The following is a 72,089-nucleotide window of genomic DNA, read 5'->3' on the forward strand; positions in this document are numbered from 1 at the left end:
TTCACTTAATGCTGCGAACGCCCCACATGTAGATGCTGCTGCACATGTTGAACAAATGATTACCATACATGAACAAACGAAACAGAACATTGCTGCTACTAATGCAAAAAATCAGGTTGATGGTAGTAAAGGAAGAAAACTTGTTACTTTTGAGCAAGGTGATATGGTTTGGTTGCACTTGAGAAAGGATCGGTTTCCACTTTGCGCTGTTCTAAATTAATGCCTCATGCTGCTAGTCCTTTTAAGGTGCTAACAAAGATTAATGATAATGCTTATATCCTTGACCTGCATGCGAAATTTGGTGTTTCCACTAGTTTTAATGTTGTAGATTTGAAACCATATATGGCCGAGGATGAGGAGTTGCCGTCGAGGACGACTTCACTTCAAGAAGGGGAGGATGATGAGGACATTAGTATGAGTACGACTACACCAGCATCACCTCCACATCAAGCGCCACTTCCTTGATTAGCTGGGCCAATCACTCGGGCCCGTGCCAGAGATCTTAACTTCGTCATGCTACTGAAGAATGAGGGCCCAGAAGAATAGAACCAGCCCAACTGCGGCCCATAGTGGACGACCTAGGGTTGGCCGCCCCTAGGGGCTGCGCCCCCTCTCTATTTATCCAGGCGCTGCGCCTCCTTTGTTCTTCGAGTTTTGTTTTACGTTAGATTTAGCTACTCTCGAACATGCGCAAATCAACGCTGTTTTCGTGTATTCAGAACTCCACCCTCGAGTAATAGATTAGATTGCTCGCATCTTTTTCTTGTTCATTCTTCGATTGTGCATAGGAAACGATCTTCGTGATCAGGCCGATCTCGCATCAGCAAGGTCGGTAACCACTGGGAGTTGGTTCAGCGATTGCATTGGCGCCTCGGGCTTGCTCGTTGTAGTCGGATCGCAAGGGTCATCTTCCACCAAATTGGAATTATCTCCACTCACCGAAAGGTCGGGCACCTAAACTATATCAGCCACATCATTGGAAAAGGAGAAGTGGCCGCGGAAGTAGCTCGGCCGAAATGGAGGAAATCAGCCCAAGAACCAATTTGCCCATTTTTTCCTATTTGAATTTCTATTCCAAATCTAATCACAAATTCCAAATTTGTTCCAAATTCAATTTGATTTGGTGTTCAAATTTCCCGGTTGAATGCACACAAGCAAAACCCTAAAATGCATGCAACCATTGTATTTTACATATATATTTTATCTCTTTAAGCATAGTGGCATAAAAAAATATAATTCCATAGGGATGATTGTAATCCAAACAAACATAATCTATGTATAGATATTATATAGATATATTTATTTTATTTTATTACTATTATAATTTTATTAGAATTCCAATCTCAGTATTCAAACATATGTATTTATATGAACAATTTAATATTATCATTTATGTGTTCCAAGAAAGTATTTTTATGGATATGAAGATCTTTATCAAAGACATTTTAATTCACATCTTTTGGAGATCCTCTTTCAAATTCCAAAATAGGTATTTTAGGTGTTCCAAATTCTACTTTTCAACTTGTTTGGAAAATTTGAGTACAAATGCAAGCATACAAGAATTCCAGCATGATATGCATTTTTCTATATTTATTTATTTGTTATATGATTATTTTACTTCTCTTAAGTGAGTATGCACAAAAAGGAAATTAAATAATTCCAAAAACACTTTCATGAAAAATACATGTATTTATTTATTTTATTATTTTTACCTTATACAAATTTTAGGGCTTTATAGATCTAGACACTCTGATTAAAAAGAAATTACTTGGGTACACCAAATTAAAGGAAACAACATATTAAAGCATAAAGAACCTAAGCCAAGATACTATTAATTGAAAGGCAAGAAAATGGCTATGATCACAATCAATGGAACTTCAAGATTTTCAATGAATTACATAATTCTGTATTCCATACATTTGCCTTTTACTTGAATACTATGAGATCCAGTCTTTTAGATAGTGTGGAGTGAGAGCACCTGTTGTCATCAATTGAGGGCTCCTTTTGCTCATGCACCTCCTTCCTTAAAATTACCTCGACATAGCTTAAAGGGGGTGCATTAGAGACACAACATGTATTTCTTGTTTTGGTACACACAGAGTACCAAGACAAAGAAATCATGTGAACATGGACTAAACAGAACTTTCATGCTTGCACATAGGTTAATATCAATTGATGCATAATCATAGAAAAACAACACAACTTGATTTACACAAAAAGTTATAGGTTTAGCCATTTTCACTAAGAGAGCTAATCATGGCAGATATATATATCAAATGAGAAGCTACCAATTTGACAGATTCAAGAGATATAAACTATAAAGCACACAACCATGATCAAGCAAGCATGATTATTATATTAAAAACATGGATTGTAAGAACACAAATGAATGATATTATACAATAAGCAATCTTAACGGCATAGTTACATCCAAGGATTGATCAAGCAAGACTAGCCAACTTAAGAGCAATACCAATTGAACACTTAAGATACAAGGTTACCGTCCTTTGGAGAGCATGTTGTAGATTCTCATCAAAGTCATTTTCTTGATTCACCAATAATTATTAAGGACCTCTACAACTTATTTAACTCGAGATGAACATGGGATTAGTATTTCACAATAATTCAATCTTGGGTCAATAAATAGACAATAAAAATTGACAACTTAAGCATAGAGTTTGAATTAACCATCTTAAGCTCTCCCAAGGTCTCCAGTCCATCTCGAGGCACCTACATGGTCTAGGTTGCATAGCTTGGTACCCATCTCGGGAAGGGTCCATAATGATCATCTAAAGGAACCATGGGTACCCAAATAGCATTTGTCCTAGTTCTACGTAATCTCAACATGGGTCTAGCACAAGTGTATGATTTGGGTCACCTAAGCAAATAAGAATGAGATGAATTTATTTGCTAAGGAGCCTTACCCTTCTTACATACCTTCCGTAGATGACCTTGCTCATCACACTTGTAGAAGTGTCGCTCAACTTGATATGACGCTTGTTGTTTACTCTTATTTTTGGCGAGGGTCATCGTGGGGAATGGACGTCTTTGATTCTTCATTAGCGGGCATGAAGTGATCACATGGTCCTTATCGTTGCATCCAAAGCATCTCCTCATCCTTTCATCCTTGTCTTTGTGTGGACAAGCAATGAAGTGGCCTAATTCCTTACACTTCAAGCATTTCATTTTTCCTCTTCCCTTTTTTCTCTTGGAGGACATAGAGAAATGATGAGTGCAAACAACATGACTAATTAAATCTTTACCTTTTTCCTTATCCATGTTGATTGCTTCATTTATTTCTTTAGGAACTTCCTTCTTGTGGAGTTTGACACTTGCTGCGGTTTCTCCCTTCTCAAGCTTCTTCACTACGTGTCCGTGGATATCTTGAGGAGGTTGAGCAATGCGTCTTCTCCTTAGTTGCTTTGCTTTCTTGTTCCTTTCTTTATTTATGAGGAACTTTTCTTTTGATCCCGTAGCTTGATGCTCAGTCAAAGATTGGCTTTCTTTTGAGCAATAGGGGTTAGCACATGATGATATATTGTCTAAATGTGCACATGTTCAAGAATGATGTTCACATGAATTTAAATTTGTAATTATAACCTCATGAGCAACATCAAGCATGATATATCTACCCAAAAGATTATCATGAGAATAAGACAACATATCATATTTTTCACTAAGAGCAAGTTTCTCAAGATTTAGTGATTCTACTTGCCTCTTAAGCATGGCATATTCAACTTTAAGTTGAGCAACAGAAGATAAAACGTCATCATTATTTCTTTGCTCAATTAAAACTAAATCATATCGTTGGACCAAATCATCATGAGAGCAACTTAGCTCCTCATGTTCTTTGGTCATCTTCTCTACGCTGTTGTTAGTTTTGATGAGAGTTTCCTCCAGCTTGAGAAGCGTCTCGCCTTGTTCCTTGTTCTGACTCAACAGCTTAATCAAGAGCACCTTGTCTTCTTTTGTTGAGATTGGTGTAGAATTGGTAGATTTCCTCTTCTCCCACATCATCGGTCTCATTTACCCTGTCATCATCATTAACAGAAGCAATACGGAAAAATGTACCTTGTGGTGATGTAGATTCATCCTTGCTATCATCATGTCCCTCCTCATCGTCGCTTTCATCTCCATTATCATCGTTAGCAACAAGACATTAAAAACTAGTGGGAGACGAACCTGTCGGTGAGGTGGATTCATTGCGTGGTGTCCATCGTTCTTGTTCTTCTCCCTTGGACAAGTTAGTACCACAAGCAATAGAGGGAACATAAGTAGTTCATATGGACCTAAAAAATTTCAACTTAATTCTAGTCCATAGATCATGAGCATCAACAAATAAATCACTATCACTACTCATGATGGCAAAATAAGCACCTTTAGAAAGAGAGTCATCTAAGATGTTGCAAGAATGGCGATTGAGAGATAAGCATATTAGTTCAACCTTAGAAGGATTTTTACTAATATCGTAGGGAAAAATACTTCTACTAAAAATCTATCACAAATAAGGATCAATATACATGGAACCATTATAAATAGAGACAAACAAAGATTTATAATTAGAACCATCGCCTAAATGAAGTTCTAGAGTTACCTCTTGTGACGACATCGTCATCTCCAGACGGCTAAGCCCATACTTTAAGACTGGAAGCATCTCCGAGCCATAGGGACATCTAGAATACTCCTGATTACCTGCAACAACATGGGTTTGAAAAACCTGAGTATGGAGTGTACTTTTGCAAGTCTTACCCGACTAAGGAATAAGACTCTCAAGGATATGCTGGATTTGGGAATCAAGAAAAGGCTTTTTGATAGAGTTGGAGTGCCCGATCTTTCGGTGAGTGGAGATAATTCCGATTTGGTGGAAGTAGACCCTCACGATCCGAATACGACGAGCGAACCCGAAGCGCCAATGCAATCGCTGAACCAACACCCAATGGTTACCGACCTTGCTGATGCGAGATCAGCCTGATCACGAAGATCGTTTCCTGTGCGCAATCGAAGAACGAACAAGAAAAAGATGCGAGCAATCTTAATATCACTCGAGGTGGAGTTCTGAATCACAGAGGACAGCATGTATTTGTGCGTGTTTTGGTGTAGCTAAAGCTAGATGTAAAACAAAACTCAAGTTCTAAATGAAACAGGACTCTGACTAAATAGAGGAGAGGCGTGAACAGTAGGGCCGGCGCTACAGTACCGCGGTTACTGTTCACGACTTCCCTAGGTGCCCCATCTGGGCCTTCCTGTTGGGCCATCTTCTAATCTTCTGGGCCTTCGTTCTTTAACATCATGATGTAGTTCAATTCTCTTGCACGGGCCCGAGTCACTGGCCCAGGTGAAAGGGGTGGCGCCTGGACTGGGGAAGATGGTGCCTAGGCTGGAGAAGGTGCTGCTGGTGTAGATGTACTCCTGTTGGTGTTGATGTCCTCATCATCCTCCCCTTCTTGAACTAAAGTCGTCCTCGACGGCAACTCCTCATCTTCTCCCGTATACGGTTTCTAATCTGCAACATTAAAACTAGTGGAAACACCAAACTCCGCAGGCAGGTCAAGGATATAAGCATTAGCATTATTCTTGGTTAGTATCTTAAAAGGACCAGCAGCACGAAGCATCAATTTAGAACAGCGCAAAGTAGGAAAACAATCCTTTCTCAAATGCAACAAAACCATATCACAAGGTTCAAAAGTAACTAGTTTCCGGCCTTTACTACCAGTAATCTAATATTTAGCGTTATCAGCAGCAATATTTTGTTGAGTTTGTTCATGGAGGTTAATCATTTGTTCAACATGTGCAACAACATCTATGTGTGGGGCGTCCGCAACATCAAGCGAAAACAAAGCAATAGGCGCCCTAGGAATGTAACCATAAACAATTTGAAAAGGGCACATCTTTGTAGAAGAATGTGTTGCATGATTATAAGCAAACTCAACATGAGGCAAGCAATCCTCTCAACGTTTCAAATTTTTGTCTAAAACAGCCCTGAGCATGGTAGACAAAGTTCGATTAACTACCTCGGTTTGACCATCAGCCTGAGGGTGACAAGTGGTGCTAAACAGCAATTTAGTTCCCAATTTATTCCACAGAGATCTCCAAAAATGACTGAGAAACTTAGCATCACGATCCGAGACTATTGTATTGGGAATACCGTGCAAACGAATAATCTCTCTAAAAAACAATTCAGCAACATTGCTAGCATCATCAGTCTTATGACAAGGTATGAAATGAGCCATTTTGGAGAATCAATCAACAACCACAAAAATGCTATCCCTCCCCTTCTTAGTTCTAGGCAATCCCAAAATAAAATCCATCGAAATATCAATCCAAGGGGAAGTAGGAACAGGCAAAGCCATATACAAACCATGGTTATTCAACCGTGACTTAGCTTTCTGACAAGTAGTGTAGCGTGCAACAAGACGCTCAACATCAGCGAGCATCCGAGGCCAAAAGAAGTGGGCAGCCAACACCTCATGTGTCTTGTAGACGCCAAAGTGCCCCATGAGACCGCCTCCATGCGCTTCCTGTAACAACAAAAGATGAACCGAGCTAGCTGGAACACAGCTTGTTAGCGCGAAACAGGAACCCATCCTGTATGTGAAATTTGCCCCATGGTTTCCCATTAATACAATGGCCGAAAGCATCTTTAAAATCAACATCGTCAACATATTGATCTTTCACAGTGTGCAAACCAAAGATTTTAAAATCTAACTGTGACAGCATGGTATAGCGACGAGACAAAGCATCAGTAATAACATTGTCCTTCCCATTCTTGTGTTTAATAATGTAAGGAAAGGACTCATGATCAGAATGAATTATGAACTCACGATGCCAAAGATATTGCTGCCATGTATGCAAAGTGTGCACTAAAGCGTAAAGCTCCTTATCATAAGTAGAATATTTCAGACTAGCACCGCTTAATTTTTTCACTAAAATAAGCAACTAGTTTTCCTTCTTGTAACAAAACAGCACCTAGCCCAATACCGGTAGCATCGCATTCAAGCTCAAACACTTTATTAAAATTAGGCAATTGCAATAGGGGAGCTTGGGTTAACTTATCTTTCAAAGTGCTGAACGCTACCTCCTGCGAATCACTCCAAGAAAACGGCACATCTTTCTTTGTAAGCTCATGTAGAGGCGCAGCAATGGAGCTAAAATCACGAACAAATCTGTGGTCGAAACCGGCAAGTCCAAGAAAGCTCCGAATTTGTGTGACCGTCGTCGGTGTAGGCCACTCCCGAATGGCAGCAATCTTGCTCTATCCACCTCAATGCCCTGTGGAGTAATAACATAACCAAGAAACGAGACACGTCGTGTGCAAGAGATGCATTTTTCCATGTTAGCAAATAACTGGGCAACACGCAATGCATCAAAAACAGCACTTAAATGTTCCAAATGCTCTTTCTTAGATTTGCTGTAAATAAGGATATCATCAAAATAAACAACCACAAACAATCCTATGAAGGGCCTCAGAACTTCATTCATCACTCACATAAAAGTGCTGGGAGCATTAGTCAATCCAACTGGCATAACCAACCATTCATATAAACCAAATTTCGTTTTAAAAGTCGTTTTCCATTCATCACCTAGTTTCATTCTAATCTGGTGGTAACCACTACCCAAATCAATCTTATTGAAAATAATGGCACCACTAAGCTCATCTAGCATATCATCAAGGCGTGGTATAGGATATCGATAACGAATAGTGATGTTATTAATAGCACGACAGTCTACACACATACGCCATGACCCATCTTTCTTGGGAACAAGTAACACAGGAACAGAGCAAGGGCTAAGAGACTCACGAATGTATCCCTTGTCAAGCAACGCCTGTACCTAGCGCTGAATCTCCTTCGTCTCATCCAGATTTGTATGGTACGGTGCGCGATTCGGAAGCTGTGCGCCGGGGATGAGGTCGATCTGGTGCTCAATGCCACGAAGCGGTGGGAGACCCGGTGGTAAGTCTTTGGGAAAGACATCAGTGTACTCCTGCAAAAGGTTAGCAACCATAGGGGGAATAGCCAAAGATGGTACATCATCAAGTGAAATGAGGACACTGGAGCATACAAGTGCATAGCATGGCAAATGAGCACCATGTAGATTATCAAAATCAGCACGTGTAGCAAGTAAAACAGGAGCCTTCAACTTGATTTCAGAAGGAATAGAGGGCGATGGATCAAGTTGTTTAGCAGTTATAGCAGCTTAGGCAAGATCATCTTTAACAATTTGTTCAGGTGTCATTGGATGTATAATTATTTTCTGACCCTTAAAAATGAAAGAATAATGATTCGAACGACCATGATGCAAGCTATCAGTATCATATTGCCAAGGTCGACCAAGTAACAAAGAGCATGCTTCCATGAGAATAACATCACAATCAACAAAATCAGAATAAGCACCCATGGAGAAAGGAACATGCATGGAACGTGTGATTTTTATTTTACCACCATCATTAAGCCATTGAATGTGATATGGGTTTGGATGCTTATGAGTGGGTAACGACAACTTTTCGACCAGCATAGTACTCGCCAAATTGTTGCAACTACCGCTGTCGATAATGATGTGAATTGACCGCTCCTGCACAACACCCTTTGTATGAAACAGAGTGTGTCGCTGATTCTTCTCGGGCAAAGCGACCTGTGTACTAAGAACACGCTGCACAACAAGACTTTCATACCTATCAGCGTCGCCCGGGTTGACATGTACCTCCGCTTGAGCTGCATGGTTAGTGGCAAGTAGTGCATGTTCAATTTCTTCAGAATCACTAGCGGAAGAGTACTCACCATCGTCACGAATGAGAAAAGTGCGCTTGTTTGGGTAGTCCCGAATCACATGACCAAATCCTCTACAGCGATGACACTGAATATCCCGTGTACGACCTGTGGGTGGGGCAGTGCTGGCTGGTTTGGTCGTCTTCTCGCGTGGAGTAGTGGTGGACGTGGATGGCGCAGGGGGAACTGGTGCTGAGGTGGATGTCGAGCTTCGTCCTGCAAAAGGGTTAGAATATGGCTTCGAGCGGCGTCCCTGCACTTCACGTTAAGCTTTGCAAGCATATTCAAATAAAGTAGTCATATAATAATATTCCTTATAATCAAGTATATCCTGGATTTCGCGGTTTAAACCACCACGAAAATGTGCCATAGCAGCGTCGTTGTCCTCCAATATCCCACAACGAATCATACCTTTTTGTAACTCCTGGAAATAGTCCTCAACAGATTGAGAACCTTGCTGAAAACGCTGCATTTTATTAAGCAAATCACGAGCATAATACGAAGGCACAAATCGATGTCGCATCTCAGCTTTCAACTGATCCCAAGTGGTTGGAATGGCAGTGGGATGTCTTATTTTATACTCACGCCACAAAATTAAAGCAAAATCAGTAAATTCACTAATAGAAGCTTTAACCTGACAATGTGCAGCAATATCATGGCATGAAAATTTTTGTTCAACCTCTAACTCCCAATCAAGATATGCAGCAGGATCATATTTGCCATTAAAAGGTGGAATTTTAAATTTAATCTTAGAAAATAAGTGATTAGGGGGATGACGAACAACACGGCGTGCACGACCACGACGATCTCCATCGTCCTGCTTAGTGTCACCGTCGTAGTCCTGCTCCATCATTGTGGTCAACGCATCAAGGCGTGCCAGGATGGTGTCGAGTGTGGTGCGAGTCGCCGTGATGAGGACATCAACACCAACACGAGTACATCTACACCAGTAGCACCTTTTCCAGCCCAGGCACCATCTTCCCTAGTCCAGGCGCCACCCCTTCCACCTGGGCCATTGACTCGGGCCCGTGTAAGAGAATTGAACTACATCATGTTGTTAAAGAACGAAGGCCCAGAAGATTAGAAGATGGCCCAACAGGAAGGCCCGGATGGGGCGCCTAGGGAAGTCGTGAACAGTAACCGTGGTACTGTAGCGTCGACCCTACTATTCACGCCTCTCCTCTATTTAGTTAGAGTCCTGTTTCATTTAGAACTTGAGTTTTGTTTTACATCTAGCTTTAGCTACCCTAGAACACGCACAAATACGTGTTGTCCTCTGTGATTCAGAACTCCACCTCGAGTGATATTAAGATTGCTCGCATCTTTTTCTTGTTCGTTCTTCAATTGCGCACAGGAAACGATCTTCGTGATCAGGCCGATCTCGCATCAGCAAGGTCGGTAACCATTGGGTGTTGGTTCAGCGATTGCATTGGCGCTTCGAGTTCGCTCGTCGTAGTCGGATTGTGAGGGTCTACTTCCACCAAATCGGAATTATCTCCACTCACCGAAAGATCGGGGACTCCAGCTCTATCAAGTGATATCAGATTTCCAGGTTGATCGGTGAGTTTATCGAGTGTTTTTTTTCTCCTATAGTCCACAAAACCACATAAAAATTTAGGTTAGACCTTATCCCAGCACCCTTTTGAGCCTCGCACTTTCTTTCAATAATCTGCATTGTTGAATTTGTGTGCTTTCACGTCATTTGTTGCAGGTTGCATTGTGTTATTCCAGCATTCAAACCCTAGCGCGCCGCCACCATATTCCGTTTGATCACGCCACAAACCGAGTCAACGCCACTTCCTTATTTTTCTCCTTCGGCTACGTAAAAAAAAAAACAAACCGAGTCAACGCTGCTTCCTTGTTTTTCTCCTTCGGTTACGTCAAAAAAAAAACAGAAACAAAAAAAAGAAAACGAAGGAGAAAGGATACAAAGCGGTTGTCTCATCTCGGTCGTTTTAAACATACCTTCCTTAAACCGGGGATAACTTTTCGCTCGGTTGTTCAAAAAATCTGAATTTTTTACAGGAGATTGTTGACATAGGCCGGCCAAACTCGCCTACGGCCTGTTTGGTTTCGATAAAGTTGTTAAAAAAATTCGGGAAAATAAAGAAAAAAATTCGTCAAAGTTCTCGCACGCTTTTCAGAGAACTTCCTGATTTTCTGTAGACCACATCTGAACTCTGTTTTAGGTGAAACTTCGTGTAGCTCCTATTTTGTTGCTCCTTGTGCTAATAAAAATATCAAAAAACCCATACAAAAAAGAAAAACAAAATCACCTGTGATTCCTACTAGTGCCTTTTTGGCCTCGCTAGTACAATATTTACGGTACTGCCATTCTACTAGTTCCATCCGTCCTTTGCACTTGTGGCCAGCAATATAGTTTCGTGTTTTGCACTATAATTCAACTTTGCATTATTATTTGATCGTGCTAATCCTTGACTTGACTGCAGCCTACCCAAAACTCCACATATTTCTACGACGAGAAGGTTTCTGTTTCACCAGGCAATCGCTCATCCAATCATTCACCGGTTCCACCTGTTGGTTGCATTTCACCATTGTGGCTTGGTAAGAACGGATAAGAACTTGATAACAGCATTCCATTGAGCGAGTTGTCACCACCATTTCCCTGTTGTCGTCGGTTTTTCTCCTTTTGGTGTTTTGGTGTTTGTGCTAACTATGGCAGGAGCACACGACATGGTGGATGCCCAGTTGCTGGAAGTAAGGGGACAAGTTGATGGACTTGCTGTTGACATTAGGACGATGCATGAACAGCTTGATTCAACGGTCACTTCGATGACCGAGCGTTTCAACCAGCTTGACCTTGCTCAAACGGCGACTCGCACCACACTCGACACCATCCTGGCACGCCTTGATGCGTTGACCACAAAGATGGAGCAGGACTACGGCGGTGACACTGAGCAGGATGATGGAGATCGCCGTGGTCGTGCACGCCGTGTAGTTCGTCATCCCCCTAATGACTTATTTTCTAAGATTAAATTTAAAATTCCACCTTTTAATGGGAAATATGATCCTGCTGCATATCTTGATTGGGAGTTAGAGGTTGAACAAAAATTTTCATGCCATGATATTGCTGCACATTCTCAGGTTAAAGCTGCTATTAGTGAATTTACTAATTTTGCTTTAATTTGGTGGCGTGAGTATAAAATAAAACATCCCACTACCATTCCAACCACTTGGGATCAGTTGAAAGCTGCGATGCGACATCGATTTGTGCCTTCATATTATGCTTGTGATTTGCTTAGTAAAATGCAGCGTTTTCAGCAAGGTTCTCAATCTGTTGAGGACTATTTCCAGGAGTTACAAAAAGGTATGATTTGTTGTGGGATATTGGAGGACAACGACGCTGCTATGGCACATTTTCATGGTGGTTTAAACCGCGAAATCCAGGATATACTTGATTATAAGGAATATTATGATATGACTACTTTATTTGAATATGCTTGCAAAGCTGAACGTGAAGTGCAGGGACGCCGCTCGAAGCCATATTCTAACCCTTTTGCAGGACGAAGCTTGACATCCACCTCAACACCAGTTCCCCCTGCGCCATCCACGTCCACCACTACTCCACGCGAGAAGACGACCAAACCAGCCAGCACTGCCCCACCCACAGGTCGTACACGGGATATTCAGTGCCATCGCTGTAGAGGATTTGGCCATGTGAGTACTCTTTCGCTAGTGATTCTGAAGAAATTGAACATGCACTACTTGCCACTGACCATGCAGCTCAAGCGGAGGTACATATCAACCCGGGCGACGCTGATAGGTATGAAAGTCATGTTGTGCAGTGTGTTCTTAGTACACAGGTCGCTTTGCGTGAGAAGAATCAGCGACACACTCTGTTTCATACAAAGGGTGTTGTGCAGGAGCGGTCAATTCGCATCATTATCGACAGCGGCAGTTGCAACAATTTGGCGAGTACCATGCTAGTCGAAAAGTTGTCGTTACCCACTCGTAAGCATCCAAACCCATATCACATTCAATGGCTTAATGATGGTGGTAAAATAAAAAACACACGTTCCGTGCGTGTTCCTTTCTCCATGGGTGCTTATTCTGATTTTGTTGATTGTGATGTTATTCCCATGGAAGCATGCTCTTTGTTACTTGGTCGACCTTGGCAATATGATACTGATAGCTTGCATCATGGTCGTTCGAATCATTATTCTTTCATTTTTAAGGGTCAGAAAATAATTATACATCCAATGACACATGAACAAATTGTTAAAGATGATCTTGCCCGAGCTGCTATAACTGCTAAACAACTTGATCCATCGCCCTATGTTCCTTCTGAAATCAAATTGAAGGCTCCTGTTTTACTTGCTACACGTGCTAATTTGATGATCTACACGGTGCTCATTTGCCATGCTATGCACTTGTATGCTCTAGTGTCCTCATTTCACTTGATGATGCACCATCTTTGGCTATTCCCCCTATGGTTGTTAACCTTTTGCAGGAGTACGCTGATGTCTTTCCCAAAGACTTACCACCGGGTCTCCCACCGCTTCGTGGCATTGAGCACCAGATCGACCTCATCCCCGGCGCACAGCTTCCGAACCGCGCACCGTACCATACAAATCCAGATGAGACGAAGGAGATTCAGCGCCAGGTACAGGCGTTGCTTGACAAGGGATACATTCGTGAGTCTCTTAGCCCTTGCTCTGTTCCTGTGTTACTTGTTCCCAAGAAAGATGGGTCATGGCGTATGTGTGTAGACTGTTGTGCTATTAATAACATCACTATTCGTTATCGATATCCTATACCACGCCTTGATGATATGCTAGATGAGCTTAGTGGTGCCATTATTTTCACTAAGATTGATTTGCGTAGTGGTTACCACCAGATTAGAATGAAACTGGGTGATGAATGGAAAACGACTTTTAAAACGAAATTTGGTTTATATGAATGGTTGGTTATGTCGTTTGGATTGACTAATGCTCCCAGCACTTTTATGCGAGTGATGAATGAAGTTTTGAGGGCCTTGATAGGATTGTTTGTGGTTGTTTATTTTGATGATATCCTTATTTACAGCAAATCTAAGAAAGAGCATTTGGAACATTTAAGTGTTGTTTTTGATGCATTGCGTGCTGCCCAGTTATTTGCTAACATGAAAAAAATGCATCTTTTGCACATGACGTGTCTCGTTTCTTAGTTATGTTGTTACTCCGTAAGGCATTGAGGTGGATAGCAGCAAGATTGCTGCCATTCGGGAGTGACCTACACCGATGACGGTCACACAAATTCGGAGCTTTCTTGGACTTGCCGGTTTCTACCGCAGATTTGTTCGTGATTTTAGCTCCATTGCAGCGCCTCTACATGAGCTTACAAAGAAAGATGTGCCATTTGCTTGGAGTGATTCGCACGAGGTAGCGTTCAGCACTTTGAAAGATAAGTTAACCCAAGCTCCCCTATTGCAATTGCCTGATTTTAATAAAGTGTTTGAGCTTGAATGCGATGCTAGCGGTATTGGGCTAGGTGCTATTTTGTTACAAGAAGGAAAACCAGTTGCTTATTTTAGTGAAAAATTAAGCGGTGCTAGTCTGAAATATTCTACTTATGATAAGGAGCTTTACGCTTTAGTGCGCACTTTGCATATATGGCAGCACTATCTTTGGCATCGTGAGTTCATAATTCATTCTGATCATGAGGCTTTAAAATATATTCTTACCCAAACAATTCTGAACTGTCGTCATGCTAAATGGTTAGAATTCATTGAGTCTTTTCCTTACATTATTAAACACAAGAACGGGAAGGACAATGTTATTGCTGATGCTTTGTCTCGTCGCTATACCATGCTGTCACAGTTAGATTTTAAAATATTTGGTTTGCACACTGTGAAAGATCAATATGTTGACGATGCTGATTTTAAAGATGCTTTCGGCCATTGTATTAATGGGAAACCATGGGGCAAATTTGACATATAGGATGGGTTCCTGTTTCGCTCTAACAAGCTGTGTGTTCCAGCTAGCTCGGTTCGTCTTTTGTTGTTACAGGAAGCGCATGGAGGCGGTCTCATGTGGCACTTTGGCGTCTACAAGACACATGAGGTGTTGGCTGCCCACTTCTTTTGGCCTCGGATGCGCGCTGATGTTGAGCGCCTTGTTGCACGCTGCACTACTTGTCAGAAAGCTAAGTCACGGTTGAACAACCATGGTTTGTATATCTCTTTGCATGTTCCTACTTCCCCTTGGATTGATATTTCGATGGATTTTGTTTTGGGATTGCCTAGAACTAAGAAGGGGAGGGATAACATTTTTGTGGTTGTTGATCGATTCTCCAAAATGGCTCATTTCATACCTTGTCATAAGACTGATGATGCTAGCAATGTTGCTGAATTGTTTTTTAGAGAGATTATTCGTTTGCATGGTATTCCCAATACAATAGTCTCGGATCGTGATGCTATGTTTCTCAGTCATTTTTGGAGATCTCTATGGAATAAATTGGGAACTAAATTGTTGTTTAGCACCACTTGTCACCCTCAGACTGATGGTCAAACTGAGGTAGTTAATCGAACTTTGTCTACCATGCTTAGGGCTGTTTTAGACAAAAAAATGAAACATTGGGAGGATTGCTTGCCTCATGTTGAGTTTGCTTATAATCATGCAACACATTCATTTACAAAGTTGTGCCCTTTTCAAATTGTTTATGGTTACATTCCTAGGGCGCCTATTGCTTTGTTTTCGCTTGATGCTGCGGACGCCCCACACATAAATGTTGTTGCACATGTTGAACAAATGATTAACCTCCATGAACAAACTCAACAAAACATTGCTGCTGCTAATGCTAAATATCAGATTACTGGTAGTAAAGGCCGGAAACTAGTTACTTTTGAACCTGGTGATATGGTTTGGTTGCATTTGAGAAAGGATCGTTTTCCTACTTTGCGCCGTTCTAAATTGATGCCTCGTGCTGCTAGTCCATTTAAGATACTAACCAAGATTAATGCTAATGCTTATATCCTTGACCTGCCTCCGGAGTTTGGTGTTTCCACTAGTTTTAATGTTGCAGATTTGAAACCGTATGCGGGAGAAGATGAGGAGTTGCCGTCGAGGACGACTTCAGTTCAAGAAGGGGAGGATGATGAGGACATTAACACCAACACGAGTACATCTACACTAGCAGCACCTTTTCCAGCCCAGGCACCATCTTCCCCAGTCCAGGCGCCACCCATTCCACCTGGGCCAGTGACTCGGGCCCGTGCAAGAGAATTGAACTACATCATGCTGTTAAAGAACGAAGGCCCAGAAGATTAGAAGATGGCCCAACAGGAAGGCCCAGATGGGGCGCCTAGGGAAGTCGTGAATAGTAACCGCGGTACTGTAGCGCCGGCCCTACTATTCACGCCTCTCCTCTATTTAGTCAGAGTCCTGTTTCATTTAGAACTTGAGTTTTATTTTACATCTAGCTTTAGCTACCCCAGAACACGCACAAATACGTGCTGTCCTCTGTGATTCAGAACTCCACCTCGAGTGATATTAAGATTGCTCGCATCTTTTTCTTGTTCGTTCTTCGATTGCGCATAGGAAACGATCTTCGTGATCAGGCCGATCTCGCATCATCAAGGTCAGTAACCATTGGGAGTTGGTTCAGCGATTGCATTGGCGCTTCGGGTTCGCTCGTCGTAGTCGGATCGTGAGGGTCTACTTCCACCAAATCGGAATTATCTCCACTCACCGAAAGATCGGGCACTCCAGCTCTATCACGCCGTTTGAGCAAGGTCAAGCTGCTTGAAACGCTCGGTCGTCGAAGTGACCGTTGAATCAACCCGTTCATGCATCGTCCTAATGTCAGTTGCAAGTCCATCAACTTGTCCCCTTACTTCCAGCAACTGGGCATCCACCGTGTCGTGAGCTCCTGCCATAGTTAGCGCAAACACCAAAACACCGATGACAACAGGGAAATGGTGGTGACAACTCGCTCAATGTAATGCTGTTATCAAGTTCTTATCCATTTTTACCAAGCCACGGTGGTGAACTGCAACCAACAGGTGGACCCGGTGAAAGATTGGATGAGCGATTGCCTGAAGCAACAGAAACCTTCTCGTCTTAGAAATATGAGGAGTTTTGGGTAGGCTGCACTCAAGTCAAGGATTAGCACGATCAAACAATAATGCCAAGTTGAATTATAGTGCAAAACATGAAACTATACTGCTGGCCACAAGTGCAAAGGACGGATGGAACTAGCAGAATGGCAGTAACGTAAATATTGTACTAGCGAGGCCAAAAAGGCACTAGTAGGAATCAGAGGTGAATTTGTTTTTCTTTTTTGTATGATTTTTTTGATATTTTTCTCAGCACAAGGAGTAGCAAAATAGGAGCTACACGAAGTTTCATCTAAAACAGAGTTTAGATGTGGTCTACAGAAAATCAGGAAGTTCTCTGAAAAGCGTGCGAGAACTTTGACGTATTTCTTTCTTTATTTTCCTGAATTTTTTTGACAATTTTATCGAAACCAAACAGGCCGTAGGCTAGTTTGGCCGGCCTCTGTCAACAAGCTCCTGTAAAAATTTCAGATTTTTTGAACAACCGAGCGAAAAGTTATGCCCGGTTTAAGGAAGGTATGTTTAAAACGACCAAGATATGACAACCGCTTTGTATCCTTTCTCCTTCGTTTTTTTGTTTCTGTTTTTTTGACGTAACCGAAGGAGAAAAACAAGGAAGCGGCGTTGACTCGGTTTGTTTTTTTTTTCTGTTTTTTTGACGTAACCGAAGGAGAAAAATAAGGAAGCGGTGTTGACTCGGTTTGTGGCGTGATCAAACGGAATATGGTGGCAGCGCGCTAGGGTTTGAATGGTGGAATAACACAATGCAACTAGCAACAAATGACGTGAAAGCACACAAATTCAACAATGCAGATTATTGAAAGAAAGTGCGAGGCTCAAAAGGGTGCTGGGATAAGGTCTAACCTAAATTTTTATGTGGTTTTGTGGACTGTAGGAGAAAAAAACACTCGATAAACTCACCGATCAACCTGGAAATCTGATACCACTTGATAGAGCTAGAGTGCCCGATCTATCGGTGAGTGGAGATAATTCCGATTTGGTGGAAGTAGACCCTCACGTTCCGACTACGACGAGCGAACCCGAAACGCCAATGCAATCGCTGAACCAACTCCCAATGGTTACCGACCTAGCTGATGCGAGATCGGCCTGATCACAAAGATCGTTTCCTATGCGCAATCGAAGAACGAACAAGAAAAGATGCGAGCAATCTTAATATCACTCGAGGTGGAGTTATGAATCACAGAGGACAACACGTATTTGTGCGTGTTCTGGGGTAGCTAAAGCTAGATGTAAAACAAAACTCAAGTTCTAAATGAAATAGGACTCTGACTAAATAGAGGAGAGGCGTGAACAGTAGGGCCGGCGCTATAGTACCGCGGTTACTGTTCACAACTTCCCTAGGCGCCCCATCCGGGCCTTCCTGTTGGGCCATCTTCTATTCTTTTGGGCCTTCATTCTTTAACAACATGATGTAGTTCAATTCTCTTGCACGGGCCTGAGTCACTAGCCCAGGTGGAAGGGGTGGCGCCTGGACTGGGGAAGAGGGTGCCTGGGCTGGAGAAGGTGCTGCTGGTGTAGATGTACTCGTGTTGGTGTTGATGTCCTCATCAGGCTTTTAGCAAGAATCAACTTTAATAGTTTGCAGAAAAGTTTAGTAAAAACAGTCCTTACTTTCAACATTTTAATGCTAGCGTAAGTATTAATAGACCTTGTTTGCATCTAGTCTAATTTCATCATCACATTAATCAATACAACATGATTTTTGCTCATTATGATTCCATTCATGACTTAGATTGTAGGGCAGTGATCAACTCTCCATTGTCTAAGGATATAACGGCGATCCGAATCAATTTACCCAGCTGGGGATCCCTAACCACACGACATATTTAGCACTTAACCCTTGCATATGTCAACCCGCCCCCTGCTATCTCAAGACCAGATCGGGTTCATGCCAACCGAGAGCGCAGTTACTCCACCATCCAGCCTCTTGCCACAGAGAGTACACGCTACTCTCGCCATCTCTCCACTCCCATTGCGTGGTAGCCTTTCTAGTATTGGTCAAGCTGAGATTAGGCTTACCCTATCCCATAACAGGACATGTGGCTAGTTAATATAGTCCTCGATCATCAAGCCTACATTCCCTATAATCCTTAATCAACCTGGGCAGAACATCACCTGTTCCTAGCCCAAGTCTCAATTTAAGTACTTTCATCCTTCGGACTTATTTGTGTACCTTAGGATGATTAAAACATCAAAGGTAACCTTGCTTTAGATCTCCCCATGATCCCAATGAAAATATTCTTGTAGGTAGAGCCATCCTTCCCCAGGATAAACCTTGAGCTAGGCATTAGTGCAAAGGACAAACTCTATCTGCAAGATTTACCTCTAGGCAAAGTATCTATAAAAGGAATGGATATCAAGGTAGTCAATGCATCAAATAGTTTCCAAGCAACTCCTATAAACCTAATGCACATTTCACTGAACTTAAAGTGTATAAAAGTATTTTTAAAAATACAAGGAAGGGGCAAATGCACCGGGGTTTGCCTTTGTTGCAGGGAAGAGGTCGAGATCCCTCTATAAGCTAACACGTTAGATGGATCCTCCAATTGATCAGCAGCCACTGGAGTAGATTCCTCTTCAGTCACCACTTCAGCTTGAATCTTCACTCATTCTGCTGGGAGTTCTATATGAAATGACATGATCATGGATGTTTATGCTTATGCAGTTACAAAGAGGATAACATTAAGTACTTCTAGTTACACCTTACTGTCCACCTGAACCCTCTTGTACGTGTCCCTTAAACTCATCATTTTCTATAGCACCAGACCAACTTAGTTGGCCAAGCCTACTCCCAAACCATAGCACTACCAGTTTGCTACAACAGTCCAAGGTCAAAATCATACAAAACACAAGCTATGGTGCACAAAAACATCACAAAACACTAAAACATTCCAATTTTAGAAGTCTGAAACAGCACATGTTTAATCTGACAGAGTTTTCTCAACTCCTTTTTCTCTAAATTCTTTACAGTAGCAAGCCAACTCTCTATATGACACTTGCTTTCCTTGACATGGTGTTTCACTTTGCTATAGCATTCCTACCCCAATTCTTATTGGATTAATTACCACAAGGACCCAAATTTGAATAAAAACACACAAATTCGGACTTAAATATTATTCTAAATCTGAATCCCAACACCTAACAATCCACCTTTTGGCCACTTTTACTCCCAAATTTATGTGGAACCAAGTCGACCTCCCTTTATAAAACTTGCTCTCTTTACTATGGTCTCCAAGCTTTGCTATGGAAACTTTAATCCAAAATCCAATGAAAGTCACAAATGAATTCCAAACTAGGCTTCCTGCTGCAATTCAGTTCTCAGAACTGAATAAAAAATTCAGTTATGTCCCGTGTGACAGTCCAACTTTAGCCAACCTTTTCTTCAATTTTTACATAGCAATAGAACAAGCTCACATTACCAAAGTTATTCCTTAGATATAGCTCTACTACTTTGGTATAGCACCCCTGGGTTGAAAATATTCAAAACAATTTTTATGAAGCACCAAAGTAGAGCCAAAACCACTACAACCCCATTTTTAGTGTTCTGAATCAGCATCCATTAAGTCTGATAAAGAAGATTTGGACATGTTTCTATCACGGAACCTCCCAAGGTATTATGCCCACCTACAATTGTCTTTGTCCTAAGGACCTCGGACAATCCTGTAGATGCGCATAATCACTCGACAAGTTCGGTCCTCTGTATCTTGCTTACATCGCCAAAGAGCGTTTTACCCGTCACGCAGATATTACATCACATCAGAGGAAAGAATAAGCGGAAGCAGATTACAGTACTTAATTTACATTCATAAAATATATAGAGAGAGTATTATTACAATACTGGGTGTTAAGAGTGCCTAAAGTATTATTACAAACCAGGGAGGCAAAACACCCTCCTGCACTAAAGTTTAGTGTTTTCAAATTGGGAGGCAAACATCCTCCCGCCTACGCGATTACTGATTCGGCTCCTCCTTTGGTACCACCTTTGAAGAGAAACAGTAGAACTCCGATGTTTCCTCACCTACTACAACATGGGTTCGAAAACCCTGAGTATGGAGTGTACTTTCGCAAGTCTTACCCGACAAAGGAAAAAGACTCTCAAGGATATGCTGGCTTGTGGGAGTCAAGGTAAGGTTATCCAAGCATCAAAGACATTGTTTGCAGAAATACTTACTAACACTAGATCCTTAAAAATCCAGTTTTATTATCAAGTTAAGTCATTACCTGCATCTAGAGTTCTTTCTACCCTAGTTCAAGCACTTGGCCTACACTAGCCGTCTTTTATCACCCTTTCAGTTCACTTGATTGCTACGTGTAAGTCAGTGACCAAGTCTTCATGTCCGAAAAGTAACGGCGATCTGAATGGATTAATACTCAGCTGAGGATCTCCGATCAGACGACATATGTAGCACTTAACCCTTACATATGTCAACTCGCCATTGGGTTTCTCAAGACTAGACCGGGTTCACGCCAACCGAGAGCACAGATACACCACCGTCCAGCCTCTTGCCACAGAGGGTACACACTACTCTCGCCATCTCTCCACTCACATTGCATGTTGGCCTTTCTGGTATTGGTCCGCCCGAGACAAAGCTTACCCATGACGAGGCATGTGACCAGTTAAATGGTCCTCAGTCAGCAAGCCCACATCGACACGGTCCTTAAGCGACTCAGACGAAGACACTACACCGAGACTTCCTTCTCGTGTTAGTCACCCGACCGGTCTCATCTTTATCATTTACCATCCCAAAGTTTGGTACCTGATAGAGGTACATCTTTTTCCGATGTTGAACCCATCACGACCATGATGGATTGAAAACATCCCATTCCGTCTGAAGCATCATATTTTGTTGAAAACAAAACATTTTGTTTTCTAAAGCAAGACTAAGCATCAGAAAACTTTTTAATTAAAACAGGTATCAAGGAATGGTAATCAATTTCAAGGTAGGAAATGCAGCAATTGTGTAGCACTCAACTCCTATCACCTAATGCATCATTTCAAGTGATAAAAAATTTAAAACAACAAGGAAGGGGTAAATGCACCGGGGCTTGCCTTGTGTTGCAGGGGACTCGGGATCTGTTCCACAAATGTCAAAGTAGAAATTGTCCCCGACAGGTGGAATTTCGGCTGGTGGTGCAACTTCCTCTTCAACAACTACTTCTTTGTTTTCTAAACATAACAATATACATACATAAATGCCCATGTGATGCTATGAACATGCAGTTATGATAGAACACATTAAGTTATATCTTGAATATAGCTTTCCTTCATGGTACTCTTAAGTCACTAGGGTTTCCTGGTTTAGTACCCTAACAGGGTTAAGCAAATTCTATTCTAGGAAACTAGGGTTTTGGGTTTGGGATCAAACAATGTCCAAAACATGCCAAACTATACTCAAGGGCTTTAATTATCATATTAAGCTTAACCAAAAAGTTTTATGATTTTTGGGGTTACCAACTAAATTCTAAAATTCTAAAAGACTAAAGAAATTTAGGAGTCTAGTAATGCTAAATAATTCATGGTTGGGACTAAAAATCTTGGAACTATTTTTATTGAACACTAGAGAAATTTAGGAGTCTAGTAAAATTGGTCTCATGATTTTATCATTTTCCTAGAATTTTCTATAAATTTTCTAAGCCTGGCAGAAAAAGAAAAAGGAAAGGAATGAATAGTAACAGGCTCAAACCAGCCCGAGCCGGTCCACGAACGGGGGAAACGCGCCCGCGAGCGCGCCCGCGCTGGTGACTTTGCGCAAAGGTCCCTATCGATTTGAACAACCCGAAAAGTGGTCGTGGCACTATTCCTGTGTTTCACTGACATTTGCGTAAAACCCCTCCTACTTCTATTTCTTCGCAAACCCAGGTCCCCGACGATGAACGACGATGAGTGCGCCCTCCAATGAGTCTATACCAGCCGGGATACGCAATGACTAATGTCCAAACTTGCTCGACACCTATTTCTACCCCTGGCGACTCTAATCCGGTCATCAATTGCACAATTCTAGCCTGGTGCCTTTATGTCCATGAAGACGGCGAAACCTGAGGGGAAATTGAGGCGTTCTTAGTGATTTAGGGTGATCTAGCTCAATCAAACGGGTCTACGAGCAACGGGAGACTTAAGAACGGCTAGAACATCAAGCGGAGAAGCTTGAACTAACTTGTAGGGGGCTGGCCACGCCGAGATGTCCCACGGCGGCGCGGAGAACCCAATTGGGGGAAACTTGAAATTCGCGAGCTACATTGGCTAATCGGAGGCAAGGGCTAGTGCACTGGGCGTGTAACAATTTGACGGAGCTCACTGGGGCATCAATTTATAGAGTCCATGAATGGTGGCTCTGAATTTAAGAAGAGAAGCAGACAGCCGAGGAGAGGGGATGAGTCACCGCGGCGATCTACCGTGGCATTCACTGAGGCACTGTCACTGGCGATGGATAGGCTACCTACTATGGACTATTGCGACGTGGTAACACCACAGATTACATGGCGCACGAGCGGCAAGCGGCCAACACCAGCGAGGATCATTTTGGTCGACCGTAGAGCAAGTGGGTACGGCGGCCAGCACCCGACCTCATCCGCGGTAAGATCTTTTTCACCCTGAGTCGTTATCTGCGCGCCCATAGGCACGAATCGCATCGCCGACACGAATCCAGGCGCGGAAGTCACCGGCGGCGAGGTGCACTGCATCTACTGATCTTTGTCAGCCACATTACCATCAGAACCCCCATCAGAGCGCCTGACATAGGTAATTAGAGGGCTGGGTTCTCCAATTTTTATGTGATAACTTAACCAGCCTTCTGTAGCAAAGTTTTTAGTCTATAATCCCGCTACAATTCTACTATAGGAACCTTGATCATTTACTTACTCGATCAAGGTTGAATTGACTCCAAAGTTCATCGAACCCACTGTCAGACCAATTTCAGACTTCAGTGGTGACTGACATCCATACTTTAAGTCCATTTATCTCCAATTTTTGTATAGCATCAAGGCTCAATTACTTAATCAAAGTTGTACTCCTATCATAGCTCTACAAGTTTGATGTATTGGCCTAGGGCAAAATCCTCATGAATTTAGAAATACAAAGCTCCAAAGTTGCCTCAATCACACTAAAATTCAGACTTAGCCACCTAGTGTTCATGGGACTTTTTGCAAATAAGTCTAAATTTCTCCACATTACTTGAAAATGCTCCAATGTAAAAGTTACTTGGTTTTTGATGTTCCATCACTTTGATATGTGCACTTTGGTCCAAAAGTGCCTAGAATTTGAATTCACCCCTAGGGTACAATTTAGGGTTTTCTAGGGTTTCTTTTAGGATTTTGGGCACTTTAGGGTTTTTGTTTCACTCAAATCCAGCAAGTCACCACATCACAACTTGTTTTAAAATTTTACCTAGTGAATGCATTATAGGTGTGACAAACAAAATGAAATGTCAATGCATATGATGTCATGCTCAAGTTTTAGTGCCAGTAACACCAGGGGTGTTACATCCTTTCCCCCATAAAAGAAACTCGTCCCAAGATTTAAGGTCCTAGGGAAAGTAGTGGAAAAGGAAACACGTCACATCTTTATTTCCTTATTTGTCTTATAGGGCAGGGGTGGTATGGGGTTCATTCCAACTTTACAATCAAATATACACATCTTATATTTAACATGAAGCTAAAAACCTAGGAAAATTCTTTTCCAAAAAATCTTGAGTCTCCCAGGTAGCTTCATCTTCGGTGTGTTGGTTCCATTGTACCTTATAAAACTTGAGGGTCCTTTTTCGAGTGATCCTATCCTTCTGATCCAAAACTCGAATGGGATGTTCTGAATAAGTCAAATCTGGTTCTAAAGCAACATCCACTACATCGATGGTTCGATTAGGAATTCGAAGACACTTCTTTAACTGAGATACATGAAACACGTTATGTACTGCAGATAATGTTTCATGCAGTTGAAGTTTTTATGCCACTGGTCCGCATTGTTCAAGAATGGGAAACGAGCCAACTTATCGGGGTGACAACTTTCCTTTTACCCCGAATCGATTAACACCCTTCATTGGTGATACTTTCAGGTATACATGATCTTTGACTTGAAAGAACAAGGGTTGGCGTCGTTTATCCGCATAACTCTTCTGCCGGGCTTGAGCTTCTTCAAGTGGTGCTTTATCCATAGAACCTTTGCCTCTGTTTCCTTGACTAAATCAGACCTGAAAACCCATTGTTCCCCTGGTTCAGACCAATTTATGGGTGTTCGGCACCGTCGCCCGTACAATGCTTCAAATGGTGCCATCTTAATGCTCTCTTGATAGCTGTTATTATAAGAAAATACTGCCAATGGCAGACAATCATCCCACTTTTGCGGGAACTCCAGGACACATGCCCGCAACATATCTTCCAGTATCTGATTTACTCTCTCAGTTTGTCCACTTGTTTGAGGATGATAAGCCGAACTGTGGAGCAACTTAGTACCCAAGGATTTATGCAGTTCACTCCAAAATTTGGATACAAAATTGTGGTCCACGGTCCGACATTATCGTTTTTGGAATTCCGTGCAAACTGAGAATACGAGCAATGTATAACTGGGCATAGACAGCAACTGGGTGATCTGTCTTGACGGGCAGAAAATGTGCTATCTTGGTAAGACAGTCAACTATAACCCAGATAGAATCGAATCCTTTAGCTGTCCGGGGTAATCCCACAATGAAGTCCATACTAATATGTTCCCATTTCCAAGCTGGGATGGGTAAGGACTGTAAGGGTCCAGCGGTCTTCATGTGTATGGCCTTGACACGTCTTTGGTGTCACACCTTGCTACATAGCGTGCAATTTCAATTTTCATTTTTGTCCACCCATAATGTTGCTTTAAGTCTTGATACATCTTAGTACTCCCCGGGTGAATGGAATATCGACTAAGATGAGCTTCGTCTAGAATTTGTTGGCGGACTTCAGCATCTTTTGGCACAACTATGCGATCTTTAAACTAGATTATTCCTTAGTCATCCTTTCTGAAGCAATTTGCTTTGCCAGCTTCCATTTTCTCACAAATGCACTTCATACCCTTGTCAGCTCTTTGGGCATCAATAATTCTCTGTCGAAGAACTGACTCAAGCTTCAACTGTGTTAAAGCTCCGTGTTGTATCATACCCAGGTTCATCTTGTGGCAGAACCGCCTGAATAATTCCAGCTTAAGTGCCTAAGTCACGCATCGGGGGCCGTAACACACTTAAATCAGAATAACCCGTCAGTCCCTCATATCTAGTCTGATAAAGCCACTTAACTAGGATCAAATACCACAAACCCACTCGATGGTGAGTCACAGAAGAAATACAATAAAGCAGGAAACCTCAAATTGAAGTACTGGAGTTATTACATAAATCGGAGTTTTTCAAGTAGCTGATAAAAGTTCGCAAAATAAAATGCGGCGGATAATCGATATCGTCGGTAGAGAGGATTCGGGCAAGGCCTAGCCCACTACTCCTCTTGCTCCTCTCCTACTGGAGCAGCATCCCACTCGACCGTCCAACCCGGTGGCAGGGTGGTAGGCCAAGTCACACCGTCAACCATGTCCTGAAGCGTACCTACAAAAATTGTGCCACAAGCAAGGGTGAGTATACTAATACTCAGCTAGACTTACCCGGTGTGAGGAATCTACTCCTCTACCTCTAGACCATGCAGCTGTTTGGCTGAGGGGTTTGGTTTGCCAAAAGCACTAGCTGTTTCTAAAATCAATTCTTAGCTTTTCAAATTCTAGTATCATTATCTTTAGCTAAGTTTGCTCCTTCTAAGCATACATGGTAACAAGTATTTAGTGCAAACAACAAGTTATCTCATGTAAACCTCATTTCACTTCTTACTCAATATAGTACAAGGGGTCAAGCAGTCTCATTAGCTGCGAGAAGCAGACGATTCGAATTGAGTTTTATCCTTGCAAGGTAAACCTAAACACACGACGTGGCGAGGCACTCCGTCCCCACACACATCAACCGTCCCCATCGATTCCCCGTTCGCGGCCAAGGCTCTCCGCCTTGGCATACAATGCTCCACTTACCCCGGCTGTCGCCGTGCAGTGACCGCACTTGTACCCACCATAGCTAGCATGGGAGACCCAGTCTCAGGACGAGTGAGGGGAAAAGTCCACGCCCAGCTTCACTCAGGTACTAGGTTTACCGGTTACCATATCTCCCGACATGTGTTTAGTACGTTCAAACGCTTGACTCAGGTATCCGCACATTAATCCTTAATTCCTTTTCCCGTCTCATGGACAAGGAATCCTCCCTGGATCCCATCCATAGACCATCATAGATCCCGTCATCAAGATGAATACAATCAATTTCCTGACCTCGCGCGAGTGCTAGAAAAATCACTCGTCTGCTAATTACCATAGCATACTAATATTCATCTCAAAGGAATCTTAAGTTCATGCAACTAAGGTTTTCAAGCAACTCCTACACTTATGTGGACATTACAAGCCTACAAACATTAAGTGTAGTAAAGTAGCATATATAAATAGGGTTATGCATAAAACCGGGGCTTGCCTTCAAATGCTGGGGTTGCGGGGAGATCCTCAGTGGTAGTCTCGGGGGCTTGCTCCTGATCTTCCTCATGGACGACTCCTTGCTCGGAGATGAGCACGTACTCTCCATCAGCGAGATTGCAGTCTAATGAATGCACTGAGTAAGATATATGCATGATATGATATGCAGTTTAGCAATTAAACTTTGATGGTGACTGATCCACTTAAATCAGGTAGAGTTTACTCTTGCTACAAAAGATTCTTGTGGTATACTTAGCAATTTAGGGTCAAGCTTAGTTAAACTAAGTGGTAAGACTATTTTTGGGTTCCACTGATTTCCTTTTAATGTCTTAGTGAGAATTTAAAAAGATTTCTAGTTATGCTTTTAAGGTGGGTTTGAACTACAAGTTATATTAATAAATTTCTAAAAATTCTGCAAAAATTACAGTGGCTTCTTACTGGTGTATAATCCTCTGTCTCAAAATTTGGGGTTTAACAAGTAGTTCTTCCTTGAAAAAATTATTAAATATTTGGGCATAAGGGGTGGTTTGAACTACAACTACCATTTAACAGAAGATTTTTCCTTAAGACATATTTTTGCCAGCATCTAGATGTTATAACATGACTTTGCACAAATTTCTAGCCATTAATATATACCAGTTATTTTATTATGATTTTCCAAAGTTCCTAGCCAAAGGGGTGCTTTCTACTACCACTATATTTGAAAAATATCAAACAACAAATTTTTTTATTTTTCCTAGCTTCTATTTTGTGCAAGACCAATCATTCTGAAGTTTGGCTTCATTTTGCTTAAGGGAAAGGTGGTAGGAATTATCTTGATTAAATGGTCTTTTTCATGAAGTGTTGGCAAAAGTTATCATTCTACATCTTTCAAATGGATTTGCATTTTTCTCTGGTGGCTTATCTTATCATTGGTTTAGTAAAAAATTTATTTGCCCATTATTGCATTTTTTTGGGTTGCTCATGATTTACTTGAAATAGGACCCAATATCAAGTTTTATTTGTTTACCCTACTTAAAATGATGGGCTGGGGTGCTTATCATTTTTGTAGTGGGGTTCTAGTGGTTACAAGTCCACTGGATTTTTATTAACAATATTGAATTTGTTTTTATAATTCTAATAATTGTTTTCTAGTTGGAATAATGCTAAATAAAACATTTTACTTTAATTCTGTTCTGGACTAGTGATATTTTTATTTTTCCTAGCTCCTCTGTTACTTAAGTAGGCTAGGAAAAATAATTGCACTTACTGTTCACCATCTTTTAATGCATTTCTGATTTTCCTAAGTTTTAGGCAAAAATGGCTTTTAATAGATGTCCCTACTTAAATTTTCAACACTAGGGTTCCCACTAATTTTAAACAGTATCTAATTGGGGTTTGAACATCCACAAATTTTCTCAAGTTCAGCACAGAAGCATAACAATTTTTCTTTAATTAAATAAGGTTTGGTCAGTTTCTGTATTTAATTCCAAACTCTAAAAATTAGAACAGAAAGCATGGGGTTTAGTATTTTTAATTGATAGTCCATAATGTTCAAAATCTAGCAAAATTGGTTTGACAAAATTTGGTTAAGTATTTCTCAAGTTATGAATTTCCTAAGTCTTCTACTGAATAATAAAAGATTAAATAGAAATGGTTTGAAGAAAACCAGTTTTGCGCTAGGGTCCCTCGCGAAAGTTCTTAAAAGAATTACAGAGAAGTCCCTGGGGCACTATTCATCTGAGTCTACGGCTCTGCAGAAAACCCCCTAGGGTTTCTGGAAATCAAACCCGCGGTCCCTCCCTAATGGAACAGTGGTCGCGGAGAAAGAAAGAGGTGGAGGGGCTTACCGGCGGCGAGGTTGCTCCGGTGAGGTGGTCGAGCACGTAGGGGGGGTCTCGAGGATCACGGCGATGTGCAGGTCGCCGTCGGGGATGGTCAGAGTTGGTCGGTCCACGTGTGCAGGCGGAGATGCTTGTCGGCGGCGAGGAATCCGGCCTACTCACGGCGTGATAGATCAATTGAACGGGTCAGAGAGCTTCACGGTATGCTAGGGAAGATGTGGGTGCAAGGAATTGGAAGAAGACTCACTGGTTAGCTCGGTCCACGCGCGGCGGCGGAAGACCGAAGTCCGGCGAGGGTGAAACCGCCTCTCCGGTGAGGCAATGCCTAGGCTCAAGCTTGGAGAAGCTTCACGACTTCACTGGGAAGCGATCCAGGGGCTAGGGCGAGGCTGGGGTTCAACAGAAAAGGTTGGCCACGATGGCCGAGCCTGGGCAGAGATGGCGGGCGGTGGTGCTCGCTTTTCACGGCGAACTCCGGTGATCTCTGGCTCGGGGTGTGCAAGTGCCAACGGCTAAGGTCTCTAGAAGCATTTATAGGCGAGGGCATGGCACAGGCGCGCAGGGAGGGGCGACCACGCGCAGGGCGCGCGCTGCCGCGGCCAGTCCGCGTTCGGCCGGTCAGGCAAGCTATCGAACACGTGGCTTTTTGCTTCTGCCCGAGTTCAAGTGCCCATAGGTTGAAGATCTTCGCGAATTTGGGCATGATCACTACGCAAGATTTGCTCCCCCGACAGAGCTTTGTCGTTTGTGCGTGGAAGTCGAGTGGTTTGGGGCAGTGTACAGAGAGTTGTCATGTCACAAAGGTGGCAGTGTCACAAGGTTGAGTCCCGAGGTAAAACTGCGCCAAAACTATGTCAAATGAAATTGGTTTGAGATCAAACTTTTCCAGGGCGTGTTCAAGGGAATTTGGCACAACTTTGATATTTGGACTTGTTTGATTTGAGTTTTGAAAAACAGAGAACGAGATTGATCTTTGGGAGGGGGCTGAAATTTAGATTTCTGAATTTCTGAATTTCCCCCAAGTGCATTAGTTTAGGGGCTGTTTTGGGGATTTTAAAAAGTTCAAAAGTCAAAACTTCCTTACTATGCTTTGTTAGTTAATTAGTGAAATAAAACTTTGTAATTTGGTTTTCTCCAAAATTTACATTTTCTCCCAAGGTTTTCTCCCATTTACCCTTTATGCTTTAATGGTTCACTTAGGATTAATTAGGGTTTGAGAGTTTTCCTTCCTTAGGATTCATGACAACTTTAAGGAGGGTTTAAGAAGACTCAACATAAATATTTGTTCTCATTTTTAATGTTTATTCCTTCATTAAGATTGCATGTGATAATAGGTTGGGGTTAGCTTAAGGAAGAACCCTAAGTGACACTAGGGTGTCACAGCCTTCCCCCCTTAAAGGAATCTTGTCCCGAGATTCGGGTCGGAGTCCTACCGGGGTGAAGCGAAGGGTGAGACTTACTTGAAGTGGATGCTTTATTTATTAAGGAAAACTGCTCTTCGAATGTCATTCTCTTTGCAACTTCAGAAGGAAGCCTTTTTGAATTTTGTTTTATAACTTATTCTTTCCAATTCAAGATTACATTACCGAAATTTAGATTCGAATGGCAGGAGGAGGGGTTGGGCATGAATACATACCAATTTCCTTAGGTAGGCAATCGGGGAAGTTCGATCGCAAGAATTCCTCAATCTCCCAAGTAGCATCTTCCTCTGAGTGATTACTCCACTGGACCTTATACATCTTGATCGATTTAGCCCGAGTTTATCTTTCTTTGCAATCCAGAATCTTGGAAGGGTACTCTTGGTACGATAGATATGGCTCTATCTCCAATTCTAGTTCTGCTATGATCTCGATCAGCAATCGAACACACTTCTTTAGCTGAGATACATGGAACACACTGTGGATAGCAGACATTTTTGGAGGTAACTTCAACTTGTATGCCACGGGTCCACATGCCTCTATGATCTCATAAGGTCCAATGTAGCGAGGGGCTAACTTGCCCTTGATTCCAAACCTCTACACTCCCTTGGTGGGTGATACCTTCAAATAGACGAAATCTCCCACCTCGAAATGGAGAGGTTTCCTTCTTTTATCATGGTAACTCTTTTGCCTGGCCTGAGCAGCTTCTAGATTCTTCCTAATTAGTTTGACCTTCCTTTCGGCTTCAATCACTAAGTCAGGTCCGAAAACTTCTCTTTCTCTAGGTTGAGACCAATTGAGTGGTGTTCTACATCTTCTCCCATAGAGAGCTTTGAAGGGTGCCATCTTTAGGCTGGATTGATAACTGTTGTTATAAGCAAACTCTGCCAAAGAGAGGTTCTTATCCAAGTTCTTGCCATAATCGATTGCACAAGCCCTCAACATATCTTCAAGAATTTGGTTTACCCTCTCGGTTTGACCATCAGTCTGAGGGTGGTAAGCCGAACTTCTGATTAGCTTGGTTCCCAGGGACTCTTGCAGTTGTTCCCAGAATCTGGCAACAAATGGGGCTCCTCGGTCAGAAACAATGGTCCGGGGCAATCCGTGCAAACACACGATCCGGTCAATGTACAGCTCTGCATACTTTTGAGCCTTATCAGTGGTGTGCACTGGGAGAAAATGTGCCACTTTTGTTAGCCGATCCACAATAACCCAAATTGAATCATGATGACGGGAGGTGTTGGGCAGACCCACAATGAAGTCCATGCTGATGTCATCCCATTTCAACGAAGGTATAGACAGAGGTTGCAAAGTTCCAGCTGATTTCAAGTGGCTTGCCTTTATCCTCTGGCACGTGTCACATTCCAATACATATCGGGCTATCTCCCTTTTCATCCTGGTCCACCAATACAAGGGCTTCAGATCATGGTACATTTTGGTGCTCCCTGGATGCATGGAAAATTTGGAGAGATGGGCCTCATCCAAGATTTTCTTCTTGAGATCCCCATTTTTAGGAACCACCTATCTGCTTTCAAACCACAATATACCCTTTCCATCTTGGCGGAAACATTTATACTTCTCGGCCTTCTGATGGAGATTTTCCTTGATAATCTGCACTCCCTTGTCACTGAGCTAGGCCATGATGATCTGGTCTTGCAAAGCTGGCTCAATGGAAAGGTGAGACAAAGCACTAGAAGGAATCACTTCAATCTGCATTTTGCTCAACTCATCACACAAGGTGTCAATACGATAATCCATAAGAACACAATTGCATTGCAACTTCCGACTCAAGGCATCTGCTACCACATTGGCCTTTCCTGGGTGATAATGTACCTCCAGGTCATAATCCTTGATCAGCTCTAGCCATCTTCTCTGCCTCATGTTGAGATCAGCCTGAGTAAAGATATACTTAAGGCTCTTATGATCAGTGAAGATGTTGCAGTGGGTTCCCATCAAATAGTGCCTCCACGTTTTTAATGCATGAACCACTGCTGCCAACTCTAGGTCATGAGTAGGATAATTTTGGTCATGAGGCCTGAGTGCTCTTGATGCATAAGCAATGACTCGGTTATCTTGCATCAAGGCACAACCCAGTCCAGTGCCCGAGGCATCACAGTACACACGAATGGCTTGTTGTTGTCGGGTTGCGCTAACACTGATGCTTTGGTCAGATGTTGCCTCAATGCGTGAAAGGCATCTTCACATTTCTGACCCCAAACAAACTTGGCTTCTTTCTTCAACAGCTCAGTTATGGACTTCGCAATTCGAGAGAAATCCGAAATGAATCTTCGGTAGTAACCGGCTAATCCCAGAAAACTCCGAATCTGATGGACCGTCATGGGTGGCTTCCAATTCATCACCTCTTGCACTTTGTCAGGATCAACAGCTATACCTGCTTGAGAGATAGTGTGACCCAAGAATTTGATCTCCTTTAGCCAAAAGTCACATTTTGACAACTTGGAATAAAGGTGGTGCTCTCGTAGACGTTGAAGCACTACATGCAAATGCCCGACATGTTCTTCTTCGTTCTTTGAGTACACCAAGATATCATCGATGAAAACCACTATGAATTTGTCCAATTAAGGCATGAAAACAGAATTCATCAGATACATAAAATATGCTGGTGCATTAGTCAGCCCGAAAGACATCACCAAAAATTCATATAGCCCATATCTGGTTGAGAAAGCCGTCTTTGGAATATCGCTTGCTCATATCTTGATCTGATGGTAGCCGGAGCGAAGGTCTATATTGGAAAACACTTTGGCTCCGACCAACTGGTCAAAAAGAACATCAATACGAGGCAAAGGATACTTGTTCTTGATAGTCACCGCATTAAGAGGGCGGTAATCTATACACAGCCTCAAGCTTTCATCCTTCTTCTTCACAAATAGGGCTGGACATCCCCAAGGCGAAGTACTTGGGCGAACAAATCCCTTGTCCAGCAACTCTTGCAATTGCTTCTTCAGTTCTGCCAACTCAGCAGGTGGCATCCGGTAAGGCCTCTTGGAAATGGGTGCCGTTCCCGGTTGCAACTCGATGGCAAATTCAATGTCCTGGTCAGGTGGCATTCCTGGCAATTCATCAGGAAAAACATCTGCATACTCACAGACCACGGGAATCTTCTTCACAGGTGACTCCATCATAGCAAAAGCACATGATCGGGTAGAATCTTGGCTAGGTAGATATAACACCAGGTCTTCAGAGGTAGGGGAACAAATCTCCAGAGCTCTGGTAGCTACATCCATCACTACTTGATGATGAGTCATCCAGTCGGCTCCTAGAATGATGTCCATACCCTCTAACCCCAGAATTAGGAGTGCGGTTTTGAAGATTTTACTTCCCATGGAGATAGGCACACTTCGGATTAATTGGTTGGTTGCAATTTTACCCCCAGGTGTGGTTATCATGAATGACCCTTTTGTATGACAGAAGGGCAATTGACATTTAGCACTGAACTTCTGGCTAATGAAAGTATGAGATGCACCAGAATCAAAAAGAATTAAAGCAGGTTGATTTAAAACTGAAAAGGTACCAGTAATGATGGGCGCTCCCTCAGGTAACTCTTCTAGAGCAGTGAAGTTGAGCTTCCCTTGTCTGACTTGCACCTTTTGCTTTCTTCCCTTGTCTTGATTTGGCGCTGGCATCTGCCTCTGCTGATTTCTAATGCAGTTCTTGGCATAGTGGCCCACATTGCCACAAGTGAAACACTTGTTCCCATTGCCCTGGCGGAACTGCTGCTGCTGCGGAGGCTAATTGTTCCTTGGGGTGGGAGCTGGAAAGCGGTTGGGTGCCGACTGCTGCTGCTGCTAAGGTGGCCTGATCACCCATCTACCTGCCTGCTGCTGAAATCCCCTGCTCTGATTGTGAGAAACAATCCTGAACCTCTGGGCCTGAGCGGATGGTGCTGCCATTGGTGCCTTCCTCTTCTTCTCTGCCCGGTGAGCTACAATACAGTCCTCCTCGGAGATGGCTAGGTTGACAAACTCATTGAAGCTATCAGCCCGGACAGTGTTGAGACGTTCTCGCAGCTTGGTGTTGAGACCCCTGCGGAAGCGGTCTCTCTTCTTCTCGTCAGAATCAGCATGATATCCTGCATACTGGCATAGGTCATTGAAGGCCTAAGCGTACTGCAATACCGTGGGGGTTCCTTGATTGAGTGCCAGAAATTCATTCAACTTTCGATCAAGAATTCCAGCTGGGATATGGTGCCCTCTGAAAGCAGTCTTGAATTCCTCCCAAGACACTTCACGATCAGCGAGTAGCATAGCACAGAAGTGGTCCCACCAAGTCCGAGCAGGGCCACGAAGCTGTTGCGCGGCGAAGCGAGCCTTGGCATCATCAGGGCAGTCTCCCGTGAGGAGGGGAAACTTGGACTCAATGACGCGGAGCCACACGTCGGCGTCCAACGGATCCTCTGCCTTGGTGAATAGGGGTGGCTGCGTACTCAGGAATTCCTGGTAGGTTGCTACTGCCAGAGTTCACTGCTGCTGGCCTCCACCATGCTGCTGGGGGTTGGGCTGGCGCTGCAAGAGCTATCGCAGAATCTCATTCTGTTGGGCCTAAGCTCCTGCACTGTGGGAGTTGGAGGAGGTGGCGGGGGAACCTGCTCGTTATGCCCGTGATGCTGCCTAGCTGCCATCTGAAAACAGAGATTGTCGCCAGTGTTATCTCAATTCACTAGTTCGAACGACATGCTATTACTTCATATGGAAGAAAATTGCCATAATCATAACATTAAGTTCGAAATGAAGATAACATGGTTACAACATGACTTTGCACAAATTTATAGCCATTAATACTTACGAGTTATTTTATTATGATTTTCCAAAGTTCCTAGCCAAATGGGTGCTTTCTACTACCACTATATTTGAAAATATCAAACAACAGATTTTTGACTTTTCCTAGCTTCTACTTTGTGCAAGACCAATCATTCTGAAGTTTGGTATCTTTTTGCTTAAGGGAAAGGTGGTAGGAATTATCTGGATTAAATGGCCTTTTTCATGAAGTGTCGGCAAAAGTTATCATTCTACATCTTCCAAATGGATTTGCATTTTTCTCTGGTGGCTTATCTTATCATTGGTTTAGTAAAATTTTATTTGCCCATTATTGCATTATTTTTGGGTTGCTCATGATTTACATGAAATAGGACCCAATATCAAGTATTATTTGTTTACCCTACTTAAAATGATGGGCTGGGGTGCTTATCATTTTTGTAGTGGGGTTCTAGTGGTTACAAGTTCACTAGATTTTTATTAACAATATTGGATTTGTTTTTATAATTCTAATAATTGTTTTCTAGTTGGAATAATGATAAATAAAACATTTTACTTTAATTCTGTTCTGGACTAGTGGTCTTTTTATTTTTCCTAGCTCCTCTGTTACTTAAGTACGCTAGGAAAAATAATTGCACTTACTGTTCACCATCTTTTAATGCCTTTCTGATTTTCCTAAGTTTTGGGCAAAAATGGCTTTTAATAGATGTCCCTACTTAAATTTTCAATACTGAGGTTCCCACTAATTTTAAACAGTGTCTAATTGGGGTTTGAACATCTACAAATTTTCTCAAGTTCAGCACAGAAGCATAACAATTTTTCTTTAATTAAATAAGGTTTGGTCAGTTTTTGTATTTAATTCCAAACTCTAAAAATTAGAACAGAAAGCATGGGGTTTAGTATTTTTAATTGATAGTCCATAATGTTCAGAATCTAGCAAAATTGGTTTGACAAAATTTGGTTAAGTATTTTTCAAGTTATGAATTTCCTAAGACTTCTGCTGAATAATAAAAGATTAAATAGAAATGGTTTAAAGAAAAACAGTTTTGCGCTAGGGTCCCTGGCGAAAGTTCTTAAAAGAATTATAGACAGGTCCCCAGGGGCACTATTCATCTGAATCTACGGCTCTGCAGAAAACCCCCTTGGGTTTCTGGAAATCAAACCCACGGTCCCTCCCTAATGGAACAGTGGCCGCAGTGAAAGAAAGAGGCGGAGGGGCTTACCGGCGGCGAGGTTGCTTAGTTGAGGTGGTCGAGGACGTAGGGGAGGTCTCGAGGATCACGGCGATGTGTGGGTCGCCGTCGGGGATGGTCAGAGTCAGCCGGTCCACGTGTGCAGGCGGAGATGCTCGTCGGCGGTGAGGAATCCGGCCTACTCACGGCGCGATAGATCAATTGAACGGGTTAGAGAGCTTCACGAGATGCTAGGGAAGATGTGGGTGCAAGGAATTGGAAGAAGACTCACTGGTTAGCTCGGTTCACGCGCGGCGGCAGAAGACCGAAGTCCGGCGAGGGTGAAACCGCCTCTCCGATGAGGCAATGCCTCAGCTCAAGCTTGGAGAAGCTTCACTGCTTCACTGGGAAGCGATCCAGAGGCTAGGGCAAGGCTGGGGTTCAACAAAAAAGGCTGGCCACGATGGCCGAGCCTGGGCAGAGATGGCGGGCGGCGGTGCTCGCTTTTCACGGCGAACTCAGGTGATCTCTGGCTCGGGGTGTGCAAGTGCCAACGGCTATGGTCTCTGGAAGCATTTATAAGAGAGGGCACGGCACGGGCGCGTCGGGCGGGGCGACCACGCACGGGGCGCGCGCTGCCGCGGCTAGTCCGCGTTCGGCCGGTCAGGCAAGCACTACAGTAAAAGAGGAAACGTTCGACGGCCACGTTATGTCCGACGGCCCCCTAGGCCACCGTCGGACATAAGGTTATGTCCGACGGCCAAAGGCTGCCGTCGAAAATAATAGCAAATAGCCGACGGCTGTCAGGCTGGCCGTCGGACATAAGCTTATCTCCGACGGCCCGTGTAACAGCTGTCGGACATAAGCTTATGTCCGACGGTCTCCTGGGGCACCGTCGGAAATAAGGAGTTTTAACCGACGCCACCGAGCTCGCATCGTTTCATTCTACCGCGCGCAGCCCATATGCACCCAAGCCGCCGCCGCCGCCAGGCACCACCGCCCAAGCATAGCCCGTGCCCGACGACCTCCCCTCCCGCCCCGACGCGTAGCCCGAGCACGACGCCACCGAAGCCACCCCGACGCAGCCCGACGCCACCGAAGCCGCCCCGACGCAGCCCGTGGCCGCCGGAGCCTCTTCCCCCGTCCCCGATGCCACCGGAGCCCGCCCCGTCCCCGCCGGAGCTCGCTTCACCGGTTCATCGTCCGGCAAAGTGAGCAATTTTAAAAATTTTAGTATAATTTTGTGTATAAATATATATTGTTTGCTAGTAGCAATGTTTAGTTTTGTTATGTCCGACGGCTTAATTTAATTATGCAATTAAATTAGCTTGTTTTAATTTATTTATTAGTGGCTATATAATTTAAACTTTTAATTTCCGAGGGTAATTATTAAGCCCTCGGAAATAAGGTTGTTTTATTTGATTTAGGGTCCCGTGAAATGATTTTTTGTAGTGCTATTGTATTAGTTTGGTTAATTAGTGGCTATTGTATTAGTGTGGTTAATTAGTAATCATAACTAATTAAGTTAACGTCTCGTATCTAGTATGGAGGAGAATCGTCGATGGATGTATGAAGGTTGGAAGAAAAGAGGTGCTCTATCAAGTGAGTGGGTTGCCAAGACTGATGCTTTTCTCGACCATGCTTTTGCTCGGTCAGAGACTGGAACCGATGTTAGGTGCCCTTGTAGCAAGTGTCGGAACATTAATTTCCTTGACAGGAGGACTATGTCGATACATATTTGCAAGAACGGTTATATGACAGGCTATGAGGTGTGGGTGCACCACGGTGAGGATCCACCTCCTCGTATTGTATCGGAAGTTCAGTCACATGAAGAGGAGGACTACGATAGGATGGAAGAGATGCTTGATGATGTACGCCATGAGCTTCTAACCGTCGATTCGGAGAACCCCGGTCAACCCACCGAGTTTGAGGATCCAGCTACACCTGAGGTTCAGAAGTTCTTCGAGCTCCTTAAAGCTGCCGAAGAGCCGTTGCATGAGCACACAAAAGTGACTGTCCTTGTATTTGTGACTCGACTTATGGCTATTAAGTCTAAGTTTGCATTCTCAAACAACTGTTACAAGGAGCTTTTGAACTTGATCAGTGATGTACTTCCGGAGAATCACAAGATGCCAAAGGACATGTATCAGTCTAAAAAGTTGTTATCTGGGCTCGGTATGGACTACGAAAAAATCGATGTCTGTGAAAATAATCGTATGCTTTTCTGGAAGGAGACCGCGGGTGAGAAGAAGTGTACTGTATGTGGTGAGCGTAGATTTGTTGAGGTTGAAAACGACGATGGTTTGACCGTGACTACGAAGATTGCACGTAAGCAGCTTCGTTACATGCCTCTTATACCTCGGTTGAAACGTTTGTTCATCTCCAAGAATACAGCCAGACACATGAGGTGGCACAAAGAAGGGGTACGTGAGAATCCAAATGTCATGGTGCACCCAGCTGATACAGATGCATGGAAGGCACTAGATGCTTTGGATTCTAGCTTTGCTGATGAAGTGCGGAATGTTCGCTTCGGTTTGGCAACAGATGGTTTCTCGCCATTCAATCTAACTGCAACGTCCTACTCATATTGGCCCGTCTTTGCTGTTCCATACAACCTTCCACCAGCTCTTTGCATGAAATATGAATTTATTTTCTTGTGTCTTGTAATACCTGGTCTGGATCATCCTGGAACATAGATCGATGTGATGATGAGACCCCTGATTGAAGAATTGAAAATTTTGTGGGAAGGAGTCGAGGCGTACGATTGTTACAAGAAACAGAAGTTCAACCTGAGAGCCGCGTTTTTATGGTCTATTCATGATTTTATGGCTTATGGTATCTTTGCTGGATGGAGTTGTCATGGGATTTTGACATGTCCGATATGCATTGAAGACACTTTATGCTTTCGACTAAAGTTTGGTGGAAAGATATGTTACTTCGATTGCCATAGATGTTTTTTGCCAGAGGATCACCCGTTCAGGTTCGATAGGAACGCTTTTAAAAAGGACACGATTGTGACGAGGGGACCACCCAAGCGTCTAAGTGGTCCAAAGATTCTCGCGAGACTTAATGATTTGAAACTAAACGAACATGGAAATTGTTTTGAAGGTTATGGAACCGAGCATAATTGGACTCACAAATGTGGTCTATGGGAACTCCGTTATATGAAAGCCTTGATTCTAATGCATAACATTGATGTCATGCACCAGGATTGAAATATGGGTGAAAGCATTATCAGCACTTGCATGAATATCACTGACAAAACAAAAGACAACCCTAAGGCAAGGAAAGACTTGGCCTTAATCTGTAGAAGACCAACTATGGAGATAGGGGAGAATCAGAAGAAGCCACGTGCTCCTTTCAGTATTAAACCTAAAAGGAAGAAACAATTGATGAAATGGTTGAAAAACTTAAAGTTCCCAGATGGTTACGCCGCGGGCTTTAGAAGGTCTGTGAATTTGAAGACGGGCAAGTTTTCTGGGTTGAAGAGTCATGACTACCACATAATAATGGAAAGACTCCTTCCTGTTATGTTTCGTGGTTTTGTAAAAAATGATGTCTGGAAAGCATTAGCGGAGCTAAGCTACTTTTATAGACATCTTTGTGCCAAAGAAATAAATAAAGAGATGATGGAGAAGCTTGAGCAACAAATACCGATTTTGGTATGCAAACTTGAAAAAATATTTCCACCAGGTTTCTTCAATCCGATGCAACATCTACTTGTTAACCTACCATACAAAGCTAAGGTAGGAGGTCCTGTGCAATATAGATGGATGTATCACATCGAAAGGACACTAAAGAAGCTACGTGCAATGGTTGGTAATAAGAGACGAGTTGAAGGGTGCATCGCTGAAGAATTCAAATACAAAGAGATAGCATCGTTCACGGGCCTGTACTTTGTAGAGGAACACAATGTCAATGCCCATACATTGCGGTATCATGTCGATGAGCCCCCTATTAGTGATATTGAAATTTTTCAATGGAGGGGCAAAACTGTAGGACCCAGCACAACATACTGTTTCACCAACGACGAATGGAAGACTGCTTTACTCTACATGTATAACAACATGGAAGAGATGAGTCAGTTTCTCCTGTAAGTGTAAACTTTATTTTAGTCATTGCCGCTAGAATTTTTGTTGTGATACTAAAAGGTGTGTTTCCTTGTCCTAATAGGGAATTTGATTCTCAAAATTGCATCTCTGGGTGTGAACGTGACCAGATTCATCGAGAGGGAAAAGATGGGGGACTTAATTTCTTGTGTTGGTTTCGAGATTATGTAGATAAAAATGACAATATACACCCGGACCTTCGACAATTATCCCTAGGAGTAGTAACTGGAAGACGTTATGGTCGGTATGATGTCAATGGTTTTAGATTCCGTTCCACAAGGTTCGAAGATGATCATCCTCTAGCAGCCACGACAAACTCCGGAGTTGTAACTAGAGCTGTCGATGATGAAGGGAAGGTGACTAATTATTATGGAGTCATTAATGATATAATCGAGTACAAGTTTTTTGGAGATAAACAACTCAAAGTGGTGTTCTTCGATTGTGATTGGTTTTCTCCAAATACAACGTGAGAAAATCAATATGGCATGGTGGAAGTCAAACACAACGATAGATTAAAAGGCCACGACACTATAATCCTTGCCCACCAATGCGAGCAGGTGTATTATACGACATATCCATCTAAGAAAAACGGTTTGGTTGATTGGAGGGTAGTGTACAAAGTTAATCCTCGTGAACGACTATATGCTCCTAGTGATGCTGGTTATGTTGAAAGTCAAATCGAGCAGGAAGTGGGGGCTGCTGAGATTTTCCAAGACGAAGAACTTACAAGCACGTTTAATGTACAAACTGAAATGTTGGAAGAATCTTTATTAGGCGATCAAAATGATGTAGAGGTTCCTCCAAAAAGAAAACAAGTGAAGAGAAAGAAGAAAGCTACTTAGCGTCCATTAAATCGACGAAAGCAACTAGATCCTGATTTTGATTACGATTACGATTGATGAGTATGGATCATGATTTTATTGCATATTTTATGATTTTATTGCATATTTTATTATTTTATTGTCGATTTATGTACTAACTTGTTTTTGTTAAAATAGGATGTCAAAGAAAATGATGTCTTTTGCTCGTAGTTTGCTTGGGTCGAGGAGTAGCTCGAGGAGTAGCTCGAGGGGTGAGGATTCAGTTTTTCAGGTCACAGGTTCTACCATGAGCAGACGGAGAGCGCTGGCAGAACATTTGCCTCCACAAGATGTAAGTTAGTTGTTAAATTACATTATTTGAGTTACTTAATATTGTATGATGTAAGTTATTTGTTTCATAGGATGCTGAAATTGAGGAACCAGTGGTAGAGGATCATGCAAGAGATGATGTTGAAGATGATGGTGGAGATAATGTGGGAGATGATGCTGGAGACAACGCTGGTGGGGATTCTGGGGCTGGGGATTCTGGGCTGGTTGAGATTCCGCAGCTGGGTCTGGAACTTCTCGAGTTAAGAGAACGAGGAAGCTGCATTTTGTTGGACCACCTCCAGAGCTTCCACCCGAATCTCGGGTTTTGATAAAGCCTAGTGGAAAGTGAGTGACATATCTTTGCTTAAATGTTATTGAAAGTTATGTTTTAATTTCTACATTGTTTTATGTTTGCAGGACTTTGATCGATGACTCGTTCACAGGCACAGGACACTATAGGCAGGTGAACATGGTCCTTGGTAATCTTGTTCGTCTGCACTGGCCTGGTCTTGTGACTTTGCCTACTGGCGAGTCTGTCCCCGCCACCACTTGGGAGCATTATCGCTATGGTGTCTGTAGAACGTTTGGCAACACACAGGCACTAGTTTGGGATGCATTCTGGGTATGAATTGTTTATACTATTTTAGTTATTCCATATATGTTTGCTTTTATGATAACACTATTTTTTTGTAGAAACGGTACAAGTTGCTGGACGATGGATCATATGATATGAACACTCGTTACGTGTTTGAGTATAACGCGAACGATGTCGTTGCAGATGCAATGTACTATGCACGAATTCAGGCTATAAAGGCATGGTACAGAGCAAATGCTGATGATCGACCGAAGCCAAATACCAAGGCCAAGTGGTCATCAATTTACTTGACGGAGGAGCAATACCTAGAGGTAAACAGGTTGTTGCCTCTCATATCGCACGAAGCCATGTGTTTGCTTGCTTTATTTAAAAAATTTCATGTAGGTGTCGGTGCCGTGGATGGCCACCCGAGCAGACGGTTATCGGGCATTGTGCAGATGGTGGGCTTCCCCTGAGTTTCGTGCCATTTCCGAAAGGAACAGGGGAAACTGTGGGACTGAGTCGTTCCACAACTACGGCGGTGATGGTCATGTGCGCTTGGCTAAGCGAATGGTAAGTCACAGTTTGTCGTAACTTTGAATCACATAGAAATGTGTCATTATAACTTTTATGTACAGGAAGTCAAATTCGGCCGTACGCCCACGGATGTGGAGGTGTATATGCAAGGGCATAGGGGTTCTGATCCTCAGAATCCTGATGTGTTATGCACTCAGACGGCCACCGACCGTCTAGTGAGTTTTTGATACTCTATTATGTGTTTGATATTGTTTGCAAGGGCATAGGGGTTATTCACTTATATTTGATATTGTTTGCCTCCAGGCTTCGTATGGGCAGGAGATGGTTCAACGCCATGGGGAGGACTACGATTGGAGGAGCCAGCCAATCGACCCTCAGGCAGCATATGCTAGCGCAGGAGTACAAGCCCATGGACGGTGAGATTATTTGATTTGGTTTTCAAAATTGTCATCATATGCTTGCGATTCAACTGAGCCATGAGTTACTATACTAAGTGCATGGTTCACTCTTGTAGGTTGGGTATTTTTGATTCTACGATTGATTCCAGAGAGCTGAGACGCCGTGGACGACAATCCACATCGTCGTCTTCACAGTCGTCTCGTTCACGATCATCCGCCCATGAGATAGAGCTTGCAGTGTTGCGTCAACAGGCAGAGTACCATCAATCAGTCTTGAGGGAACAATTGGAGTACCAGAGGCAACAATCTGAATACCAAAGACAAGCAGCCGAGTACCAGAAGAAGAGGGACGAGTATTATGCAAGCCTCCAGGCCCAAAATCAAGCTCTTCTCTCGGTAAGTTGAAGTAACATTTTGTAGCTTATTTTGCAAAACACTTGATGTGTATCTTATTTGCTCAACAATGACTTGTATATAATTTGTAGCAACTAGCCCAACAAGCGGGCGTCCCGATGCCGACATATGGGATGCCGCCTCCGGACTTTGCACTGCCAATGCCAATGTTGACGCCTCCACCTCCGCCTTCCCCTCCGTCACAATTCCCTATGGTATGTACACATATGTGTGTGTGACATGTTCATAGATGTTTTATGTGTTTAAATGAACAACTAAGTGGTTACTATTTCATGTGCTTGTGTTATAGGGATTTCAGACACCACCCGCTTTAGTTGCCGCACCTGGAGATGGGTCTGATTAAGACGACACAACACATTCGTGGGTGAACAACCTTTTCAACATGCATAGTCCAGCCAGAGGAGGTGGCTACTCAAACCATCCAAGCGATGGATATGATTGATGTGTCGTGATGTTAATTTATGAAACACTTTGCAACACTTGTTTGTGAGACACAATGTTAGTTTGCAACAACCGTCAGACCTATATGTTGATGTTAAATTTGTGAATGTTAATATTTATGTGAGAATATTTGTGATTGCGAATACTTATTTGAATGTGTATATTTGTGATTGTGAATGTGAATGTGTATATGTGCATGAAATCTGTTTTTGTTTTGTAAATGTCAGATTTTTTAAAAAACAGAAATTTGTGTAAATTCTATAATTTATTATGTCCGACGGCCTAGTGGTAGCCGTCGGAAATAAGGCATGGTTATGTCCGACGGTGTTATATACTGTCAGACATAAGTCCTGGTTATGTCCGACAGTCTAGTGTCAGGCCATCGGACATAAGCCTGTGGGCCCCACAGGCTGACCGGTAAAACGGTTGGTGTTTATTATTTCCGACGGGCAGAGGCGGCCGTCGGAGATAGCTTATGTCCGACGGCCGGCCGTCGGACATTACGCTATTTCCGACGAATTACCTCTGACGGCTTAAAACCGTCGGAGATAGGTTAATGCCATCGGACATTACCTATTTCCGATGGTTTGAACCTTATGTCCGACGGTTTTGGCCGTCGGACGTTGTTCCGTTTACTGTAGTGAAGTGATTGAACACGTGGCTTTTTGCCTCTGCCCGAGTTCAAGCGCCCATAGGTTGAAGATCTTCGTGAATTTGGGCATGATCACTGCACAAGATTTGCTCCCCCGACAGAGCTTTGTCGTTTGTGTGTGGAAGTTGAGCGGTTTGGGGCAGTGTACAGAGAGTTGTCGTGTCACAAAGGTGGCAGTGTCACAAGGTTGAGTCCCAAGGTAAAACTGCGCTAAAACTGTGTCAAATGAAATTGGTTTGAGATCAAACTTTTCCAGGGCGTGTTCAAGGGAATTTGGCACAACTTTGATATTTAGACTTGTTTGACTTGAGTTTTAAAAAACAGAGAACGAGATTGATCTTTGGGAGGGGGCTGAAATTCAGATTTCTGAATTTCTGAATTTCCCCCAAGTGCATTAGTTTAGGGGCTGTTTTGGGGATTTTAAAAAGTTCAAAAGGCAAAACTTCCTTACTATGCTTTGTTAGTTAATTAGTGAACTAAAACTTTGTAATTTGGTTTTCTCCAACATTTGCATTTTTCTCCCAAGGTTTTCTCCCATTTACCCTTTATACTTAAATTGTTCACTTAGGATTAATTAGGGTTTGAGAGTTTTTCTTCCTTAGGATTCATGACAACTTTAAGGAGGGTTTAAGAAGACTCAACATAAATCTTTGTTCTCATTTTTAATGTTTATTACTTCATTGAGATTGCATGTGATAATAGGTTGGGGTTAGCTTAAGGAAGAACCCTAAGTGACACTAGGGTGTCACACATCTTTTCTATTTCTTGACATAGGGTGGTGTCAGGGGTCCTTACTGTAAGACAATGACAGGAAGCTTTGCGACTCAATGCATCTGCCACCACATTGGCTTTTCCTGGGTGATAATAGATTTCCATGTAATAATCTTTAATTAGCTCAAGCCATCTTCGTTGTCTCATATTCAGCTCTGACTGGGTAAAAATATATTTCAAAATTTTGTGATTTGTATACACATGGCATATATTTCCCAGCAGAAAATGACACCATATCTTGAGGGCATGAACAACTGTAGCTAGTTCCAAATCATGAGTTGGATAGTGCTCCTCATGCCAGTGTAGTAGCCATGAAGCATAAGCTATGACTCGGCCCTCTTGCATTAGGACACATTCGAGACCACTGCCTGATGCGTCACAATACACATCAAAAGGTTTTTCAATATCTGGTTGAGCTAACACCGGAACAGTACTTTTAGCTGCTCGAAGGCTTCATTGCATTTTGAGGACCAGTCAAACTTTGTATCATTCTTCAATAAACCCGTAACAGGTTTTACAAACTTGGAGAAATCAGGAATGAACCTACGGTAATATCAAGCTAGTCCAAGGAAACTTCGAACTTTATGTACTGTAGTAGGCGGTTTCCATTCTAGAATACCCTTGACTTTGCTGGGATCGACCGCAATCCCTTTTGCAGATAATACATGTCAAAGAAACTGGATTTCCTACAACCAAAACGCGCATTTGCTGAATTTGGCATACAACTGATGTTCCCTTGAGCGTGTTAGCACGATCCACAAGTGCTTGGCATGCTCCTCTTAATTTTTTGGAATAGATCAGAATGTCGTCAATGAAGACCACCACAAATTTATCCAACTCGGGCATAAATACCGAGTTCATTAAGTATGTGAAGTGGGCTAGAGCATTTGTTAATCCAAAAGACATAACTAAATATTCAAATAATCCATACCGCATGGTGAATGCAGTCTTGGGTATATCCTCAGGTCAAATACGGATCTGATGATAGCCTGACCTGAGATCAATCTTGGAGAATACCCGGGCTCCTGTAAGTTGATCGAATAAGATGTCGATCCGAGGAAGAGGGTACTTGTTTTCGATGGTAACCTCATTGAGGGGTCTATAGTCCACGCACATTCGTAGGGTTTGATCCTTCTTCTTGACGAAAATTGTTGGACATCCCCATGGTGATGAATTGGGTCTAATGAACCCTTTCTCAAGCAAGTATTGTAGGTTAGTCTTGAGTTTTGCCAATTCATTAGGTTGCATTCGGTATGACCTTCTAGAAATAGGAGCCATACCGGGCTTCAGTTCAATCACAAATTCCACGTCCCTTTCTAGAGGCAACCCAGGCAAGTCTTCAGGACAGACATCCGGAAATTCACATACCACCGAAATATCCTAGATTTCTTGTACGATGGCCTCATAAACTCGTTCAGAGGCTTTGGCTGGGATAGTTATAGGGATGGACAACTGGATCTCTTCATGACCATGGCTTAGTTTAATGGTCCTTAAGACGGTATTGATGATGGCCTTATGCTCGGCTAACCAGTTCATGCTTAGAATTACATCTGTCTTACCCCTTTTATAACAATCATATTTGTAGGAAATTCCCATCCGGCCAATGTTACTGGTATATGGAAGGCTACTTCCTTAGTGAATATCCGTCCCCTAGGTGAGTGGATAACAAATCCCTCCCTTGATTCAGTGCAAAGTATGCAATATTTCTCCACAAAATTCTTGCTTATGAAGGTATGCGATGCACTAGAATCAAGGAGGATAACGGCTGGGTGATTGGCAACAAGGAACGTACCCATCATCACTGGTTCGCCCTCCGGTGTAGTAGCCACCTAGTATAATAGACCCATCTAGTTTTCTTGAAATTCTTGCCCGTAGAAGTGTTGGCCGTGTTCCCCTTTTCTTGATTTGAGTTCCCAGAGGGCTGATGGAAGTTGGATTTATTTTGCTTCGGGTATGGGCAGTCCTTGATGAAATGTCCAGACTTTCCACAGTTGAAGCACCCACTGGAAGTACTGGGAAGGGCAGGGTAACGAATACCAGGGGCACTCGACTGATTGGTAGGAGCAGGGGCAGTAGTGGGACGAATAAAGACAGGCTGCTTGAATGGATATGACGGTGGGCGAGGCAAGGAATGATTTTGATTTATAGGTCAGATCACCAACCTGGTTCTCTTTTCAGGCCCTTGATTTGACCTCTCACCCGCATAACCCTTTGATTTTCCATGTCCCATATTTTTAGCTTCAACTGCCAGTGTCGTACTAACAGCTCTGCTATAGGTAAGGTCCAGACATGTTGCCATTTTTCGCTGGAGCCTGTCGTTCAATCCCCTCAAAAAGTAATTCTTTTTCATCAAGTCAGTATCCACCTGGTCAATAGCATATTGAGAGAGGTGGTTGAATTTTTTAAGATACTGCATCATCGTTTCTCCTCCTTGCCTCAACCGGATAAACTCTTCTAGCTTCATCTAGTGCACTTCCTCTAGAACATAATGTTCCCGGAATGCCAACTTAAATTCTTCCCAGGTAACCTAATGCCCAACAGGCTGAATTGCTAAAAAATTTGCCCACCAGGTATTGGCAGGCCCTCTTAGCTACTGAGTTGCGAATAGGGGCTTTTGCGTCTTCATGCATCGAATTAACCCAAACTTCTGTTCCATTACTCTCACCCATTCATCGGCTTCTAAAGGTTCCTCTTCTTTGATGAAGAGCGACTCTCGAGTCTCAGAGAAATCCAAATAAGTAGTATCACGCGGTCCTTGAGGGGGAACTCTGCCTCCATGCTGTTGGAATTGGTTGCCCGCCATTTCGCGCAAGAAGCGCGTCTTATCAGCGGTGGCATTAACCAGGGCAGTGATAGCCTCGGCCAAAGTCGGTGGTAATGGTGGCAGGTTGGGAGTGTCCTCCCCACCGCGGGATGTCCCCGAACCATCATGTGCGCGAGTCTGTGATGGCATCTGAGGCAAAGAAACATTTGAAAAATATAACATGCCAACATACACCATCATATTACATTGCTGAAATGTAATAATTATACAGACTCCTTTATACAACTCAACTTTTCTTACTTATTTTACATAAGTACAATACTTAGACTATACTACTCTAGTCTTCTTCATCCTTCGTTGCTCCATCACCTGCTGCAGGAGACCGTTCGTCAGCAAGGTTCATGAAAGGAGGGGCCTAAAAAGGTCCAGCTCCCCATCAGGTCCTTCATTAGCTGTTGCCGAGGGTCCGACTCCCATTGCAGCAATGTCTGGTGGCACGTCTAGGTGTAGCCGATCATACAGTACATGCACTTCTTCATGTAAGGTATTACAGTACGCTTGCAGATTTTCGAGGGATGCGCTCAGTTCTGCCACGCGAGCTAGAGCTTTCGCTTCGCAGTCCCAAGAGAAAGAGCGCGAGTTGACAGCCCAATCAACGGCCGTATCCCGTTCCGAAATTTTGTACTGCAGGCGACTCACTTCGGCTGACGGCTCCGCAATACGGTGGTTATCCCGCTCACGTGTCTTATTCCTATGACGTAGTTCTGACCGAAGTTGCTCCACCCGAGCTTCCAGGTCTCCAATTGGGTCATTACTGCCACTACTACTTCCTTCGTGCCTCGAGGCTAACTCATGTCGTGGCACACCATGTGGTCCAGTCGATTTGCGCTAGGTAGTTTTAGTGCGCGCCATATCTCCATAAGAGGCGAAGATTTATTAGTATGGTTTTAAACATGATGCATGCATAATCTAATAATGATGGAATCAACCTTCGTTGATCCCCCACTCCCTACATATATTGCACTCTGTTACCCGACTTTACAAGATAAGGGACTACCACAAAGTGATAAGGTAAGAATGAAAGAATATTTCTAGGTAAGTATTTGAAAATTCTTTTGAAGTACTACGTAATATATGAAGAAATGGGCACTGCTCTGATACCAGCTGTCACGGAACCTCCCAAGGTATTAGGCCCACCTAAAGTTGTCTTTGTCCTAAGGACCTCGGACAATCCTGTAGATGCGCATAATCACTCGACAAGTTCAGTCCTCTGTATCTTCCTTACATCGCCCAAGAGCGTTTTACCCATCACGCAGATATTATATCACATCTGAGGAAAGAATAAGTGGAAGCAGATTACAATACTTAGTTTACATTCATAAAATATATAGAGAGAGTATTATTACAATACTGGGTGTTAAGAGTGCATAAAGTATTATTACAAACCAGGGAGGCAAAACACCCTCCCGCACAAAAGTTTAGTGTTTTCAAATTGGGAGGCAAACATCCTCCTGCCTACGCGATTACTGATTCGGCTCCTTTTTTGGTACCACCTTTGAACAGAAACAGTAGAACTCCGTTGTTTCGTCGCCTACAACAACATGGGTTCGAAAACCCTGAGTAGAGAGTGTACTTTCGCAAGACTTACCCGACAAAGGAAAAAGACTCTCAAGGATATGTTGGCTTGAGGGAGTCAAGGTAAGGTTATCCAAGCATCAAAGACTCTGTTTGCAGAAATGCTTACTAAATCCAGTTTTATTATCAGGTTAAGTCATTACCTGCATCTAGAGTTCTTTCTACCCTAGTTCAAGCACTTGGCCTACACTAGCCGTCTTTTATCACCCTTTCAGTTCACTGGATTGCTACGTGTAAGTCAGTGACCAAGTCTTCATGTCCGAGAAGTAACGGCGATCCAAATCGGTTAATACTCAGCTGAGGATCTCCAATCACACGACATATGTAGCACTTAACCCTTGCATGTGTCAACTCGCCACCGGGTTTCTCAAGACCTGACCGGGTTCACGCCAAGCGAGAGCACAGATACACCACCGTCCAGCCTCTTGCTACGGAGGGTACACGCTACTCTCGCCATCTCTCCACTCTCATTGCGTGTTGGCCTTTCTGGTATTGGTCCGTCCGAGACAAAGCTTACCCATGACGAGGCATGTGACAAGTTAAAGGGTCCTCGGTCAGCAGGCCCACATCGACACGGTCCTTAAGCGACTTAGATGGAGACACTACACCGAGACTTCCTTCTCGTGCAAGTCACCCGCCCGGTCTCATCTTTATCATTTACAATCCCTAAGTTTGGGTTATCATATTAAGCTTACCCAAAAAGTTTTATGATTTTTGGGTTACCAACTAAATCCTAAAATTCTAAAAGACTAGGCTTATGCACCTTTAAACACTAAATAATTCATGGTTGGGACTAAAAATCTTGGAACTATTTTTATTAAATACTAGAGGAATTTAGGAGGTTAGTAAAGTTAGTATTATGATTTTATCATTTTTCTAGAATTTTCTATAAATTTCCTAAGCCTAGCAGAAAAAGAAAAAGGAAAGGAATGAATAGTAACGGGCTCAAACCAGCCCGAGCCGGCCCACGAACGGGGGAAACGCGCCCACGCGCGCGCCCATGCTGGTGACTTTGCGTAAAGGTCCCTATCGATTTGAGCAACCCGAAAAGAGGTCGTGGCACTATTCCTGTGTTTCACTAACATTCACGTAGAACCCCTCCTACTTCTATTTCTTCGCAAACCCAGGTCCCCGACGACGAACGACGGTGAGTGCGTCCTCCGGCGAGCCTGTACCAGCCGAGATACGCAACGACTGATGTCCTAACTTGGTCGACACCTATTTCTACCCCTGGCGACTCTAATCCGGACATCAATTGCACAATTCTGGCCCGGAGCCTTTCTGTCCATGACGACGGCGAAACCCGAGGGGAAATTGAGGCGTTCTTAGTGATTTAGGGTGATCTAGCTCAATCAAACGAGTCTATGAGCAACGGGAGACTTAAGAACGTCTAGAACTTCAAGCGGAGAAGCTTGAATCAACTTGTAGGGGGCTCACCACGCCGAGATGTTCCACGGCGGCGCGGAGAACCGAATTGGGGGAAACTTGAAATTCGTTAGCTACAGTGGCTAATCGAAGGCAAGGGCTGGTGCACTGGGCGTGTAACAACCTGACGGAGCTCACTGGGGCATCAATTTATATAGTCCATGAACGATGGCTCCGAAGTTAAGAAGAGAAGCAGACGGCCGAGGAGAGGGGATGAGTCACCGTGGTGCTCTACCGTGGCATTCACTGAGGCACTGTCACCGGCGATGGATAGGCTACCTACTATGGTCTATTGCGACGTGGTAACACCACAGATTACATGGCGCACGAGCGGCAAGCAGCCAACACCGACGAGGATCATTTTGGTCAGCCGTAGAGCAAGTGGGTACGGCGGCCAGCACCCGACCTCATCCGTGGTAAGATCTTTTTCACCCCAAGTCATTATCAGAGCGCCCATGGGCACGAATCGCATCGCCGGCACGAATCCAGGCGCGGAAGTCACCAGCGGCGAGGTGCACTGCATCTACTGATCTTTGTCAGGCACTGTACCATCAGAACCCCCATCAGAGTGCCTGATAGAGGTAATTAGAGGGCTTGGTTCTCCAATTTTTATGTGATAACTTAACCAGCCTTCTGTAGGAATGTTGTTAATCTATAATCTAGCTACAGTTCGACTATAGGAACCTTGATCATTTACTTACACAATCAAGCTTGAATTGACTCCAAAGTTCATCAGAACCCACTGTCAAACCAATTTTAGATTACAGTGGTGACTGACAGCCATACTTTAAGTCCATTTATCTCCAACTTTTGTACAACATCAAGGCTCAATTACTTAATCAAAGTTGTACTCCTACCATAGCTCTACAAGTTTGATGTATTGGCCTAGGGCAAAATCCTCATGAATTTAGAAATACAAAGCTCCAAAGTTGCCTCAATCACACTAAAATTCTGACTTAGCCACCTAGTGTTCATTGGACTTTTTGCAAATAAGTCTAAATTTCTCCACATTACTTGAAAATCCTCCAATGTAAAAGTTACTTGGTTTTTGATGTTCTATCACTTTGATATTTGCAGTTTGGTCCAAAAGTGCCTAGAATTCGAATTCACCCCTAGGGTACAATTTAGGGTTTTCTAGGGTTTCTTTTAGGATTTTGGGCACTTTAGGGTTTTTCTGTCACTCAAATCCACCAAGCTTGATATCTTGTGAACATTTCCAATGACTTTTGAGATTTTACTCATTTTGGCTTACTATTATCCATATGCCCTAATCTTATGGTTAAGTACCCTACCCTAGGGTTAAGCACACTTCAAGTCACCACATCACAACTTGTTTTGAAATTTTACCTAGTGAATGCATTCTAGGTGTGACAAACAAAATGAAATGTCAATGCATATGATGTCATGCTCAAGTTTTAGTGCCAGTAACACCAGGGTTGTTACAGTTTCACTCCCAATTTTGTGTAGCACCAAGCCCATCTTCCTTTAGTAATTTTGTTCATCTTACTACAGTCTTCAAACTTGCTACAGAACTTTGGCCCAAAATTTAATAGACGGGGGACAATAGAGCTTCAAAGTTGAGCTCAACACACTAAAACATAGTTTCAGCCTTTTACACTAAGTATGGGATCCAAAAACCTGACAACCTATTTTTGAGCGAATTTTACACCTAGTTCCCAGCAACAGACAGTGGTAGTGTTCAAGTAGTAAATGGTGTGAGCTTCACTAATCAATTTAGAGCTTGGAACATATACCACACAGTTGAGAAAGCTCTTGAGACTACCTGGCCACGGTAATGTGGACAATAGTCACCATGCTAAGGGCTGGCGTGCTCGGCTTTGGTTCAGATCAAGGCTAGAGACTTGGGAGAGCTTTCACCAGTTGGAACACAGGCCTCCACACACTTTACAGCGGTCTGTGGGTAGGGTTAAGGCAAGGAGGAAAGCTTCACTGGACTTAGCCTTTTAACCAACTGATCATGGGGCAAGGTGTCCCTGACATGTTTGACATGCAGTAAAGGTGTTTTCCCATGGTGCCAGCCACATATGAACTAACCTACGTGGCTTCGATGCACCAAATACTCTCAAACTCATAGGCAGAATATAGACACGGAATCTGGACAGCTAACAACCCAAATATCCTTTTGTTCAGTGACTAAGGACAAAAAGAAGTGGATGAGAACTCCACTTGTGGCTAAGCACAAAGAGGTCGAAAGTCTGATATTTTTGAAGGGGTAAAGCCACTAGAATCTCTGCTGTCTAGTTCACTCCCACCAAGAGTTAGCAAATAAGACTCTACTGCTCACTGCTCATCAAAATAGACCAAATTTGGATATTATAGTGTTGAGCAGTCTCTAGATCTTTAACCCTGCACCACAACCTTATCTCTATCCCATTCTTTACTCATAAACACAGGCAAAGGACAGGAAAGGAGTAATCTTCTTCTGTTTATTCAACCCAATACTGAACTACTACTGTTGGACTGAAGTCACAACTTCACTCTTTTATTTCTCTCGGTTCCAAACAACAATAGGAGGACTAACCTTAATAATCCTTATTCACTAACTAACCCTCTATCACTTTGCTATAGGGTCCTTGGCTTATAACCACATAGATAAGAAGTTATGGTATCCCTAAGTTGAGCCAAAACACTGACCCAGTTTCAGAAGTCTGAAACAACATAGTTTAAGTCTGATAGAGGGTTTTGCCTTTCCTTTTTCTCCAAACTCTACACAACAATAAGTCAACCCTTTGCATGACGGTTGTTCCCCTTCGTATGGAATTTAACTTTACTACCGAATTCGTAACCAAAATCTCCATAGATTAATTATCATAGAGCTCCAAAGGTGAGTAAAAACTCACTGAATTTCCTAGCAATAGTCAACTAAATCAGTCCTCTCTCAAGTCTGACAGAGAACTTTTGGAGACACTTTACTCCCAAGTTTATGTAGAATCATGACCATCTCACCTTAGCAAAATTGTTTACCAACCCAAGCTATCCAAGTTTGCTACAATTGTCGTAGGCCAAATGTATATGGATTAAATTCTAGAGAGCTCCAAACTGGGCAACTTGCTGCCATTCAGGGTTCAGAACTGAATTAAAATTCAGTTATTAACCAACCTGACAATCCAATCTTTGAGCAACTATTTCTCCACTTTTTGTATGGGATCAGGTCCACCACCCTTTAAAAAGTTGTTCCACATTATATAGCCATCACTTATTATACAAATTTCACAGCACAAAACTCCGTAAATTAATCGCAAAGGAGCTCCAAAAACAGCCTCAAAACACTAAAACTCAGGTTCATACTACTGTTTTAAGTCTAAAAACTGGGAAAACTGTCAATCAATACTTGGGCTATCTTTTCTACCAGTTGCATGTAGTTTTGGGGATATATCACTTAATAAGAATTGTTCTCCTATCATTACTCAAAAAGTTTGGTATAGTCGTCATTAACCAAAACCCCTTGAATTCCAAACTACAATAGCCCAAAGTTTGCTCCAAATGCTGAAATTCAGGCTCTGAATTTCTCTAAGTCTGAAATCCATATTTTCTAACAGCTCTTATTTAGACCAGTTCTTCTCCAAATTCCATATAGATTTAGCGCTAGGTTACTTAACCAAACTTGCACTCCTCATATAGCTCCATAACTTGGTTACAATGACCACCTTCAAAATGTTTATAGATCAGAATTTACCAAGGACCAAAGTTGGCTAGTTGATATGATTTCAGAAATCCTAATCTGAACCCAAAACTGAACTTTTGTGAATCACTCCAAATTTCTCTATAAAACATGGAAATCTCCAAATAATAAATTTATTCACTTTTCCAAGTTCCACAACTTTGATATATGGTCTTTGTTGGAACCTGCCCTCGGAAAGTAAGGATACGGTTTGCAAAGCTTAACACAGAATGCCAAAAGCTTTGTTAATCTTCTTGTGTCTGGGCACAATACGGGGGTATTTATAGGTACTCGAGGGGCCGCCTGTCCCTGTCAAAGACATTTAGACTCTCGAGTACCCGGTTTATCCCCAGAATATTCCCACGAGGGGAGGTTACAGACAGTCATTAAACAAACTTTATTACAGACACGACCCTTATTACAACTGTCCGCGTGGGGCCCATATCTATGGGCCGAATCACACATGGGCCTCCCCAGTGGTGAGGGAGCGGGAGGTCCGTAGACTTGGGCAGGGCCTTTGACTTGTCGCACGAGAGCGAAGGGGGTCGAGCGAGCTTTCGTACGATTGGCGTTCTCGGCCTGTCCGGGCGGGTTCTCTGGGTCCAGCCTTCGTCTGCGCAAGGCAAGGGCGAAGTCGTGGAGCGAAGGGTGGCGTGTTTGCCTTCGCCCCAACATTTACCCTCCGAGGGACCTGTTCGACTAAGTCAGCTGGTGCCGAAGACCGCCGTAAGATGGTGAAGACGCTGCCCTCGCTCGAAGTGGTCCCGCGGGGTTTTTGAAATGTGAGCGTTGATGGACATGTTACTGTTGGACTGCATGCTTCCCGAGGCATCGCGTCGCTCCTATAAAAAGCCAACCACTGCCGGGCCTGTTTTCGGCTTACATTTGCGCAGTAGAAACCCTAGCTTTTGTAAACTACTCGCCTGCCCTCCTTCCTCTCCTACTTCGAAAATCTGGCCCGCATCAAGTAGACCGTGAGCCGCCGCCTACGGTACGTTGCAATGTCTTCTTCTTCGTCTGCTGCGAGCACGTCGTCGGTCGTGCCGTCGTCCGAGGAGACTTTGAGCGATTTGGCAGTGATGGAGTTGCAGCCTGGCCATACCGTGGAGTTTGGTACATCGAGAATTTCCTCGGTCTGCATCCTGGAGATGCAGTGGCTTGGTTACGTTGGTGATGGTGTTGGGCGGGCACCGTGTGCAGAGGAGGTTCCTGAGCCTGAAGGCGAGTTAGTGGTTTTTGAGGCCTTTTTTGTCGCCGGTCTTCGCCTCCCTACACATCGATTCGTGGTGGAGGTGTTGCGAAGGTTTGAACTGCAGGTCCACCAGTTGACACCTAACGCCGTGGTTGCACAAGCGAAGTATGTCTAGGCAGTTACTTCCTATGGTGGGCAGCCGTCTGTGGAGGTCTTCACCAAAATTTATTGCCTGCATTGGCAGAAAAGGAAAATAGGAAATAAGATAGCACAATTTGGATCGTGCACTTTCACGCCGAGGACTGGGAAGACTTCGGCTTAAGTCGTGGAGATGGTCCCCTGTGCTAGGAACAAATGGGGCAATTGGTGGGATTTTTGGTTCTATGTGGCTCCTGGTGACGTCGAAGATCTGCCTAGCCTCCCTCCGGCGATTCTATGCTCACACTGTTATGTGACATTTCCTCGGTTCAAGGTGGCAGAGGACGACGAGGACAAAAGGGCTCTTCGATATGCTGCCCGCTTGAGTAGCGGGCGTGACTTGGTTTAGGAGTTTATCGCCTATGGGGTGTGGCCCTTGGCGCACGGCTGGGTACTAGGCGAAGTGTGCCCTCGTAGGATGGCAACCCTAGGCGTCCAGTTGGTGCGAAGTCCTGCCCTTGTGGTGGATTTATGTGGTCGCAACCCGGTCGCGTTTGTGCGTGAAGTGGAGGCCGAGGCCGCGAAGACTGTAGGAAAGTATGTGCCGAAGACGGAGGCTCTGAGGAGTTGGGATATCCACGGTTCAAATGTTAGGTTGAACTGCGTTTTTGAGTTTAACCGTCTGTCGTATGCCGGCTACCCGGGGGACGACGATGCCGATGCTGTTGTCCGCTAGGGGAAAAAGGTGATGACAACGACTGACGAGGGCCCTTCATGCAAAACAGCACCGAGCGCGGCCGCTAAGAAGAGGACATTAGGTACAGCAACTGAGGGGTCGAGGGCTTCCGATCGTTTTGTTGTGGATTTGTTGGAGACCTACGTGGTTCCCGGGGAGACGATGTCTTCGCCCGAGCTCCGGGAATCTTCCGCGAGAATGCCGAAGGTTACCGGGGGTCGCTAGCCTAGGAATGTTCCGATTCCCTAGGCGGCCGGCGAGGACATCTTTACATCTAGATTAGCTCGTGAGATGAAAATGTTCCCTTACGGACGAAATGTTGGTGCTGTTTTATCGGCAGAGATGGAGAAGGATCGTCAAGACGCGCCACGGAAACGTCGGGCATTCGCTAGGGTTGGGGACCCGAGGCGCGAAGTCAAACTGGCGCGGGCGGGCGCGAACCCTGCCGCCCCCGGCGCCAGCATGACTCCGCCTGGCGCGCCCAGCGCCGGCATGCCATAGCCCACCGCGCCCACACATGAGTGAATGCTTCCCTCGCCACCGCACGCTGCTGAGGCGACGGTGGGTGGCGGCGACGTCTCCATGGATATTTCCATGGATTACTATCTTGTGGGCGGGGTCGCGATGTTCGAGGCCCACATAGGGCGAGGTCCTGCTGGTGAGTTTTTTCCGCGAAGTCTGTGTTTCTACCGTGACCAATGATGTAGGAGGTGAGTCCGGGCAACTGGCTGTTGTCCCGGCACCGGTGGCTGCTGGTCCGGTGGCCGTGGCGAAGGGATCCTCACAGGACCCATGGTCTAGGTTCTACGCCAGCGGCGAAATTGCCTCACCCGGCGCCACGAAGGACGTGGCCGCCTAAGTTGCACAATAGTTGAAACACGTGAGTAATCAATGACTGCGGAGTTTGTTTTTCTTCCATGGCTCCGAACTTAGCAGTCTTTTGTGCCAGGTAGCCGCCTTCGCCGAGCACATTGCATCGGGGGCGTTGACCTCGGAGTTTTCTGCCGAAAGGCGACGGCTCGAGGGGAGGATTGAGCGCCTCCGAACGCAGCATACAGAGGCTGCGCGAGACAAGTCGGTGGTGGAAAACAAGAGCCGCAATCTGCTAGAAAAGATGTCGGCGGCGGAGGTTGAGAAAGAGGACCTCAACCGCCGGTTTGCGACGGAAAAGGAAGACGCGGAGAAGGCCCATGCAGAGGCCCAGGCTACCCGTGCCGATGCCAACCTCACCCTCAAGCGGTGGAGTCCAGGCAGAGAAGTCTGCGTGGCTATGTGGACAAAGTGGAGGCCTCCACCCGCACTGGGGTCGACCGAGCACACGCGTTGCTCGTGGACGCGTACCGGTAGCTTGGTACGCGTACCGCCCCCTTCGACACATTCGACGAGGAGGTGGGCCTCCGCTTCCTCGGGTGGCTGCAAGAGGAGCTGGAGTTGCTCCCGTCCATCGTGATGGGTCTCATGTCCTTTGCCTCACTTATTACCTGTGAGGGGGCTGTGAATGCTTTGTTCCGTGAGGGATGCAGGCATTTCGAAGTCTTTGACCGCACAAACGAGGACTTCGACTGTGGAATCTTCCAGGTCAAAGACGAGGTGCTAAAGTGGTCCGGTGGGGCGCTTTATGATAGGATGTGGGGCCCTCACGGCCGCGATACTTTCCAGGAGAGGTCTGACCGGGCGCTGGAGCAGGTGTGCGACGTTTTTTATGTTTTGTGCTATTTCTGTAGATGATGAACGATGAAGAAGTCGATGACTTCAGAGGCGTGGAAAGCTCGGTGACCCGGCAGAAGATGCGAGGACGGGGGTTGAAGAGCAACCGGCGCCACTAACTGGCCCTGGCGGAGACCCTGCAGTGGCAGCTGCGCCAGCTGACGAAGACCCTACAACGTCGGCTGCTCCTTGGCAGGTGGCGGGGTCGTGTTAGGGGTGTTGGGTTTAGGTCTATTTTTGTGATACTGAAAGTCGGTTGCTACGCAGGTTCCGACGTCTGGGCCTGCGCAAGCAACCCATACTGATGATATTAATTTTGTGGCGGCTGCGAATGCAGTGCCTGTTAGTGAAATTTTGTCTGGTTCTGAAACTGGGTCTTGGTCATCTGACGGGGGTGAGTTTGGGAGTCCTTTTTCGTGGACTAAGGAGTCTTTGGATGAGGATTTATATTATTTTGCTGCATTAGATGTGGCCACGGCGGAGTCCTTGCCGCAGCTTGAAATGTGCGAAGCGTCTGCTCCTCGGCTGGGCGATGACCGAAGAGCACCGTCGGCGAAGGGTGGTGTCGAAGCACAATGTTGGCGAGATGTCGTGAAGTGGGAGGCGTCGACATATGGGAATGGAACGATCCCGTCTTCGGCTTGATCGGGGTGGCCAACGAGATTTGCTATCCTCGACATCTGGGACGTGTATTGGGGAGGGGGGTCTGCGGAATCTTTTTTAGGGTGAGGAGTTAAGGATGATGTTGCTGAATTTTCATGAGGCGGGCCTTATTTCGAAGACTGAGCCGATGTAGCATGTTTGCTGCCCTCGCTCTCATGTTGTGGTAGTGAGTGAAAATGCTTCCCTCCCCCGGCTCGCAATAGAGAGTGAGGGCAACAAAATGTGATTTGTATTATTTGTGCAATGTGGCCGGCGGGCCTTCGCTGTGTGTATGTAAACTATAATGACATTGCTTGTTGTGAAATGAGATGGGGACTTCGCTTGCCATGGCGATGTGTGGATGCTTATGACGCGTACCTGGTTGCGTCCTTAAGTGCTTTTTGTTCGACCGTGTCAGATAATAGAGACTTTTCACCTTTAAGGTGATCGTAATAGACTTTGCACCATTAGGGTGATGTCGCGTATTTATGCATGTCCGGCTGCACCCTTAGGCGGCTTTTGCTCGGATGTCTTATAGTAAAGACTTCGTATGACACACTTGTGCATATCCGGTTGCACCCTTTAGGTGGCTTTTTGCCCGGATTTGTCTTTTAGTAAAGACTTCGTATCGTGCACTTGTTGTGCTTATCCGGCTGCACCCTTAGGCGACTTTTGCTCGGATTTGTCTTATAGTAAAGACTTTGTATCGTGCACTTGTTGTGCGTATCCAGCTGCACCCTTAGGCGGCTTTTGCTCGGATTTGTCGCATGCGAGGGTAGTCTAGGCTACCTGTCGCGGTGACTTCGTATACGTCGAATGTCGAAGACCGTCGATGTGGCATTTTTCGACACTTATGGTAATGATGCTTGTTGGAGTTTTTTTGCGGGGGCTTTTCGGTGGTATATTACATGGCGCCGCCTCGTTAAAAACCTCACCCCCCGGGAGGAAAAGAGTGCGGGCCTGAATGACATTGTTTGAAGAATTACAAAGGCGCTTGGGCATTGGATCTTAAATTAAAAAATTTCAGAGATTGTCGATGTTCCAAGAGTGTTCTAAGTCTTCGCCGGATGACGTTGCTAACCTGTAAGCACTTGGGGATGCCTTTGTCTTGACTATGTATGGCCCTTCCCACTTCGGCTCTAGCTTGCCCCGGGCCTCTATGCTGGTGGTCCTCACAAGTACTAGGTCCCTTTCGTTGAATTCTCTTGGGACGACAGTGTTGTCGCACCATGCTTTGGTCTGGACCTGATACTTATTGAGGGCCTATAGTGCGAGGACGTGGTCTCCATCGATGAGATCTTTGGAGGTCGGTTCATCGACGTCGGGACGACTGATTCGTTTGTTTGGGGGGACTCGTGCTTTAACTCTTGCGGTGTCATTGCTTCGGATCCGTACATCAGGCGGAAAGGTGTGAACCCGGTTGCTCAGCACTCAGTCATATTCAGCACCCATATGTCCTCTGGTAATTGGTCTGCCCATTTGCCCTTTTTGTCATCAAGGAGCCTTTTCTTAATGGCGCTAAAAATCTTGCCATTGGCATTTTCGACGACGCCGTTGGACTGTGGGTGGTAGACAGAGGCGAAGACCGGCTTTGTGCCGATGGAGCTGCAGAATTCCCTGAAGTCTTGGCTGTCGAACTGCTTGTCGTTGTCGAATGTTAGCTCGGACGGGACTCCGAAGCGGCAGATAATGTTTTGCCAGAAGAATTTTTTAGTGGTCTTCGCTATTATAATGGAGACTGCCCTGGCCTCGATCCACTTTGTAAAATATTCGACGGCGATGAAGGTGAACTTTAAGTTTCCTTGAGCCGTAGGCAGTGGCCTGACTATGTCCAGCCCCCAACGCTGAAGTGGCCATGTGTGGGCAAAGAGCTTGGTGTATGGCGAAGGTTTGCCTAAGCGAGGAGAGAACTTTTGGCATGCCTCGCATGACCTGGTGACTCGGTTGGCCGTGTAAATTATCGAGGGCCAGTAAAATTCCTAACGAATCACCTTGGCCGTGAGGGCCCAGGGTCCTGAGTGTGAGCCGCACATTCCACCGTGGACTTCGTGGAGGATTTCTAGGCCTTCGGTTTCGGTTATGCATTTCAGCATAGGCTGGCTTATGCCCTTTTTGTATAGCTGGCCCTCGACTATTGCGAAATCCCTGCTCCTGTGTTTTGGTCGTTTGTCCTCATTGCGATCGGTTGGGTGGTAGTGGCCCTGCAAGTACAGTGTTATTGGGGCTCGCTAATCTTCGGCCATGATGAGGTTGACGATTCGGTGGCCTTCGACGTCTTGAGTTATTTGCATGCCTTCGAGGTTACGAATGGCTGGTGTGCCGATGACGTGATAGAACACGTCGGAGGGCAGGGCCTCGCCCTTGGCTGCTGCCTTGGCCAACGCATCGGCATCTTCGTTCTTGTTGCAGTCAACATGCTGGTGAAGCCCTTGAACTGTTTTTCGAGGCCGCAAATGACGGTGAGGTATTGCATGAGCACATGCTCCTTTGCTGAATAATCTTTTTCGATCTGGCCAGCGACGACCTTGGAGTCTGTTCTTGTAACAGCCCAGTGTTACCTAGGGTTTTCCAGTACCCCAACTTATGACCATTATCACATGTGGCTCTAATGATGCATGAAACACCAAATTTAAAGGGTTAAAAGCCTAAGCAAAATCTTTTTCAGCTCAAGAATTATACCCTAAGCACATCATGCACTTTAAGTGAGAAAAACATCTAAAACCCTAACACCTATCAAATGGGCCAATTAAGCACATAAAGGGAATTGGAGAAAAGACTTTGGAAAAATACCAAATTTTGATATGATCTAAATTAACAAAGTTTTAGTGCACTAAATAACCTACAAAATGTAGTAAGGGAGATTGGTCATTTGAATTTTCCAAAATCCCCAAAACAGCCCATGAAGTAATACCCATATGGAAAAATTCAGAAATTCAGAAATATGAATTTCTGCCCCTTTTCAAAGATCAACTGTGTTCTCTATTTTTAAAAACTTGAATCAAATAAGTCCAAATACCAAAATGGCGCCAAACTACCTTGAACATGCCCTGGCAAAGTTTGAGAAAGTTTCTCAAACGTTGGACACGATTTTGGCGCAGATTTTCCTCGGAACTCGGTCGTGTGACACTGGCGATTTGGTGACGCAACAACTCCCTGACCCTAGCCCAAAACTGCATAATGTCCATACACAAACAACATAGCTTAGTCGGGGGAACAAATCTTACACGATGATCTTGCCCAAATTCGCAAAGATTTGCACCGTATCGACGTTAGAACAGGAGCAGAAGAAACCATGCCACGTGCTCGACCGCAGCTGACATGCCCGGTGCACGCCAGCCCATGCACCCGCATCGAGCCGTGCATGCCCGTGAACCACGCCGCACCTTTAAAGGTCACCCCCGGACGCGCAACACTTCACTCCGCACTTGCCCTCACTGTCCCAGCCCAGTCCTTAGCTCCGGCGAGCTCTTCGCCGCCCGCCATGCCACCCGAGGGCACGACCACCATGGCCAGCTCTTCCCAACGACCCTCAGCCTTGCCCTAGCCCCTGGACGGCTTCCCCGAGAGGCGGAGAAGCTTTCCCAAGCTTGAGCCGAGGCATTGCCTCACCGGAGAAGCGAGCATGACCTCACTGGACTTCGGCCGACCGCCACCGCGCGTATACCAAGTCACTCAGTGAGTCTTTTCCCAATTCTTCGCACCCACAACACCGCTGACCTTCACTGAAGATCCCCGAGCACTTTAATTTAACTCTACCGCCGTGAGCAGGCCGGAGCATGCATTGCCGGTGAGCCCGACCGCCTGCGCACGCGGCCAACCTATATCCGACCACCACCGTCGATGATCCGCACCTCGATGTGATCGCCAGAGACCCTCGGACCTCACACGACAATTAGCTGGACCTCTACCGTTGCCGGTAAGTGCGCCACCGCTTTTTCTTCTTCTATCACTGTTCAGGCAAAGGAGGAGCACGTGTTAGAGGGGATGAAAACCTAGGGGGTTAAGTGCGAAGTTAGAGACTCAGTGAATAGTGCTTCAGGGGCACAGTTTAAACGATTCAAATAGAAATAAACCCAGGGACCCCAATGCAAAGTCTTTTCCTTTAACAATTTCTATTTATTCTTTTTAAATGAGCAGAGAACATAGAAAATTCATAACTCGAGTATTACTCAACCAAATTTAGTCAAACCAATTTTGTTAGGACCTACATATTATAGACTATCCAGCCAAAATTGTAAACCCCATGGTTTCTGCAATACTTTTTAGAGTTTTGATTTAAATTAGGAAAATATCCAAAACCTATTAATCCAGAGAAAAATAAAAATACTTCTATACCAGGCTTAAGAAAATTTGTAGAGATACATTCCCAACATACACACTGTTTAAAAATACTAAGCACCCAAGTATAAAAGAACAACCCAAGAATGTCCATTAAAAACTATTTCTGCCCAAAACTTAGAAAATTAAGAAAGGCAATAGAAAATAATAAACAGGAAATGAACAAATTTTTCCTAGTATACCTAAGTGATAAAGAACATAGGAAAAATACAGAGGACCCTAGTCCAGAGCTAATCCAAGGTTAATTATTTTATTAGGCACTAAGAAATCAAGGAAAACCATGATTAAAAATATAATGACCAATGCAAATGTGGTAAGGAAATTTCAGTGGACTCCAAACTGCTAGAACACCACTACAAAAATAATAAACACCCCAACCCATCACAATAAGTGAGTAGAACAATTAAAACTTGGATTTGGCCCATGTTTTAATTAAATCATGAGGAAGCCTAAAAATTGTGCAACAGTGGGCACACTAAATTTTACCCAACTACTTATGAAGTCAACCACCAGAGAAAAATATGAAACCCAATTAAAAAGGTAAGGTAACACACATTACCCCCTACCCAATGAAAAGGACCATATATTCCAAGAATTTCTAGTACCCTCTCCCCTAAGCAAAAAGTTGCCAAATTCTAGAATGATTGCTCTTGCACAAAGAAGAAGATAGGAAAAATTAGAAATCTGTTGTTCGACAATTTTCAAGTATTAGTAGAAAGCACCCCTATGGCCAAGAAATTTAGAAAATCACAGTAAAATGACCAATAGGTATTAGTGGCTAAAACTTAGTACAAAGTCATATCATTGCACCTAATACCAGCAAAAATAAGCCTTAGGCAATAATCCACTGTTAGAAGAGAGTTGTAGTTCAAAGCACCCCCTCTGCCCTAAAACTTAATATTTTTGTACAGAGTGAACCCTTATCATTTTAAGCCCCAATTTTTGAGACTGAGAATTATACACCAGTAAGAAACTACTTTAATTTTTGCAGAATTTTTGGAAATTTATAGAGCTAAGTTGTAGTTCAAACCCACTTTAAAGAGCATAATAGAAAAAGGGAAAAAGAGAGAATTAATAAGAATAATGAATCTCAGCCCAATGAATTCAGTAAGGATCATGATAAACTTTCACTAAAACACTAAAAGGGAATCAGTGGGGCACTAAATAATCTGACCATTTAACTTAACCATACTTGACCCCAAAATGGCTAAGTATACCACTAGAAATCTCGTAGTAATGTTAAACCTTACCTTATCCTTTTAATCGTTTTTATTACTACCATATTGCATATCATGGCATGCATATGTCTCACTCATTGCATTCATTAGATTGCAACCTCGCTGACGGAGAGTACGTGCTCATTCCCGAGCAAGGAGCTGTCCACGAGGAAGACCAGGAGCCACTCCTGAGCCTGCCATAGAGGATCTCCCCACAGTCCCAGCATTTGAAGGCAAGCCCCAGTTTTATGCATACCCAAATTATATATGCTACTTTACTACACTTAATGTTTGTAGGCTTGTAATGTGCACTTAAGTGTAGGAGTTTCTTGAAACCCTTAGTTGCATGAACTCAACATTTCCTTTTTGAGATGGATACTAGTATGCTAGGTCGAGTAGCTGCTTGCTAATCAGGATCTCGGTAGAAGTCGAGTGATTTTTCTAGCACTCGCGCGAGGTCAGGCATTGATTGTATTCATCTTGATAATGGGGATCTATGATGGTCTATGGACTTGGATCTAGGGTGGATGCCTTGTCTATGAGACGGAAATGGAATTAAGGATTAATGTGTGGATACCTGAGTCAAGCGTTTGAATGTACTAAGCATATGTCAGGAAATATGGTAACCGGTAAACCTAGTACCTAAGTGAAGCCGGGCGCGGACTTTACCCCTCACTCATCATGAGACTGGGTCTCCCATGCTAGCTATGGTGGGTACAAGTGAGGTCACTGCACGGTGGTAGCCGGGGTCAGTGGAGAATTGTATGCCAAGGCGGTGAGTCCTGGCCTCGAACGGGGAATCGATGGGGACGGTTGACGTGTGTGGGGACGGAGTGCCCCTACATGTCGTGTGTTTAGGTTTACCTTGCAAGGTTAAAACTTGATTCGAATCGTCTGCTTCTCGCAGCTCATGAGACTACTTGACCCCTTGTACTGCATTGAGTAAGAAGTGAAATGAGGTTTTACTTGAGATAACATGTTGATTGTACTAAATGATTGTTACCATGTATGCTTAGAAAGGAGCAAACCTAGCTAAATTAATTATGCTAGAACTGGAAAAGCTAAGATTGATTTTAGACTCAGCTAGTGCTTTTGGCAAACCAAATGTTGGGGCCTTCTTCTCCACCGAAGGTCCTCTAAGCAAAAACACCTTCGGCAAGACAATATGCAAGCACATACGACATGAAGATATATGCCGAAGCTACAATTGAAAGTGCTTCGGCATGATGGCATGCATAAGACGAAGGATGGCACCAACTTAAAGAGGAAAAGACCACATAGTCCGTGATAATTTGTATAATGGTTATAATTAGTTATCAAGGACACGGTTGTAATTTTGTCTAGGCTGCGTCCCGTACCTATAAATAGATGAACAGTACCCCCGTACTATTCACGCTGACTTGTAATCACTCACGCGTCATTCTTGGATTTTTTTCCTTCTGTCAAGCCGAAGGTACAAATGTAATTTAAATATCATTGATGTTTGTTTATGATTATAAAATGATGATATGAATAATCTAATGATTCAAGATGATTATTCATATTTTTTCTGTGTTTTATATGTCCCTGTTTATATCTTTATACATTGAAATGATGAAGGTATGTACTTCATGACCTTCGTCTGAAGATCATTATATCCTAAAGGAGATAATGTTATGAAGGACGAAGGTCTTTAACCATTAATATTTGTGTTGCCTTGTTCTTGACATATAGCATTCGAGAGCAAGGACCAACATTTGCGCCACCTCTAGTGAACTCACTTCTAATGTTGTGACGATGGCTTCATACAACAACCAAGCTGTCGTACCTTCGGTCACGAAGCTGGTGCTCCCAATCACAGGTGGTTCAAGCTCAGAGCCAGCCAACAAGAAGTAGAAGAAGGAAGCACAAAGAAGAGTGCAGCATGTTGGGGTGCCAGGACCCTTCATCAGATCCAAGTGGTCTCACATCCCAATTACCTTCTCCCAGGAAGACCTTCAGCTTAAAGATTATCCTCATAATGATGCCATGGTTATATCTTGTGTCATCAAGGGATTTCTAGTCCACAATGTTCTGGTTGACACAGGCAGTGCAGCGGACATCATCTTTGCAAAGGCTTTCAGACAGATGCAAGAGCCAGAAGACAAGATACATGATGCAACACATCCTCTTTGTGGCTTCGGAGGAAGATGGATTATGGCACTTGGCAAAATAACAATGTCAGTTACCTTCGGTTACATCCACAACACAAGAACTGAACAAGTCGTCTTTGACATTGTTGACATGGAGTACCCATATAACGCAATCATTGGTCGAGGGACGCTTAATGCCTTCGAAGCAATACTCCATCCATCATACTTATGCATGAAGATACCTTCGAAACAAGAGCCTATTGCTGTTCATGGGAGTCAAGAAGCTGCCAGGAGGGCTGAAGGGTGTTGGACAGATTCAAAGGCTATCCATAACATAGATGGAGCCAAAGCTTGTCAGCAATATAAACACAAAAGAGAGAAGGCTGCTTCAGTAGATCAACCGAAGCATATGCTCCTGTGTGAAGACATAGCAGATCAAAAGGTACTGTTGTGGTCTCAATTATCTGGTGAACAAGAAAAGACTCTGCTATGGTTTTTGTTCAACAACAAAGATGTTTTTGCTTGGATAGCTAACGATCTCTGTGGTGTTAATAGAGATGTCATTGAGCATTCACTCAATGTGGATCCATCTTTCAGGCCAAGAAAGCAAAGACTTCGGAAAATGTCTGAGGATAAAGCCGAAGGTGCTTGGAATGAAGTAAAGAGACTTCTTAGTGCTGGTGTTATCAGAGAAGTAACATATCTAGAGTGGCTAGCTAACACTGTTATGGTGAAGAAGGCTAATGGGAAATGGATAATGTGTATTGATTTCACAGACCTCAACAAGGCATGTCCAAAGGATGAGTTCCCTTTACCAAGAATAGACTCCCTTGTAGATGCAGTAGCTTCTTCGGAACTCATGAGCTTATTGGACTGCTACTCGAGCTATCACCAAATTTGGATGAAGAAAGAGGATGAGCCAAAGACAAGCTTCATAACACCCAATGGTACTTATTGCTACCTTTGGATGCCTGAGGGGCTCAAAATGCTGGAGGAAGCTTCAGCAGAATGACTGCCAAGGTTCTTCACTCCCAAATAGGCAGAAATGTGCTAACTTATGTTGATGACATTATAGTAAAAAGCACAAAACAAGAGAATCACGTTGCCGACTTGCAAGAGACATTTGCCAATTTCAGGCAAGCTGGTCTCAAGTGCGTCTTCGGAGTGAAGAGGGGTAAGTTTCTTGGCTGTCTGGTATCAACAAATGGTATCAAAGCTAATCCAAGCAAGATCAAAGCTATCTTTCGAATGGAACCGCCAAACTCGAAGAAGGGGGCTCAATGGTTGGCAGGGAGACTAGCATCGTTGAACAGATTTATATCAAGATCAGCAGAAAGAAACTAACCATTCTTTAAAATACTGAAGTCAGCTGAAGTCTTTCAATGGGGTCCGGCTCAACAGAAAGTCTTCGAAGAGTTAAAACAATATCTGATAGATTTGACAACTCTAACTCCACCTTCATCAGGAACTCCATTACTCCTGTATGTGGCTGCCTCCCATTCTACAGTTAGTGCGGCACTATTACAGGAGAAGCAAGATGGCCAAGTAAAAAGACAAGCACCGGTATACTTCATCTCCGAAGTACTCAGTTTATCAAAGAAAAACTACACAGAATTGGAGAAGGTATTGTACGCTGTGTTGATGGCCTCCAGGAAACTTCGGCATTATTTTCAAGCATATCATATAATAGTACCTTCATCACAACCTCTGAAGGATATAATGAAAAACAGATAAGCTACATGAATGATTGGAAAATGGGATGCGGATCTTAATGAGTTCACCATCGATTATGTACATAGATCCTCGATTCAATCTCAGGCATTAGTAGATTTCATTGCTGATTGGACGCCAGGGGCTCAAGGAGAAGAAGCAACCAAAGATGCTGAAGCCTGGACGGTATTCTATGACGGTTCTTGGGGAACCTTCGGCGCAGGAGCGGCTGCTATTCTATTAGCGCTCTCTAAAGTCAGAACATGCTATGCAGTAAAACTGGATTTTAGTTGTACAAATAATATTGCCGAGTACGAAGCTCTTCTGTTAGGGCTTCGGAAGCTAAAGGCAATTGGAATAAGAAGGTCAGTACTCAAAATTGATTCTCAAGTTATTTCTGGTCATATAGACAAAAGTAGCAACGCAAGGGATCCGAAGCTTGAAAAATATTTGGATGTAGTCCGAAGATTAGAAGCTTCTTTTGAAGGATTTTCTGTAAAAAATATTCCAAGGGGGAAAAATGAGCATGCAGATTTACTAGCTAAGTCAGCAGCACAGGGGCTCCCTTTGCCTTTGGAAGTGTTCTTTGAGACAATAAAAGCACCTTCAGTCGAACATATGGAGAGGGCAGTGCTCACAATATCACATGTACATAGTGAAGATTGGAGGACTGAGATTATATCTTTCCTCCAAGGCAACTGTCTTTCGGATGACGAAGTCTATAACAAAAGAACGGAAGCAAGAACAAGACCATATGTAATAATAGAAGGGGAATTATATAAATATGGAGTCTGCTCTCCATTACTCAAGTGTTTGTCCAGAATCAAAGATCAAGAATTGATGAAGGAAATACATGCAGGATTATGTGGATCTCATATTGGGTCTAGGCCTTTGCTGGGGAAGGTTTTCAGATAAGGAATTTACTGGCCAAAAGGCAGCTTCGGATGAAGCAGATCTGGTTCAAAAATGTGAAAATTGCCAAAGATGTGCAAAGGAACAGAAAACAACCTTCATCTTTAACCCAGTTAATACAGCCAACTTGGCCATTGCAAAGGTGGGGTCTGGATTTGCTAGGTCCACTCCCACCAGCTCAAGGAAATTTGAAATATGTCGTCGTAGCTGTGGAATATTTCTCTAAGTGGATCGAAGCAAAGCCCCTAACCACAATAACTTCAGCCACAGTACAAAAATTCTTTTGGCAAAATATTGTTTGTCGCTTCGGCGTGCCGAAGGCAATAACCGTTGACAATGGAACTCAATTTGATGCAGAAACGTTCAAAGATTTTTTAGAAAAAATTGATACAAAAATTTATTTTGCATCAGTAAGGCATCCAGAATCAAATGGGTTAGCAGAAAGAGCAAATGGAATTATAATGACAGGAATAATGAAGTTAATCTTCAATCAACCTAGAGGAAAGTGGCTAGAAGATTTGATCAAAGTGGTGTGGAGCCATAACACAACTGTCTCAAGGTCAACAAGTTTTACACCTTTCAAGCTCTTGTTCGGTGACGAAGCAATAACACCAGAAGAAGTAAAGGCAGGATCAATAAGAACCACAGCTTCAGTAGAGGACGAAGCTGATTCTCAAATAACAAAAGATACTATAGAAGGGACCAGACTTCAGGCCATGAACACATCAATAAGTATCAGGCCAAAACAATAAATTGGAGTGATAGGAAAGTTCGATTGAAAAACATCAAGCCAGGTCATTTGGTGCTTCGGAGAATAGCCAACCCAGATACAATGGGTAAGTTACAACTGAAGTGCCCGGTCCTTTTCTGGTAGTATCTTCGTCAAGACCCGGTTCTTACAGATTGAAGGATATGGACGACAACGACATACCCAGATCTTGGAACGCGAATGAGCTTCGGCGGTACTATGTGTAATTGATGTAATCTTTTCTATTTTTCCTATGGCACCCTTTTCCTTTCAGGAGGGGAGAAAGGTTTTTAACGGGGCCATAGTTTGTAATTTTAATTCTCCCATGCAATACAAGGGCCAAAATCCCCCAAAATGTAATATGTAATATCAGAACCCGCACCATCGAGTGCAAAAAGAAAACAGGAAAAAGCACAAAAGACATCCTTAAGAGGATCCAGAGCTGTAATCACCCCAAGGATGACGAAGCTGCAAAAGTCGCTCCTAAGGGAGCGCAGCGTAAGTTCCGAAGCTGCAAAAGTCGTTCCTAAGGGAGCGCAGCGTAAGTTCCGAAGCTCAAAAGTCGTTCCTAAGGGGATGTAGAGCTTAAATGCCATCGAAATAGATGGTGAAGAAGCTCCAAAGTCATTCGTAAGGGGATGCAGAGCTTAAATGCCACCAAAATAGAAGGTGAAGAAGCTCCAAAGTCGTTCCTAAGGGAATGTAGAGCTTAAAGACTCCAAAGTCGTTCCTAAGGGGATGTAGAGTCTGGGTGTGGCTTCGTGTGTGTTTGAGACATCCATTTTCACATTACATCACATCATGCATTGCATTCATAGAGACATTCATTTAGACATTCGTAGGATCATCATCATCATGACATAAAGAAGCTTCGTTTCAAACATACAAACATTTTATGCAAGGAAATGCTTCGATGTGTACGAAAAGAAGGGAAGATGTTTTACGCCTTCGGCTCAAAAGATACAAGTTTCGTCCACACCAAAGCAATTCGTACATGGATGAAAAGGTAAAAATATATTACATGGTATGGACAAATATACACGGTACTATTTAAATTCTCAGTTACAATTTTTTGCAAAGATAATGCAAGTATTCCTAAGCTCTATACATGAAGGCCTAAAGAGAAGCTCCATCTCAGCAACCTTCGGAAAATGCTTCGGGTTATCAACCTTCGGCATCATCATCCTACAGACAAACAATGGTATAAGGTAAAAGTAATTACAAGAATCAAGACAAGCAACAGGTATAAGTTTCGTACTGGTTTAAGCAAGTTTCGGGCTTCGTCCCCAGCCAACTCTCGTCCACCCTTAGCCCAAATCTGAGTGATGAATCTATTTCTGATGCTTCGGGCTTCACTAGGAATATCAATCAAATCTGATGGTGATAGGCTGAAGGTTGGTCTATTCACTATCTTCACATGCGTGCAACCAGCCTTCAGAAATGCAATAGTTGTGCCACGAGAAGCTAGGAGAGCACAGAAGTCACCATGCCCAGCTATCACTTTGTCGAGTGCATCAACTTCATTTTCAATATGTTTGAAAGTATTTGATATGTCTTCAGGCGAAGGGG

This window comes from Zea mays, chromosome 4 (assembly GCF_902167145.1).
Source record: "Zea mays cultivar B73 chromosome 4, Zm-B73-REFERENCE-NAM-5.0, whole genome shotgun sequence".
NCBI lineage: Eukaryota > Viridiplantae > Streptophyta > Magnoliopsida > Poales > Poaceae > Zea > Zea mays.